General features: G+C 45.4%; 2 protein-coding genes across 3 annotated transcripts; both read left to right on the top strand.

Annotated features, from left to right (window-relative positions):
* Window positions 1-38,788: 38,788 nt before the first annotated feature.
* Window positions 38,789-41,998, top strand: LOC123412482 (protein arginine N-methyltransferase PRMT10). The gene is made up of 8 exons (XM_045105429.1): window positions 38,789-39,062; window positions 39,158-39,350; window positions 39,580-39,685; window positions 39,932-40,121; window positions 40,649-40,834; window positions 40,912-40,995; window positions 41,378-41,560; window positions 41,736-41,998. Exons 1-7 carry the CDS (start codon window positions 38,859-38,861, stop codon window positions 41,552-41,554), a joined length of 1,140 nt encoding a protein of 379 aa, XP_044961364.1. The 5' UTR covers window positions 38,789-38,858; the 3' UTR covers window positions 41,555-41,560; window positions 41,736-41,998.
* A 650-nt stretch (window positions 41,999-42,648) lies between these two features.
* Window positions 42,649-52,939, top strand: LOC123412483 (superoxide dismutase [Fe] 2, chloroplastic-like). 2 transcript variants are annotated; one of them, XM_045105431.1, is made up of 8 exons: window positions 42,649-42,967; window positions 43,060-43,248; window positions 43,396-43,567; window positions 43,683-43,756; window positions 43,872-43,898; window positions 43,977-44,000; window positions 44,098-44,269; window positions 46,527-46,973. In XM_045105431.1, exons 1-7 carry the CDS (start codon window positions 42,797-42,799, stop codon window positions 44,221-44,223), a joined length of 783 nt encoding a protein of 260 aa, XP_044961366.1. In that variant the 5' UTR covers window positions 42,649-42,796; the 3' UTR covers window positions 44,224-44,269; window positions 46,527-46,973. The 2 variants fall into 2 exon arrangements, with proteins under 2 accessions (XP_044961366.1, XP_044961365.1); XM_045105430.1 differs by lacking the exon at window positions 46,527-46,973 and adding an exon at window positions 52,799-52,939 and having other exon boundaries at window positions 42,665-42,967.
* Window positions 52,940-72,089: the final 19,150 nt, after the last annotated feature.

Here is a 72,089-nt window from a genome sequence, read left to right as displayed (position 1 = left end):
ACGATCATGCAATGGCAAAGTAGAAGTGGTGGCACATGTCATGGTAGTAGTTGCATGGCAATATGTCTCGGAATGACTTTGAAAAAGCCATAGTAGGTAGGTATGGTGGCTGTTTTGAGGGAGGCTAATGGTGGGTTTTGTGCACCGGCGAAAGTTGCACGACACTAAAGAAGATAGTGATGGTGGAAGGTAAAAGTGCATCTAAACCATGGACTCAACATTAGTCATGAAGAACTCATATACTTGTTGAAAAAAATTTATTAGTAATCGAAACAAAGCATAACGCATACTCCTAGGGGAAGGGTTGGTAGGTATAAACCATCGCGCGATCCCGACCGCCACACAAAGGATGACAATCAATAGACTAATCATGCTCAGACTTCATCACATAGCGGTTCACCATACGTGCATGATACGGGAATCACTAACTTCAACACAAGTATTTCTAGATCCACAACACCTTACTAATATAACTTCAATATTACCATAACCACAACTCAAAACTAATTGAGATTAATCAAACTTCTCTAACTATTTAATGCACATGAAGGTGGAAGTTTTCATATCCCTTTGGATAATTACCCCTTTTGAGACTACTTTCATAGCATTGATCAACTACCAAGCCACGCACCGCCGTGCTCTAAAGATATAAGTGGAGCACATAGAGCAAAATCAACTAGCTCAAAAGATATAAGTGAAGCACATGTGAGCTGAATTGTCTAACCAAAGGATATAAGTGAAGCTCGACAAAATCACGGTGAGTGCATGTCTCTCTCTCTCTAGGTGTGCAGAAAGGATGATTGTGACACAACAAAAAATAGAAGACTCCTACGATACAAGACGCTCCAAGCAAGACACATAACATGTGGTGAATAAAAATATAGCCCCAAGTAATGTTACCGATGGATTGAAGACGAAAGAGGGGATGCCTTCCCGGGGCATCCCCAATCTTAGGCTTTTACGGCATCCTTGAATCAACTTGGGGTGCCTTGGGTATCCCCAAGCTTGAGCTCTTGCCACTCTTTATCTTTTTGTCCATAAGAACTTCACCCAAAACTTGAAAACTTCACAACACGAAACTTAAACAGAAACTCGTGATAACATTAGTATAAGAAAGCAAACCACCACTTCCTTAGGTACTTTAGAAAACTTAAATTCTACTTATGTTGGTGTTGGGTTGCTGTATTTTCACTTTTCCATGGCTAGTACCCTCCAATAGTATCCATAGTTTCATCAAAATAAGCAACCAACTCAACAAAAACAGAATCTGTTAACAGCAGACCAGTCTGTAGCAATCTGTATACTTCGTAAACTTATGGTACTTCAAAAAATCCGAAAACTTACGACAGTCTGAAGAAATCGCATAGAAATCAGCAGCAAAAAGAATCAACTCAAAATCTTTTACATAATAGAAATTAAAATTCTTTTCGTGAGCAGAAAGTTTCTGTCTTTTTCCAGCATGATCAAACAATCATCACCAAGACTAATCATAACGGTTTTGCTTGGCACAAACACAAAAAGAAACACAAAAGACACAATCATAACAGAATTATGATGGTGTGGAGAAAACAAAACAGGAAGCAAAAAGCACAGAAAAATTTATTCATTGGGTTGCCTCCCAACAAGCGCTATTGTTTAACGCCCTTAGCTAGGCATTGATTTCAATGATGCTCACATAAAAGGTAAGGACTGAAACACAACGGGAGCATCATGGAGCAAATGGCTAGCACATTTAAGTCTAACCCACTTCCTATGCATAGGGATTTTGTGATCAAACAATTTATTGGAGCAAGAATCAACTAGCATAGGAAGGCAAAACAAGCATAGCTTCAAAAATTTCAACATATGGAGAGGAAGCTTGATACTATTGCAATAAGTAGAAGCATATGACCCTCTCTCATAGTAATTTTCAGTAGCATCATGAATGAATTCAACAATATAACCAGCACCTAAGGCTCTCTTTTCATGATCTACAAGCATAGGAATTTTACTACTCTCCACATAAGGAAATCTATTCTCAAGAATAGTAGTGGGAGTATCGTAAAAGACTTGAGCACTACAAATTGTGTCCACAATGAAAAAGCAAGGTTTAGCAAAAGGGTTCTCGAGAGTATGACAAGTTTTATCATCCCTCTTCTTTAAAGCATAAGTATCCTCACAATAATCATCATAGATAGGGGCATGCTTTCATCAAAATGATTTTGATCATTCAAAGTGGAAGAACTAAAAAGATCATCTTTATCAAATATAGCATCCCCAAGCTTGTGGCTTTGCATATCATTAGCATCATGGATATTCAAAGAATTCATGCTAAGAACATTGCAATCATGCTCATCATTCACATATTCTATGCCAAGCATTCTATGTAATTCTTCTTTCAGCAGAGCACAATTTTCCTTCCATCATGCTCACGAAAGACATTGAAAAGATGGAGCATATGAGGCATCCTCAATTCCATTTTTTGTAGTTTTCTAGCGAAAGAACAAGAAACAAAAATATTCGATTGCAAGATCTAAAGATATACCTTCAAGCGCTAACCTCCCCGACAACAGCGCCAGAAAAGAGCTTGATGTCTAGTTCACAACCTTCTCCTTGTAGACGTTGTTGGGCCTCCAAGCGCAGAGGTTTGTAGGACAGTAGCAATTTTCCCTCAAGTGGGTGACCTAAGGTTTATCAATTCGCGGGAGGCGTAGGATGAAGATGGTCTCTCTCAAGCAACCCTGCAACCAAATAACAAAGAGTCTCTTGTGTCCCCAACACACCCAATACAATGGTAAATTGTATAGGTGCACTAGTTCGGCGAAGATATGTTGATACAAGTGCAATATCGATGGTAGATATAGGTTTTTGTAATCTGAAATTACAAAAAAAGCAAGGTAACTAGTAACAAAAGTGAGCACGAACGGTATTGCAATGCGTGGAAACAAGGCCTAGGGTTCATACTTTCACTAGTGGAAGTTCTCTCAACAAAGATAACATAATTGGATCATATAACTAGCCCTCAAAATGCAGCAAAGAGTCACTCCAAAGTCACTAATAGCGGAGAACAAACGAAGAGATTATTTTCGGGTACGAAACCACCACAAAGTTATTCTTTCTGATCGATCTATTCAAGAGTCCGTAGTAAAATAACACGAAGCTATTCTTTCCGTTCGATCCATCATAGAGTTCGTACTAGAATAACACCTTAAGATACATATCAACCAAGACCCTAATGTCACCTAGATACTCCATTGTCACCTCAAGTATCCATGGGCATGATTATATGATATGCATCACATATTCTCAGAATCATCTATTCAACCAACACATAGAACTTCAAAGAGTGCCCCAAAGTTTCTACCGGAGAGTCAAAACGTGTGCCAACCCCTATGCATAGGTTCCCAATGTCACGAACCCGCAAGTTGATCACCAAAACATACATCAAGTACTCACATGAATCCACGTGTGCCAACCCATATGCATAGGTTCCCAATTGTCACAAACCCGCAAGTTGATCACAGCAGATAGACACGTGCAAGACATACATCAAGTGTTCTCAAAGACTCAATCCGATAAGATAACTCCAGAGGGTAAACTCAATTCATTACAAGAAGGGAGAGGGGGAAGAACATCATAAGATCCAACTATAGTAGCAAAGCCCACGGTACATCGAGATCAAGACATCTCAAGAACACAAGAGAGAGAGAGATCAAACACATAGCTACTCGTACATACCCTCAGCCCTTAGGGAGAACTACTCCCTCCTCGTCATGGAGATCGCCGGGATGATGAAGATGGCTACCGGAGATGGATTCCCCCTCCGGCAGGGTGCCGGAATGGGCTCCAGATTGGTTTTTGGTGGCTACGGAGGCTTGCGGCGGCGGAACTCCCGATCTAGGTTTCTTTCTGGAGGTTTCTGGATTTATAGGACCAGATGGCGGTGGAGTTGCGTCAAGTGGGCCCCTCAGGAGCCCACAAGCTTGGTTGGTGCGGCCTGAGGGGCCGCGCCAACAGGGCTTGTGGCTTCCTCGGGACCCCTGTCCGGTATCTTTTTCTTCCGGTATTTTTGATATTTTCCATAAAAAATCATCGCGAAAGAATTATTCCATTTGGACTTCGCGTGAAAAAGGGTCAAAAACACGGAAAGAACAGGAACTCGCACTTGGCACTGAATTAATAGGTTAGTCCCAAAAAAGATATATAAGGCATATAAAACATCCAAAGTTTGACAAGATAACAGCATGAAACCATAAAAAATTATAGATACGTTGGAGACGTATCAGCCCTTTGCAGAGAGATTTCAGTAGGTGTCAACTTATCCAGTTCAAGTCTACAATAAAGAGAGAGAGACATAACACTAACTCCGGCTCCAAGGTCACATAAGGCAGTTCTTACGTAGTTTCCTTTAATGGAGCAAGGTATAGTGGGCACTCCAGGATCACCAAGTTTCTTAGGAGTTCCACCTTTGAAAGTGTAATTGGCAAGCATGGTGGAGATCTCAAGATCTGGTATCTTTCGTTTATTGGTCACGATATATTTCATGTACTTGGCATATGGAGACATTTTGAGCATATAAACTAACCGTATCTGCAGAAAGACGGGTCTTATCATTTCAATAAAGCGCTCAAAATCCTCATCATCCTTTTTCTTCGATAGCTTAGGAGGAAAGGGCATAGGTCTCTGAACCCATGGCTCTCTTTCTTTACCATCCTTCCTAGCAGTGAAGTCATTCTTATCGTATCTCTTAGGTTGTGGGTTATCAGGATTAACCGTAGGTTCAATCTCCACATCCTTATCATTGCTAGGCTGAGCATCATTATGAACATCGTTGTCCATATTGTCACCAGGTTCATGTTCATCACTAGATTGTGTTTCTGCATCAGACGCAGAAATATCATTTGGTTCTTCAGGTGTGACAGTATTTGGTGAACTAACATGCAGGTTTTTGTCATCCTTCTTCTTCTCCTTAGGATGACTGGGTACATCTGCATTAATTCCTTGAGAATCTTGATGGATTCTCTTAGGATAACCTTCAGGATACAAAGGTTCCTGAGATGACTCTGACAGAGTTGTCATTTAATTCATTGAGCAGGTCAGTCTGAGCCTTAAGTACTTGTTCTACCTGAGTAGTAATCATAGAGTCATGTTTACTCAGAAGCTTCAGATCATTGACGTTTCTGTCTACACAAGCACTTAAATGGCTAAGCATACGAGTACTTTGTTCCAAATGTTTGCTAACATAATCATTGAAACTCTGTTGTTTGGCAACAAAGTTGTCAAATTCATCAAAGCATAGGCTAGCAGGTTTATCAAAAGGAAAATCACTCTCATCAAACCTACGCAGAGAATTTACTTCTACTACCTATATCGGGTTATCGAGACCATGGATCTCTTCAATGGGTGGTAGATTTTTGACATCTTCAAATCTAATGCCTTTCTCTTGCATAGATTTCTTGGCTTCTTGCATATCTTCGGGACTGAGGAATAGAATACCTCTTTTCTTCGAAGTTGGCTTAGGAGGTGGTTCGGGAATAGTCCAAGCATTATCGTTGATCAAGATGTTATTCAGTAGAGTCTCAGCTTGTTCTACAGTTCGTTCCCTAAAAACACAACCGGCACAACTATCTAGATGGTCTCTAGAAGCATCGGTAAGTCCGTTATAGAAGATATCAAGTATCTCATTCTTCTTAAGAGGGTGATCAGGCAAAGCATTCTGTAGCTGGACGAGCCTCCCCCAAGCTTGTGGGAGACTCTCTTCTTTGAGTTGAGCAAAGTTGTATATTTCCTGCAAGGCAGCTTGCTTCTTATGGGCAGGGAAATATTTCTCACCGGAGTAATAGACCATATCCTGGGGACTACTCACACATCCAGGAGCAAGAGAAGCGAACCAGGCTTTAGCGTCATCCTTTAGAGAGAAAGGAAACATCTTAAGGATATAGTAGTGGCGGATCTTCTCCTCACTAGTGAAAAGGGTGGCTATATCGTGTAGTTTGGTAAGATGGCCTACGACCGTCTCAGACTCATAACCGTGGAAAGGATCAGATTCGACTAGAGAGATTATCTCACGATCGACAGAGAATTCATAATCCTTATCGGTGATAAAGATAGGTGAAGTGGCAAACTTCGGGTCGTATTTCATCCTAGCTTTCAGAGATTTTTCCTTCCACTTGAGAAGTAATTTCTCAGCATCATAGGCATCCTTACACGCAAGAAAATCCTCAGCTATCTCTCCCTCCATAACGTAACCCTCAGGTATATCAGGCAATTCATATCTAGGAGAGCTAGATCTAGCAGGAGCAAAAGCAGGTTCTATCTCAATAGTATCAGCAGTTTCAGAAGCATCACGAGCATTGGCAGTAACTCTAGCAATATGAGCATCAAGGAATACCCCTAGTGGCACATCAGGCAAAGTAGTATCTCTAGCAGTACCAAGCATAGCATCATCAGGCAAAATAGCATCTCTAGCATCATCAGGCAAGGCAGTATCAATCATAGCATCTCTAGCAGTATCAAGCATAGTATCTCTAGTAGTATCAGGCATAGCATCAGGCATCGTATCAAGCATAGCATCTCTAGCAGTAGCATCATAAGCATCATCAAGCACAGGCGACATATCAAGATTTCTAGCAGGAGGTGATGTCGCAAACTTACTCATAACAGAAGGTGAATCAAGTGTAGAGCTAGATGGCAGTTCCTTACCTCCCCTCGTAGTTGAGGGCAAGACTTTGGTTTTTGGATCCTTCAGATTCTTCATAGTGATCAGCAGATATAAATCCCAAGTGACTCAGAGAATATAGCAATACCTTCCCCGGCAACAGCGCCAGAAAAATGCTGCTTAGCAGTCCCCGGCAACGACACTAGAAGAATGTTGTTGACGAGTCCCTGACTTGATGCCTTCGCGACAACAGAGCCAGAACTGCTCCCAGTTGCTCAACAATTAGCAATTGTCTTGCAATGCCCACCAGCGCGTGGGTTCGCGGCAGTTTTCGAGGGTAGAGTATTCGACCCAAATTTGTTGGTACGCCAGCCAGGAGGTGAGAGAATACTCTCGAGTATTAGCAGCTGAATATGTCATATTCAACCACACCTGAAAGATTATTATCTACAAGCAAAGTATCAGCAGGAAAGTAGTATGATAGCAACGGTGTGAGAAACGATCTGTTGACACGGCAAACTATTTCTACCGGTCGTATCAATGGCGCCAGAAGTTGCCTGTTGACGGAAATTGTCTTTTCCCGTCAACGACGAGCGAACCAGAATTGTAGTAGGTAGCAGCAGTGTAACGAGTAACAGCAGTGGCAAGGAACAGCAGTAGTGACAGCAGTAGCAAGTAGCAACTGTAGCAAGTAGCAGCAGAGCAAGCGACAGTAGTAACAGCAGTAGCAAGTAGCAACAATAGTAACAGCAGCAGTGCAGAGCAAGTAACGGTAGTAACAGCAGCAGAGCAAAACAAGTAACAGCAGCAGTGGGACAAACTCGTAGGCAATGGGTCGGTGATTCGTTTGGATGAAATTCATCATGCAACAGTTATAACACGGAGAGATATGTGGCTAGCTCCCTGTCGTGGGTATAAGTCTGACAGTAGATGTGTAGGGTATGAAAGGATGGGCAGAGCCTTAGCTACGGCGAGGTTGTATGAGTTCAGGCCCCTCTACGGTGGAGGTAAAAGCCCTACGTCTCAGTGCTCTTGGGAGCTTAGTGTCGAGTGGAATATTGGATTACAGTAAATGCCAACCCCTGCACCAGTGGGGAAGGGCGGCTTATATAGAGTGCGCTGCCCTCCACAACGACCCGGTGGACAGGGGTGGAATAGTGGAGAATAAATGCCTACGTTACAGGTAACGTATGTCTTAAATGCTAATAATGGTGTATGAAAACGTAAGACCGTTGCCCTCCTTGGAGGTTACGATGTACAGAGTGGAATTCAGTCGGTACGTTAAATACGCTCCGAATGTTCGTCACCGACTGGATGATGGGGTAGTCCTTAGTTCAATCGGAACTGTCTAAGGACCTTGTCCTCTATGAAGGGTAGTCCTTGGGTAGGACCTATAGGGCAGGCCTATGACCCTACCCTGGGACTATAACCCCATCATTAGTCCCCGAATGGATCGGGGTTGGAACGATGAAGTGATGCCTGGAGTACGGATCCGACTGGTATGGATGTGACTTTGGCGTTGTTTGCCTCGATCCATTTTATCCTCTCAACCAGTGATCCGAGTGAATATACCAGTGAAACGAACCGTCAGGGACCGAGTGCTTCCGCGGAATCTTTCGATGTGACCGGTCAAACTGACAGCGGCGGATTTTCTGGGATCCTCAAATTTCGGTTGCTGCGCGCTCAGCGGGGATGACGACATCGCCATCGAGTAGTTTCTGCCGCCTCGATTACCGCGCCTTTATCTTCTCCACTAACATCGCAGCAGCCGGTCGGGGGATAAGATTTCGGGGCCACCTGTTAGTGACTCAGTCGGAAGCTTATTTAAGTCTCTCCGGCGGGGTTTTCTTGTTGCGCTGCCCTTGTTACTCGCATTCACCTCGCTCCTCCTGTAGCTCCCTGCGCGCTCCAAGCCTCCTCCTTCCTCTCCTCCTCACCGGATTTGTTGCCTTCACCATGACGAAGGGACAGACCAGCAAACTCGAGTCGCACAAGAAGAAGAAGGGGGCGGCCCCTACTCAGTGGCGATAGCGGGCACTGCCGGCGGGTTGGATCCAGGGGGATTTCCTCCCTTCCACAGTGACGGCGGACGACTTGCTGGAGCTAGTGGAGCACGGCATGATCGCCAACAAGTCGTGGAGGCTGCCGGCGGAGGGCGAGACGGAGCCGGCGCCGCAGGACGGGGAGCGTGTCCTGCTGCTCAACCACGTGTTCAGGGGCTTCTCCTTGCCTCCCCACCCCTTCTTCAGAGGTATTATGAATCACTTCGGGGCCCATCTTGCCACATTCGTCACCCTTTGTGAGCGCTTTATTGGATGTCCCCCCCCATTGGGGGCTCTTTAAGTACATATTCTCCGCTAGGTCCCAGACTGTCAAAAAGCTTAGCCAGTCGGACGATAAAACCCATCTCCTCCAGCTCTGCGGGGGCTTAGGCTTCTAGAAGAAAATGAAGAGTAGCTACTCCCCCCCTCTCCAGTTGTCCGAGTCAGTTAGGAACTGGCAGTCGACCTGGTTCTATTGCCAAGACATCGCTTGTTCGAATGCCGCGACTGGGTTGCCACCCTTTAGCATAGACCGTCCGGCCCCTCCCAGGCAGCTTGCGCTCTCAAAGGTGGAAAAGATCCAGATCCAACCTCTGGTCGACGCGCTGATAGCTGTCGTCCGCAAGGGAGTCACCGGCACAGATTTGCTGGAGACTTTTCTGGGTCGGCGCATCCAGCCGCTGCAAGCCCGACACCACGCCATGTGGCACTACACGGGGCCTGAGGATTCCACTCGGACTCATCCAGAATGCGTGACCGGGGAGGTTGTGACAGCGTGGGTCCGCGGCATCACAGGCGCATGCGACAACCCCACAGGAGCCCGGCGGGTGAAGCCCTTCCGCACCGATAATCCTCCTCCGAATGAGGTGATCACCTCTTGTCGAGTGCTTTCAATCTTCTTAGATTTATCGCTTTTCTTGTACCACTGCCTGACGTCTGATGTTGCCGACTGTGTTTTGTGCAGGAGTGGACCAACTGGTATTCTCCCGTCTCGAACGGGAATCCAGCTGAGGAAGAGGAGGGCAGCCAGGAGGGCAGCGTGGATAGCGTCGAGTACGTCTCCGACAGTGGGGAGGCGGAGGAAGAGACTGAAGAGGATGAGGGGGAGGTTGGGGAGCAGAGCTCGCCACCTCCACCATCAGAGCCTCGAACTAAGCGCCGTCACGAACCTGCGGCTCATCCAGAGGCCCCGAGTGCTCCGCCAGCCTCTCCCGTGGCTCCGAGTGCTCGGAGCGTGAAGAGGACTAGGGACGTTGCTGCCGAGCCCACGGATCAGCCGTCCAAGGTGGCAAAATCTAGCGGGCCCAAGCCTCGGAAAGCTTTGCCTCAGATGAGGATCGCTGTTCCAGTCGCCTCAGCGTAAGTGTCTTGTTCTCCCATCTTGCTTCAGTATCTAGTTGAACTCATGCTTATCCGTCGAGTGGATTTTACTCGACAGAGCTGCTACCTCCGCCACCTCTCTGCCGCGCCAAGATGATGATCCCATGGACACGGATAACGCTGCCACATCCCAGCAAGGTACGCTGTCACGACTCCGAGAGTTTGTATTATTGTTTCGCGAGTGCTATCTTTAATCTTGCCCTTTTTCTGTAATTTCATGTTGTTCAGTCGGGCTTCCTTCGGAGGTGATTCACCTGGAGGACGACGACCAAAGGGGGTCAGGGCCAGCTTTGGCGCCTGTCCTTGAGGTTGTCCCATCTGCTGCTGCTCCCACCATGGACGTGCCGCCGACCGAGACGATGCCGCCAACTGAGAAGGTGCCCCTCGCGGCGGAACCGACTGGAGCGGAACTTGGGATGCCCAAGGAGTCTTCTGTCGTGTCGGGCCCGTCAACCGTCCAGTACGACGCCCGACACCTCCCGGAACACCAAGTGGGGGCCGCCAAGGAGGCCATGGTGCAGGTGGAGCTGATGGTGGGTGATGCCAAGGGAGCGTATGACTCCATCACGTCTTTCTACAAGAGAAGCTTGGAACTCCGGGACGATATCTGAGTAAGTGCGCTAGTAAGTGTTTACTTTCCTCTTGTTACCCACTGGGGGTTTAAGGGGTATACTCAGATACGGTAGGATTAGTTTGCAGTGGGTTCACTCCGAGTGAACCCAGTGGGTGTAGTCCCCGAGACTTCTGTCGAGTGCTTGCACCGGCAGTTGTCTTTATATGCATTTTACGTGACCTGATCAGATCAGAGCTGATCTGCCCGAATGGTACCAGTGGGGGCACTCCGAGTGCACCCACTGGGTGTAGTCCCCGAGAGTAGTGTTACTCAGGTCGGGTAATAGTAGTCTCATAGGCTTGTCTGTTTGTCATGTAGCTCAATAGGGCCGGCCTGTTCGAGCTTCATGCCAGTGGGGTCACTCTTAGTGAACCCACTGGGTGTAGTCCCTGAGACGCTGTCGATTGCTTGCATCGGCAGGGGTCTGAAGAACTTTGAGCTTTGTTTGTTTTCCTTGTTGAATGTGTCTGATCTTCCCTTTGCACTGATTTGGCAGAAGACTTGCGAAATGGGATCCGCGTACAATGCCCTGAAGGCTGAAAAGATTCAGCTTGCTGCGGAATTGGAGGCGGCTATGAATGACTTGGCTGGTGTGAAGGGGGCTCTTGCTGACCGAGAGAAGTCTTTGGAGGAGTCCCGGGAGACCAACAAGGCATTGGTGGCCGAAATTGAGAAAATGGGCAGGCAAAGAACTGAACTGATGGGTCAGATGAAGTTGATGAACAATCGGTGCATGGCGCACGAGAAGTACGTCAGCGACTGGGCAAGGAAGATGATTGCACTGCTTGGTGGTAAGTTTTTTGCCGAGTGCTTCTTGCCTTTGGAGTTATTCTGCGCTTACTTTCTGCTTGTCTTTTCTTGGCAGATTTTTGTCTGGACGCTGAGGCTGAAGCAGACGACATTGAACGGTCGGGTGTTCCGAACGTTCCACTCGGCGATGAAGCCAACCGGGACATGCTCCGGGCGCATATTCGCCTTGCCAGAGTGGGACCTTTCATTGGCCTCCTGAGAGAAGTCATCGGCCGGATCAACAAGGAGCTGTGGCTCGAAGACGATTCCCGGCAAGAAATAGAAGGGTTGATGACTTGGCTGGAGGACGTCCCGAACCGAGTGCAAGCATGGAAGAAGTCTGCCGCTCGTTGTGGTGCGGACGTGGCGCTATCTCTGGTCCGAGTGCACTACAAAGAAGCTTGCGAAGAAAAGCTGAAGGCGTTGCAGGTCGCCAACACCAAGAAGCTTCGATTCGAAGATTTCATGGAGACCTTCATCGACACAGCCACTCGCATCGCAGACGGGATCGACCTTGACACCTTTGTGGAGCCTGCCAGTCCTGGTGACGCTTGAAAAACTTTATGGTGAACGCACTTTTGCCTCGGAATGCCGAGTGTTATCTGTATCAAACTTTGGCCACTGCTGTTGGCCGTCACATTCGTGGTTCGGTGTGGATAAGCTTGATCCACACCGAGCCGACTGATCGTAGATCCAACTTTGAATTCGAATCAAATATTTTGCACTTCTTTCGCCAAGTTTTTTTTTTTGACACGATTTTGGCTCGTGGTTTTTGTTTGGCGTTTCTTGGTGAAGCCAATGGCAAACATGCGAAGCATGTAATTGTCAGTTGTCTTCACATCCACATGAGCCTCAATGAGGGTCTGCTAAGCCTCCGAGTGGATCTCGAGGATACACTCGAAGGAATCTTTTTACTTAGGTGATTCTGGATCGCAGCTAAGTCCCCGAGTGCGGCATCTCGTGCGCATTCGGAGTGAGTTGATACTCATGTATTTGTCAGTTGTCTTCACATCCACATGAGCCTCAATGAGGGTCTGCTAAGCCTCCGAGTGGATCTCAAGGATACACTCAAAGGAAGCTTTTTTACTTATGCGATTCTGGATCGCAGCTAAGTCCCCGAGTGTGACTTTTCGTGCGCATTCGGAGTGAGTTGATACTCATGTAGTTGTCAGTTGTCTTCACATCCACATGAGCCTCAATGAGGGTCTGCTAAGCCTCCGAGTGGATCTCGAGGATACACTCGAAGGAAGCTTTTTACTTAGGTGATTCTGGATCGCAGCTAAGTCTCCGAGTGCGGCTTTTCGTGCGCACTCGGAGCGAGTTTGTACTTAGGCGATTCTGAGTCGCAGCTAAGTCCCCGAGTGCGACTTTTAGTGCGCACTCGGAGCGAGTTTGTACTTAGGCGATTCTGGGTCGCAGCTAAGTCTCCGAGTGCGGCTTTTAGTGCGCACTCGGAGCGAGTTTGTACTTAGGCAATTCCGGGGCACACCTAAGTCCCCGAGTGCGTCTTTTAGTGCGTAGTCGGAGCGAGTTTGTACTTAGGCGATTCTGGGTCGCAGCTAAGTCCCCGAGTGCGACTTTTAGTGCGCACTCGGAGCGAGTTTGTACTTATGCGATTCTGGGTCGCAGCTAAGTCCCCGAGTACGGCTTTTGGTGCGCACTCGGAGCGAGTTTGTACTTAGGCGATTCTGGGTCGCAACTAAGTCCCCGAGTGCGGCTTTTGGTGCGCACTCGGAGCAAGTTTGTACTTAGGCGATTCTGGGTCGCAGCTAAGTCCCTGAGTGCGGCTTTTGGTGCGCACTCGGAGCGAGTTTGTACTTAGGCGATTCTGGGTCGCAGCTAAGTCCCCGAGTGCGGCTTTTCGTGCGCACTCGGAGCGAGTTTGTACTTAGGCGATTCTGGGTCGCAGCTAAGTCCTCGAGTGCGGCTTTTGGTGCGCACTCAGAGCGAGTTTGTACTTAGGCGATTCTGGGTCGTAGCTAAGTCCCCGAGTGCGACTTTGAGTGCGCACTCGGAGCGAATTTTTTAGACTGGAGTCAACGAACGCGGAATAATTTTGAACCTGCAAGAAATCAATCTGCTTTGTATTACTTCAATGATACTTGTTCTTTACATTACCCCCGTCAGCGGTCACGTGTAGAAGCGCTTTAGGAGATCTCCGTTCCATGCTCGCGGCTCGTCCGTTTCTCTGTCGAGGTTGTAGAGTCGATATGCTCCGTTGTTCAGCACCTTAGAGATGATGAAGGGTCCTTCCCAGGCGGGAGCCAACTTGTGAGGCCTCTGCTGGTCCCTCGGAGCACCAGGTCGCCTGCTTGGAATGTGCGACTCCTGACGTGCCGCGCGTGAAATCGCCACAGATCTTGTTGATAAATTGTTGAGCGAGTTAGTGCCATCTCGCACTCTTCTTCTAGTAGATCCACTCCGTCTTGCCTGGCTTGCTCTGCTTCGGCTTCGGAGAAGAGTTCGACTCGTGGAGAGTTGTGAAGCAAGTCACTCGGAAGGACTGCCTCGGCTCCATAAACGAGGAAGAACGGGGATCGCCCTGTAGATCTATTCGGAGTTGTGCGGAGGCCCCACAACACCGAAGGCAGCTCGATGACCCATGCGTCGGCGGCATGTCCAACTTCTCACAGGAGTCGAGGCTTCAACCCTTGAAGAATTAGTCCATTCGCCTGCTCTGCTTGCCCGTTTGTTTGGGGGTGCGCCACAGATGCAAAATCCACTCGGATACCTTGGCCTGTGCAAAAACCTTTGAATCTGTCCGAGTCAAAGTTTGTGCCATTGTCAGTGATTATGCTATGCGGGACTCCGAATCTGGCGATGATGTCTCTAACAAATTTGATGGCCGTAAGGGCGTCGAGATTCTTGATGGGCTTGGCTTCAATCCACTTGGTGAACTTGTCGACTGCTACCAACAGATGAGTGAATCCCCCTTGGTCTGTTCTGAATGGTCCGACTGTATCTAATCCCCACACGGCGAACGGCCAAACAAGAGGGATTGTCTTCAGCGCAGATGTTGTCTTGTGGGACTTGTTCGAATAGAACTGACAGCCTTCGCATCGGTCGACCATATTTTTTGCCATTTCATTCGCCTGCAACCAGAAGAAACCAGCTCTGAATGCTTTGGCGATGATTGCTCTTGAGGAGGCATGATGGCCGCAGGTTCCCGAGTGAATTTCTTCCAAGATTAACTGTCCCTCCTCAGGGGAGATGCATCGCTGAAGGACGCCTGAAACACTTTCCTTGTACAACTGGCCATCAATGACGGTGAAGGACTTCGACCTGCGGACGATCTGCCTCGCTTGGACTTCGTCTTCTGGTAATTCTTGCCTCGGGATGTACGCAATGAACGACACAGTCCAATCGGGGATGAGAGCACGAATCTCCATGATCAAATCAACCACAGCAGGGTCCTCGACTTCAGTCGGATCTGTTGAGCTCTTCGGTTGTACTGGTTCCTCTGTGAAAGGATCTTCTTTTACTGAGGGAAGGTGTAGGTGCTCGAGGCAGACATCACTCGGGACCGGTCTCCGAGTGGATCCAAGTTTCGCCAATTCATCAGTTGCTTGGTTTTTCAGTCGCGGAACATGGTGGAGTTCCAGACCTTCAAACTTCTTCTCGAGCTTCCTTACTGCGTTGCACTATGTAGTCATGGTGGGGTTCCTCACATCCCACTCCTTCATCACTTGATTAACCACCAAATATGAATCGCCATAGACCATCAGGCGACGAACCCCGAGTGTGATGGCCATGCGCAATCCATAAAGGAGAGCTTCATACTCTGCCTCATTGTTGGAAGAATCGAAATGTATCTGCAACACACACTTAAGTTTATCAACTTTTGGCGATATGATCACTATGCCAGCGCCGGAGCCATTCAACATCTTGGACCCATCGAAGAACATAGTCCAATGAGCCGAGTAGATGTGAGTCGGTTGCTGTTGTTCTACCCATTCTGCTATGAAGTCAGTCAGAGCTTGAGACTTTATAGCCTTCTTGGCTTCGAACTTGATGTCGCAGTATAACATCTCCATAGCCCACTTCGCCACTCGGCCTGATGCGTCTCGATTGTGGAGGATTTCCGACAACAGAGCATCAGAAATGACAGACACCGAGTGGTCTTGGAAATAATGAGCCACCTTCTTTGCAGTCATGTAGATCCCATAAATAAGCTTTTGATAATGGGGATACCTCTGCTTGGAAGGAGTCAGGACTTCAGAGACATAATATACTGGCCGCTGAACCTTGTACGCTTTGCCTTCTTCTTCGCGTTCGACTGTGAGAACAGTGCTGACGACTTGATTTGTAGCCGCGATGTACAGAAGAAGGGGTTCTTTACTGAGCGGGGCAGTAAGAACCGGCTGGGTGGAAAGCAGGGCTTTGAGGTCATCGAATGCAATTTGGGCTTCGTCTGTCCACTCGAAAGTATCTGATTTCTTCATGAGTCGGTACAGAGGTAACGCCTTCTCGCCGAGTCGAGCGATAGACCTGCTCAAAGCCGCTAGGCAACCTGTGAGCCTTTGAACATCATGTATTCTGACCGGCCGCTCCATTCGGACGATGGTCCCGATCTTTTCGGGGTTGACATCGATCCCTCGTTCGGAAACGAAGAAACAGAGTAACTTTCCGCTGGGAACACCGAATGAACACTTGGCAGGGTTGAGCTTGATATCGTACCTACGAAGGTTGGCAAATATTTCTGCCAAGTCAGTCAGCAGGTCGGAACCTTTGCATGACTTGACTACGATATCGTCCATATATGCCTCCACATTTCGACCGATCTGGTCAAGGAGGCATTTTTGGATCATGCGCATAAAAGTTGCTCCTGCATTCTTCAAACTGAATGGCATAGTGATGTAGCAGAAACACCCGAATGGGGTGATGAAGGCTGTTTTTAATTCATCCGGACCATACAGACGGATCTGATGATAGCCCGAATAGGCATCAAGGAATGATAAATGCTCGCAGCCCGCAGTCGAATCAACAATTTTATCAATGCGGGGGAGCGGGAAATGATCTTTCGGGCAGACCTTATTGAGATGCTCGAAGTCGATGCACATATAGAGAGACTTGTCCTTCTTGGGCACCAAGACAACATTGGCGAGCCACTCGGAGTGGTGTACCTCGCGAATGAAGTTGGCTGCCAAAAGTTTAGCCACCTCCTCTCCGATTGCCTTCTTTTTGTGCGCGGCGGACTGACGCGGGCGTTCTCGGACGGGCCGAGCAGCAGGATCCACATGCAGTCGGTGCTCAGCCAACTCCCTGGGTACACCTGGCATGTCAGCGGGCTTCCATGCAAAAATGTCCCAGTTCTCACGAAGGAATTGGATGAGCTCGGCTTCCTATTTTGGATCAAGGGTGGTGGAGATGTTCGTCGGGGCGGCGGTGTCGTCCGTCGGGTGGATGCTGACTTTCTTCGTGTCGCCCGCCGACTGGAATGCGGACTCCGAAGCTGGCTTCTTCGAACGCATCAAGTCAGTGGGGTCGGCTGTCTTCTTGTACTCATCCAGCTCAAGGATAGCCATCTGCTGATCGGCAATCCTCGACCCCTGCTGCAGACACTCCTCGGCCCGCTGCCGATTGCCCGTGACCGTAATCACACCTTTGGGACCCGGCATCTTCAGCTTCAATACACGTAACATGGACGGGCCATGAAACGTGCATACGCCGGACGACCCAGAATTGCATGGTATGCACTCTGGAAGGCCACCACCTCGAATGTCAGCTTTTCCTTACGGAAGTTCTTGTCGGAACCAAAAACGACGTCCAACGCGATCTGGCTGAGTGACTTGCCTTTCGTCCTGGGACGACTCCGTGGAACTGCATGCTGCTCTCGCTAAGTTTGGACATCGGAAATGCCCATCCCCTTGAGAGTGTCGGCGTACATGATGTTCAAGCCGCTGCCGCCATCCATGAGGACTTTGCGCAGTCGGACTCCTTCCACCACCGGGTCGACGACTAGAGCTTGCCTCCCTGGGGTGGGCACGTGTGCTGGATGATCCGACTGATCAAAGGTGATCGCAGTCTGAGACCATTTGAGGAACGTGGGGTTGGTTGGGGTTGCCATGTTCACCTCCCTGTTCACCAGCTTCAATCGACTCTTGCTTTCCAAGTCAGCAAAAATCATCAATGTTGCATGGACTTGGGGGAACGGATCCTCCTTGTCCTCATCATCCTGCTCGTTGTCCTTTTCACTCGGCTGCCCTTCGCCGAACCCTTGGATCAGGAGGCGACATTGCCGAGTGGTGTGCTTCAGGAATATGGCGTTGCCTTCTTCGTCCATCTTCGTGTGGATTGGACATGGCTGATCCAGGATGGAATTCCCGAATTGTTTCTTCTTGGGGGTATACTGAGCCTTCCCCTTGCCCTTGAACTTGGCATTGGTAACGGCTGCTGCCTCTGCCTGCGGAGTGGACGGAGCTTTCTGCTTTTGCTTCCGATTGTTGTTCCCATCTCCGTCGGCGACTGCCTTATGCTTGCCGCTACGTATGCGGTCCTCTTCTTCGCCATTTGCATAGCGTGCGACTATCTCCATCATCTTGCTCATGGAGATGTCGCCTGTCCGACCGAACTTCAGGTACAGATCTCTGTACCGCACGCCTTCCTTGAAGGCGCAGACCGCTTGGTGCTCTGTGATGTTCTCCACCGTGTGGTAGAGGGTCGTCCAGCGCTGGATGAAATCGCGCAGGGGCTCATTCTGCTTCTGGACACAGTGCTGGAGCTCCACGAGACCAGCAGGGCGTTTGCACGTGCCCTCGAAGGTCCTGATGAAGACTCGGGACAGATCTGCCCAGCTGTAGATGCTTGATGGAGCCAACTGGTTCAGGCACGCTCGTGCCGAGCCGTCGACCATCAGGGGGAGATGTTTCATGGCGACCTGGTCATCTCCGCCACCGATCTGGACCACCACTCGGTAGTCGTCCAGCCATGTTTCTAGCTTGGATTCTCCTGTGAACTTGCTGATCCCCGTTGCCAATCGGAAGTTGGGAGGGATGTCAGCTGAACGGATGGCCCGACTGAAGCACTCGGGGTCAGAGACGATGGTCCTGCTTGCACTCGGACGGTCTCTATCGTGACCATCACGATGGGCTCGACTCCTGTTGACCTTCCTCTGGGTCATGTACCCTCTTGCGTCGGGCCTTGGATCATACGCATCACCGACTGAACGCCGATCATCATGATATCGGGGCCCGTAAGGCCCACCCTGCGGAGGAGTGCGTGAATGGCGACGATCTTCAGGATTCATGGAACGGCTGCCCCCTCTGCGTCGCTGATGAGAGTCGGGGCTGAAAACCGACCGATGCGTGTTCGCGTGAACAGAACTGTTATGGATCTTGTTGTGCAACTGGGAGAACGCCGAATTCTGCTGTTGCGCCGTATGCAACAGGGCGCGGATCTGCTCGATCCCTCTACCAGCCTCTGAGTCAGTCGGTTGGAGGGAATCGGCTATCTTGGCAGCGGCAGCCAGGTTGAGGACGGGTGTGCGGAACACCTCGACGTTGCTCTGACGAGTGCGTCGACTCGCGGAACGGTGGTGTTGACGACGAGCGCCGGACGATCCGCCGACCTCATGCTCGTTCCGACCAGTTCGGCGGGGACTTTCATGGGAATCGGCCATGAGAACTTCGGATGCAGACCCGCGACCCAAGTAATCGAAAGGTAACTCAGTCGGAACTAAGTCCAAGCACTGGGACGGCGGCACGACCACAACCGACTTGAGGACCGCCACTTGAGAGGACGCGTTCTGTCGCGCCTGGGCGTGTCGCACCCAACGCTGGAGCCGCGGACGGCGGGACCGCTTGTTGCGACGCGTGACGGGGGCGAAGATCGACACCCGGGCCGATTGCTGGAGAAGAAGGACGCCGCGGGAACCGGCACGGAAGTGCGTAGCCCTGCGACTGGGGAGCGCCTCAACGTCGAGAGGCGCACCTCGAAGCCATGCCGAGTCGTCGACGATGAAGGAGAGCGCGCCGAAGAGGATCTCATGACCCATGCACAAATGTCCGCAGAACGACATGATGAAAAGATGAAGTTGCAAACTCGCCGGAAGTCGCTTAGACGCCTGCCCCACGGGGGGCGCCAACTGTCGTGGGTATAAGTCTGACAGTAGATGTGTAGGGTACGAAAGGATGGGCAGAGCCTTAGCTACGGCGAGGTTGTATGAGTTCAGGCCCCTCTACGGTGGAGGTAAAATCCCTACATCTCAATGCTCTTGGGAGCTTAGTGTCGAGTGGAATATCGGATTACAGTAAATGCCAACCCCTGCACCAGTGGGGAAGGGCGGCTTATATAGAGTGTGCTGCCCTCCACAACGGCCTGGTGGACAGGGGTGGAATAGTGGCGAATAAATGCCTACGTTACAGGTAACGTATGCCTTAAATGCTAATAATGGTGTATGAAAACGTAAGACCGTTGCCCTCTTGGGAGGTTACAATGTACAGAGTGGAATTCAGTCGGTACGTTAAATACGCTCCGAATGTTCGTCGCCGACTGGATGATGGGGGAGTCCTTAGTTCAGTTGGAACTATCTAAGGACCTTGTCCTCTATGAAGGGTAGTCCTTGGGTAGGACCTATAGGGCAGGCCTATGAACCTACCCTGGGACTATAACCCCATCACTCCCGGTCGTCAATGTGATGTAGGCATGCATTCCGTGTGTAGTCATACGTGCTTAGGGAAAAGAACTTGCATGACATCTATTGTCCATCCCTCCCGTGGTAGCGGGGTCCAAAAGGATACTACGGGATATTAAGGTTCTCCTTTTAATAAAGAACGGGAACAACACATTAGCACTTGGTGAACACATGAACTCCTCAAACTATGATCATCATCGGGAGTGGTTCCGGTTATTGTCACTCCGGGGTTGCCGGGTCATAACACATAGTAGGTAACTACAACTTGCAAGATCGGATCTAAAACACACATATATTGGTGACAACATAATAATTTCAGATCTGAAATCATGGCACTCGGGCCCTAGTGACAAGCATTAAGCATGGCAAAGTAGTAGCAACATCAATCTCAGAACATAGTGGATACTAGGGATCAATCCCCGTCAAAACTAACTCGATTACATGATAGATCTCATCCTACTCATCACCGCCCAGCGAGCCTACGCATAGATTACTCACGAATGATAAAGAGCTTCATGGAATTGGAGAGGGAAGAAGGTTGATGATGACGATGGCGACGATTTCCCCTCTCCAGAGCCCAAAACGGACTACAGATCTGTCCTCCAGATGAAGAACAGGATGTGGCGTCGCCTCTGTATCGCAAACGCGACGAAATCTTCTCTTCTGATTTTTTTCTAGGCGAAAGTGAATTTATAGAGCTGGAGTTGGGGGCGACAGAGCCACGTGGGCCCCACAAGCTTGGTTGCCGCGGCCAGGGGGGTGGCCGCGGCAACAGGGCTTGTGGCCCACTGGCCCATCCCCTCCGGTGGATCTTTCGCAGGTATTTTTCATATTTTCCAGAAAAATTCTCCGTATTTTTTTCAGGACGTTACGAGAACTTTCATTTCTGCACAAAAACAACACCATGGCAATTCTGCTGAAAACAGCGTCAGTCCGGGTTAGTTCCATTCAAATCATGCAAATTAGAGTCCAAAACAAGGGCAAAAGAGTTTGGAAAAGTAGATATGATGGAGACGTATCACTCACGCTCATGTATTGTGTGATAGTTATAAAAAGTTTGAGAAAGTAAGAGTGCGAAAACAATTACTTGGCCAATACTGGGGTTGTGCATGATTTACATTAGTTGTGTGAGGATGATGGAGCATAGCCAGACTATATGATTTTGTAGGGATAACTTTCCTTGGCTTTGTTATTTTGAAAGTTCATGATTACCTTGCTAGTTTGCTTGAAGTATTATTGTTTTCATGTCAATAGCAAACTATTGTTTTGAATCTTACGGATCTGAACATTCATGTCACATGAAAGAAGTTGCAAAGGACAACTATGCTCGGTAGCATTCCACATAAAAAATTCAGTTCTTATCACTTCCCTACTCGAGGATGAGCAGGAGTTAAGCTTGGGGATGCTTGATACGTCTCCAACGTATCTATAATTATTGATGGTTTCATACTATTATCTTGTCAAACTTTGGATGTTTTGTATGCCTTTTATATATTTTTTGGGCCTAACTTATTAACTCAGTGCCAAGTGCCAGTTCCTGTTTTTTCCATGTTTTTGACCCCTTTCAGAGGAGGATTTTGAACGGAGTCCAAACGGAATGAAACTGCCAAAAAGATTTTTTCCGAAACAAAAAAAGATCGAGAAGCCTGAGAATCGGGGCAGGGGCGTGCATGAACCCCACAAGCCCCCTAGTCGCGGCCAGGGGGCCCGCGCCTCCCTGGCTTGTGGGCTTGATACGTCCATTTTGCATCATGTTTTCATGTTGATATTTGTCGCTTCTTAGGCTGTTATTTCACTTCACGGTACAATTCTTATGTCTTTTCTCTCTTATTTTGCAAGGTTTACATGAAGATGGAGAATGCCGTCAACTGGAATTCTGGCCTGAAAGTGGAGCAAAGTTGAGATACCTATTCTGCGCAACTCCAAACACCGTAAAAATCAACTAGGATTTTTTTCTGGATTTATAGAAAATACTGGGCCGAAGAAGCGCCAGTAGGTGGCCACAAGCTTGCTTGGCGTGGCCACCCCCTGGCCGCGCCAAGGGGGCTTGTGGGCAGCCTGCTGGCCCACTGGCCCCCTCTTCTGCTATATGAAGGGTTTCGTCCAGGAAAAAATCAAGGAGGAGCTTTTTCGTGGATTCACCGTCGCCACGAGGCGGAACTTGAGCAGAACCAATCTAGAGCTCCGGCAGGACGATCCTGCCGGGGAAACTTCCCTCCCGGAGGGGGAAATCGTTGCCATCGTCATCACCAACACTCCTCTCATCGGAGGGGACTCGTCACCATCAACATCTTCATCAGCACCATCACATCTCCAAACCCTAGTTCATAACTTGTAACCAATCTCCGTCTCGCGACTCCGATTTGTACTTGTAAGGTTGCTAGTAGTGTTGATTACTCTTTGTAGTTGATGCTAGTTGGATTACTTGGTGGAAGAGTTTATGTTCAGATCCTTGATGCTACTCATGTTGGAATTATGCCCTAGAGGCAATAGTAAATGTATAGTTATTATTATAATTCCTGTATCAAGATAATAGTTTATTATCCATACTATAATTGTATTGAATGAAGACTCATTTACATGTGTGGATACATAGACAAAACACCGTCCCTAGCATGCCTCTAGTTGGCTAGCCAGTTGATCGATGATAGTCAGTGTCTTCTGATTATGAACAAGGTGTTGTTGCTTGATAACTGGATCACGTCATTAGGAGAATCACGTGATGTACTAGACCCAAACTAATAGACGTAGCATGTTGATCGTGTCATTTTGTTGCTACTGTTTTCTGCGTGTCAAGTATTTATTCCTATGACCATGAGATCATATAACTCACTGACACCGGAGGAATGCTTTGTGTGTATCAAACGTCGCAACGTAACTGGGTGACTATAAAGATGCTCTACAGGTATCTCCGAAGGTGTTAGTTGAGTTAGTATGGATCAAGACTGGGATTTGTCACTCCGTGTGACGGAGAGGTATCTCGGGGCCCACTCAGTAATACAACATCACACACAAGCCTTGCAAGCAATGTAACTTAGTGTAAGTTGCGGGATCTTGTATTACGGAACGAGTAAAGAGACTTGCCGGTAAACGAGATTGAAATAGGTATACGTATACTGACGATCGAATCTCGGGCAAGTAACATACCGAAGGACAAAGGAATGACATACGGGATTATACGAATCCTTGGCACTGAGGTTCAAACGATAAGATCTTCGTAGAATATGTAGGATCCAATATGGGCATCCAGGTCCCGCTATTGGATATTGACCGAGGAGTCTCTCGGGTCATGTCTACATAGTTCTCGAACCCGCAGGGTCTGCACACTTAAGGTTCGACGTTGTTTTATGCGTATTTGAGTTATATGGTTGGTTACCGAATGTCGTTCGGAGTCCCGGATGAGATCACGGACGTCACGAGGGTTTCCGGAATGGTCCGGAAACGAAGATTGATATATAGGATGACCTCATTTGATTACCGGAAGGTTTTCGGAGTTACCGGGAATGTACCGGGAATGACGAATGGGTTCCGGGAGTTCACCGGAGGGGGGCAACCCACTCCGGGGAAGCCCATAGGCTTTTGGGGGGCACACCAGCCTTAGTGGGCTGGTGGGACAGCCCCAAGGGAGCCTATGCGCCAAGATAAGAAAATCAAAGGAAAAGAAAAAAAAAAGGAGGGAAGAAGTGGCAAGGGAGGGGGACTCCTCCCACCAAACCAAGTCCAACTCGGTTTGGGGGGGAGTCCTCCCCCCCTTGGCTCGGCCGACCCCTTGGGAGTCCCTTGGACCCCAAGGCAAGGTCCCCCTCCCTCGTCCTATATATATGGGGCTTTTAGGGAAGATTTGAGACGACTTTCTCACGGCTGCCCGACCACATACCTCCATAGTTTTTCCTCTAGATCGCGTTTCTGCGGAGCTCGGGCGGAGCCCTGCTGAGACAAGATCATCACCAACCTCCAGAGCGCCGTCACGCTGCCGGAGAACTCTTCTACCTCTCCGTCTCTCTTGCTGGATCAAGAAGGCCGAGATCATCGTCGAGCTGTACGTGTGCTGAACGCGGAGGTGCCGTCCGTTCGGTACTAGATCGTGGGACTGATCGCGGGATTGTTCGCGGGGCGGATCGAGGGACGTGAGGACGTTCCACTACATCAACCGCGTTCTCTAACGCTTCTGCTGTACGATCTACAAGGGTACGTAGATCACTCATCCCCTCTCGTAGATGGACATCACCATGATAGGTCTTCGTGCGCGTAGGAAATTTTTTGTTTCCCATGCGACGTTCCCCAACAACTCATTACCTCTCTGGTCATGAATATGATTATGCTTTGTGAGTAGTTACTTTTGTTCCTGAGGACATGGGATAAGTCATGCTAATAGTAGTCATGTGAATTTGGTATTCGTTCGGTAATTTGATATGTTGTATGTTGTTTTTCCTCTAGTGGTGTTATGTGAACGTCGACTACATAACACTTCACCATTATTTGGGCCTAGAGGAAGGCATTGGGAAGTAGTAAGTAGATGATGGGTTGCTAGAGTGACAGAAGCTTAAACCCTAGTTTATGTGTTGCTTCGTAAGGGGCTGATTTGGATCCACTAGTTTAATGCTATGGTTAGACTTTGTCTTAATTCTTCTTTCGTAGTTGCGGATGCTTGCAAGAGGGGTTAATCATAAGTGGGATGCTTGTCCAAGTAAGGGCAGTACCCAAGCGCCGGTCCACCCACATATCAAACTATCAAAGTAACGAACGCGAATCATATGAACATGATGAAAACTAGCATGACAGAAATTCCCGTGTGTCCTCGGGAACGTTTTTCCTCCTATAAGACTTTGTCCAGGCTTTTCCCTTGCTGCAAAAGGGATTGAGCCACTTTGCTGCACCGTTGCTACTTTTGTTACTTGTTGCTTGCTACGAATCATCTCACAACACAATCACTTGTTACCGACAATTTCAGTGCCTGCAGATTTTACCTTGCTGAAAACCACTTGTCAGATCCTTCTGCTCCTCGTTGGGTTCGACACTTACTTATCGAAATGACTATGATTGATCCCCTATACTTGTGGGTCATCAAGACTCTTTTCTAGCACCGTTGCCGAGGAGTGAAGCGCCTTTGGTAAGTGGAACTTGGTAAGGAAACATTCATATAGTGTGTTGAAATTTTTTGTCACTTGTCTCTATGGATACTAATCCTTTGAGGGGCTTGTTCGGGGTATCTTCACCTCGAACGGAAGCACAAAGAGTTGCTCTCAACCAGCTGCACCTACTGAAAATATTTGCTTTGAATTTCCTTCGGGTATGCTTGAGAAACTGCTGGCTAATCCTTTTACAGGAGATGGAACATCACATCCAGACTTCCATCTAATCTATGTAGATGAAGTTTGTGGTTTATTTAAGCTTGCAGGTTTGCCCGAGGATGAGGTTAAGAAGAAGGTCTTTCCTTTATCTTTGAAGGATAAGGCATTGACATGGTATAGGCTATGTGATGATACTGGATCATGGGACTACAATCGGCTGAAATTGGAATTTCATCAAAAGTTTTATCCTATGCATTTAGTACATCGTGATCGGAATTATATTTATAATTTTTGGCCTCGTGACAGAGAAAGCATCGCTCAAGCTTGGGGGAGGCTTAAATCAATGTTATATTCATGCCCCAACCATGAGCTCTCGAGAGAAATTATCATTCAGAACTTCTATGCTCGGCTTTCTCATGATGATCGCACCATGCTTGACACTTCTTGTACTGGTTCCTTTATGAAGAGAGATATTGACTTCAAATGGAATTTATTGGAGAGAATTAAATGCAACTCTGAAGATTGGGAGCTTGAAGAAGGTAAGGAGTCAGGTATGAATTTCACGTTTGATTGCGTTAAATCCTTTGTTTAGTCAAATACTTTTTGTGACTTTAGCGCTAAGTATGGACTTGACTCTGAGATAGTAGCTTCATTGTGTGAATCCTTTGCTGCTCATATTGATCTCCCCAAAGAGAAGTGGTTTAAATATCATCCTCCTTTAGAAGTCAATGTAGTTAAACCCACTCCGGTTGAAGAGAAAGTCATTGCCTATAATGATCCTGTGGTTCCCAGTGCTTACATTGAGAAACCACCTTTCCCTGTTAGGATAAAGGATCATTCTAAAGCTTCAACTATGATACGTAGAGGCTACATTAGAACACCTACACCCCCTGAGAAAATTAGAGTTGAACCTAGCATTGCTGTTATCAAAGATCTTCTGTCCGACGATGTTGAGGGACATAATATTCACTCCTGTGAAGATGCTGCTAGAATTGCTAAACCTCACGCTAGAGACAAACATAGGCTTGTTGTTGGCACGCCTGTTGTTTCTGTTAAGATAGGAGATCATTGTTATCATGGTTTATGTGACGTGGGTGCTAGTGTTAGTGCAATACCTCAATCCGTATATGATGAAATCAAAGACGAGATTGCACCTGTCGAGATAGAGCCTATTGATGTCACTATTCAGCTTGCCAGTAGAGATACTATCTGCCCTGTGGGAATTGTTAGGGATGTTGAAGTCTTGTGTGGTAAAACGAAGTATCTTGCTGATTTCCTCGTTCTTGCTACCGCACAAGATAGCTTTTGTCCCATCATATTTGGCAAACCCTTCCTCAATACCGTCAATGCTCATATTGACTGTGAGAAGCAAACTGTCACTATTGGCTTTGAAGGTGTGTCACATGAGTTCAGTTTCTCCAAGTTTGGTAGACAACCTCATGAAAAAGAGTTGCCCAGTAAGGATGAAACTATTGCCCTAGCTTCTATTGCCGTGCCTCCTACTGATCCCTTAGAGCAATACTTGCTTGAGCATGAAAATGATATCCATATGGATGAAAGGGATGAGATAGATAGAGTTGTCTTAGAACAATATCCTATTCTTAAGAATAACTTGGCTGTTGAACTGCTTGGGGATCCACCCCCACCAAAGGGTGATCCTGTGTTCGAGCTTAAACAGTTGCCAGATACTCTTAAGTATGCGTATCTGGATGAAAAAGAGATATATCATGTTATTATTAGTGCTAGCCTCTCAGAGTATGAAGAAAAGAAGTTACTAAAAACTCTGAGGAAGCACTGTGTCGCTATTGGATATACTCTTGATGATCTTAAGGGCATTAGTCCCACTCTATGCCAGCACAAGATTAAAATCGATCCTGATTTCAAACCAGTTGCTGATCATCAAAGAAGATTGAATCCTAAGATGAAAGAAGTAGTAAGAAAAGAAATACTGAAGCTCCTGGAAGCGGGTATTATATATCCTGTTGCTCATAGCGATTGGGTGAGTCCGGTGCATTGCGTCCCTAAGAAGGGAGGCATTACCGTTGTCCCTAATGATAAGGATGAATTGATCCCACAGAGGATTATTACTGGCTATAGGATGGTGATCGATTTTAGGAAATTGAATAAAGCCACTAGGAAAGATCATTACCCTTTGCCTTTTATTGACCAAATACTAGAAAGGTTGTCTAAACACACACACTTTTGCTTTCTAGACGGTTATTCTGGTTTCTCCCAAATACCAGTTTCACAATCTGATCAGGAGAAAATCACTTTCACCTACCCTTTCGGTACCTTTGCTTATAGACGTATGCCTTTTGGCTTATGTAATGCACCTGCCACCTTTCAAAGATGTATGATGGCTATATTCTCTGACTTTTGTGAAAAGATTGTTGAGGTTTTCATGGATGACTTCTCCGTTTACGGGTCTTCCTTTGATGATTGCCTCAGCAACCTTGATCGAGTCTTACAGAGATGTAAAGATACCAATCTTGTCTTGAATTGGGAGAAGTGCCACTTTATGGTTAATGAAGGTATCGTCTTAGGACATAAAATTTCTGAAAGAGGTATTGAAGTCGATAAGGCTAAGGTTGATGCAATCGAGAAAATGCCATACTTCACAAATATCAAAGGTATAAGAAGTTTCCTTGGTCATACTGGTTTCTATAGAAGGTTCATTAAAGACTTCTCTAAGATTTCTAGGCCTCTTACCAATCTCTTGCAAAAGGATATCCCTTTTGTCTTTGATGATGATTGTGAGGAAGCCTTCAAAATACTTAAGAGGGCTTTGATAACTGCACCTATTGTTCAACCACCTGATTGGAACTTACCTTTTGAAATCATGTGTGATGCTAGTGATTATGCTGTTGTTGTTGTTCTAGGGCAAAGAGTTGATAAGAAGTTGAATGTTATTCACTACGCTAGTACAACTCTAGACAGTGCCTAGAGAAACTATGCTACTACGGAGAAGGAATTTTTAGCAGTCGTGTTTGCATGTGAAAAGTTCAGGTCCTACATAGTTGATTCCAAAGTCACTATTCACAGTGATCATGTTGCTATTAAGTACCTCATGGAGAAGAATGACGCTAAACCTAGACTTATCAAATGGGTTCTCTTGCTACAAGAATTTGATTTGCACGTTGTTGACAAGAAGGGTGCTGACAACCCAGTAGCAGATAACTTGTCTAGGTTGGAGAACATTCTTGATGACCCACAACCTATTGATGACAGCTTTCCCAATGAGCAATTGAATGCCATCAATGCTTCACGTAGTGCACTGTGGTATGCTGATTATGCAAACTATATCGTTGCCAAATATATACCACCTAGTTTCACATACCAGCAAAAGAAGAAATTCTTCTTTGACTTGAGACGTTACTTTTGGGATGATCCTCACCTTTATAAGGAGTAGATGGTGTTATTAGACGTTGTGTACCTAAACATGAATAGGGACAGATCCTACAGAAGTGTCACTCCGAGGCCTATGGAGGACACGATGCGGGAGATAGAACTGCACACAAGGTATTGCAATCAGGTTTCTATTGGCCCACTCTCTTCAAGGATGCCCGTAAGTTTGTCTTGTCTTGTGACGAATGTCAAAGAATAGGTAATATTAGCAAACAACAGGAAATGCCTATGAACTATTCACTTTTCATTGAACCATTTTATGTATGGGGCTTTGATTATATGGGACCTTTTCCAAAATCCAACGGGTATACCCATATCCTAGTTGCTGTTGATTACGTCACTAAGTGGGTAGAAGCTATACCCACTAGTAGTGTTGATCACAACACCTTTATCAGGATGCTGAAAGAAGTTATCTTCCCTAGATTTGGAGTCCCTAGATATCTAATGACCGACGGTGGTTCACACTTCATTCACAGTGCTTTCCGTAAAACGCTTGCTAAGTACGATGTCAACCATAGAATTGCATCTCCCTACCATCCTCAGTCCAGTGGTCAAGTAGAGCTAAGAAACAGAAAGATTAAACTAATTCTGCAAAATACTGTTAACAGGTCTAGAAAGAATTGGTCTAAGAAGCTCGATGATGCATTGTGGGCTTATAGAACTGCTTATAAGAATCCCATGGGCATGTCTCCGTACAAAATGGTGTACAGTAAAGCATGTCATTTACCTCTTGAGCTAGAGCATAAAGCTTATTGGGCCATCAAAGAGCTCAACTTTGATTTCAAACTTGCTGGTGAGAAGAGGTTATTTGATATTAGCTCGCTTGATGAATGGAGAACTCAGGCATATGAGAATGCCAAGTTGTTCAAAGAAAAGGTTAAGAGGTGGCATGATAAGAGGATACAAAAGCGTGAGTTCAATGTAGGTGATTATGTCTTGCTATATAACTCTCGTTTAAGATTCTTTACATGCAAGCTTCTCTCTAAATGGGAAGGTCCCTATGTTGTTGAGGAAGTATATCGTTCCGGTGCTATTAAGATCAACAACACGGAAGGTAATTGTCCGAGAGTTGTAAATGGGCAGAGAATCAAGCATTATATCTCAGGTACTCCCATAAATGTTGAAAGCAATATTATCAATACCATAACTCCGGAAGAATACCTAAGGGATATTTATTAGCCTGTTTCAGACTCCGAAAACGAAGAGGTATGTGATTCGGTAAGAAAACAGAGTCCAAAACTTTTCCAGTAGGAAATTTTCTCCGTTTTGGAATATATGAAAAAATAAAAAAAATGGAAGTAGTCCGGAAAGTGCGTGAGGAGGCGACAAGCCTGCCCGACGCGGGGCCACCCCCTGGCCGCGCCGGGAGGGCTTGTGGCCACCTCGTGCGCCTCCCGGACTCCATTTTCGTGCAGGGTACTCCTTCTGGTCTGGAAAAAATTATTATATATACTCCCATTTGGTCTGACCCCTGCATCACGCAGATTTCTTCTGTTTTTTGTTTCGAGCCTGTTTTCTGCCGCAGATTTAGGGCAAGATGTCTTCTCAAGATTCAGAGGGGGAGAGCTTTGTGGCACATTACCTTGCTAATCCCAAGGTCTATGAGGACTTGGATCCTTATGGCTAGACCACTGATGAGGAAGAAGATTATGATTCGAAGGGGAAGGAACAAACAAGTTCCGATGAAGAGGAGGCTCCTCTACCTCAACGTGGACACACGCATGTGGAGTTCAAGAAGTCGAGCCTCCCCGACTCAAGGAACAAGTCTAAGACTTTGTTTATCCCTTCTCATTTCTTGCAGGAGAGTAAGCAGGAATTATGCCAAAGGGTGTTGAAGCTTGAAGAGGAAAATGATGATCTGAGGGAGCAGAATTTTATGCTCAAGTGGAAATTAAACAAGCTCAAGACCTCTGCAAAAACTCCACCACCATCACCACCAAAGGAAGACAACTGAGCATTGGTATGGGAAATCCCCTTGGCTTGTGCCAAGCTTGGGGGAGTTGCCCAAGTATCGTATCACCATCACATCTTTTGCCTTTACCTTTGTTTTAATTTTCCTTTTCAGTTTTCTCTTTCTCTAGTAGATTGAAAGTCTTAGTGTTTTAGTCTTGAGTCTTGCTTTGTGTCACCCCCGATGTATTCGAGCTCGTGAGCCATATAATAAAGAGTGTCTTAGTTGAAGGGCTTTGCCTCTTGCCATGATCAAAAGAGTAAGAATAGAACAAAAGCATGAAAGATCATGTAATGATCTTATGGGAAGTGATGGCTTCACATATAAAAAGAATGAGGATTGAAACTTGTTGAGGGTAGGCAAATGTAGACCTTGGTCATTGTTGCAATTAATAGGAAGTGATAAAGAAGGAGAGGTTCACATATAAATATATCATCTCTGACTCCATCTATGATTGTGAACACTCACTAAACTATTGCGTGCCTAGAAGTAGATGTTGGACAAGGAAGACAACATAATGAATTGTGTTTGCTTGGCTCCGAACAATGTTATATGATTAGAGATCCCTTAGCATGTGACGATTGCTTCCAGCTCACATTAGCCAAACCTCCCGCACTAAGTAGAGATACTACTTGTGCATCCATAAACCATCAACCTAGTTTTGCCATGAGAGTCCACCATACCTACCTATGGATTGAATAAGATCCCTCAAGTAAGTTGTCATCGGTGCAAGCAATAAAAATTGCTCTCTAATATGTATGATCTATTAGTGTGTGGAAAATAAGCTTTGTACGAACCTGTGATGAGGAAGACATAAAAGTGACAGACTGCATAATAAAGTTCTTTATCACAGGAGGCAATATAAAGTGACGTTCCTCCGCACTAAGAGGACACGCATCCAAACCTCAAAAGCGCATGACAACCTCTGCTTCCCTCTGCGAAGGGCCTATCTTGTACCTTTACTTTTTGCCCTTGAAAGAGTCATGGTGATCTTCACCAATTCCTTATTTCGCCTTTATCTTGGCTAACGTCATATGCTTGGGAAAGATCTATATTCATATGTCAACTTGGAAGTAAGTATTCATGAATTATTATTGTTGACATTACCCTTGAGGTAAGCAGTTGGGAGGCAAAACTATAAGCCCCTATTTTTCTCTGTGTCCAGCTGAAACTTTGATCTCATGAGTACCACGTGAGTTGTAGCAATCGTAGAGAACGAAAGAATGGTTGAGTATGTGGATTTTCTTTACAAGCTCTTATTTGACTCTTTCTGATGTTGTGATAAATTGCAATTGCTTCAATGACTAAAGGCTATCGGTTGTTACTTCTCAGTAAGGTTCTTGATCCATGCTTTACTTTGTGAAGGAATTATCACTTTAGCATGAGAGATTATATGTTGGTATTGCTGTTCCGATCATGAACATGATGCATGCATGTTCGTATCTTGTTTTGTCGACACCTCTCTCCCTAAACATGTGGACATATTTATTGAGCTAGGCTTTCGCTTGAGGACAAGCGAGGTCTAAGCTTGGGGGAGTTGATACGTCCATTTTGAATCATGTTTTCATGTTGATATTTATCGCTTCTTGGGCTGTTATTTCACTTCACGGTACAATTCTTATGCCTTTTCTCTCTTATTTTGCAAGGTTTACATGAAGAGGGAGAATGCCGGCAGCTGGAATTCTGGCCTGAAAGTGGATAAAAGTTGAGATACCTATTCTTCTCAACTCCAAACGTCGTAAAAATCAACGAGGATTTTTTCCGGATTTATAAAAAATACTTGGTCGAAGAAGCGCCAAAGGGGCGCCAGCAGGTGGCCACAAGCCTGCTTGGCACGGCCACCCCCTGGCCGCGCAAAGGGGGCTTGTGGGCAGCCTGCTGGCCCACTGGCCCCCCTCTTCTGCTATATGAAGGGTTTCGTCCAGGAAAAAAAATCAAGGAGGAGCTTTTTCGTGGATTCGCCGCCGCCACGAGGCAGAACTTGAGCAGAACCAATCTAGAGCTCCGGCAGGACGATCCTGCCAGGGAAACTTCCCTCCCGGAGGGGGAAATCGTCGCCATCGTCATCACCAACACTCCTCTCATCGGAGGGGACTCGTCACCATCAACATCTTCATCAGCACCATCTCATCTCCAAACCCTAGTTCATCACTTGTAACCAATCTCCGTCTCGCGACTCCGGTTGGTACTTGTAAGGTTGCTAGTAGTGTTGATTACTCTTTGTAGTTGATGCTAATTGGATTACTTGGTGGAAGAGTTTATGTTCATATCCTTGATGCTACTCATTACCTCTCTGGTCATGAATATGATTATGCTTTGTGAGTAGTTACTTTTGTTCCTGAGGACATGGGATAAGTCATGCTAATAGTAGTCATGTGAATTTGGTATTCGTTCGGTATTTGATATGTTGTATGTTGTTTTTCCTCTAGTAGTGTTATGTGAACGTCGACTACATAACACTTCACCATTATTTGGGCCTAGAGGAAGGCATTGGGAAGTAGTAAGTAGATGATGGGTTGCTAGAGTGACAGAAGCTTAAACCCTAGTTTATGCGTTGCTTCGTAAGGGGCTGATTTGGATCCACTAGTTTAATGATATGGTTAGACTTTGTCTTAATTCTTCTTTCGTAGTTGCGGATGCTTGCGAGAGGGGTTAATCATAAGTGGTATGCTTATCCAAGTAAGGGCAGTACCCAAGCGCCGGTCCACCCACATATCAAACTATCAAAGTAACGAACGCGAATCATATGAACATGATGAAAACTAGCATGACAGAAATTTCCGTGTGTCCTCGGGAGCGTTTTTCCTCCTATAAGACTTTGTCCAGGCTTGTCCCTTGCTACAAAAGGGATTGGGCCACTTTGTTGCAACGTTGCTACTTTTGTTACTTGTTGCTTGCTACGAATCATCTCACCACACAATCACTTGTTACCGACAATTTCAGTGCGTGCAGATTTTACCTTGTTGAAAACCACTTGTCAGATCCTTCTGCTCCTCGTTGGGTTCGACACTCTTACTTATCGAAAGGACTACGATTGATCCCCTATACTCGTGGGAGGTCACAAGCCCCCTAGCCCCGGCCTGGGGGGGGGGCGGGCCTAGCAGGCTTGTGGGCCCCTCGTGGCTCCTCTGCCCTACCTCTTCCGCCTATAAATTCTCTAAGAATCCAAAACCACCAGGGAGAGCCACGATAATACTTTTCCGCCACCGCAAGCTTCTGTCTCCGCAAGATCCCATCTGGGGACCGTTCTGGTGCCCTGCCGGAGGGGGGATTCAGACACGGAGGGCTTCTTCATCAACACCATTGCCTCTCTGATGATGCGTGAGTAGTTCACCACAGACCTTCGGGTCCATAGCTAGTAGCTAGATGGCTTCTTCTCTCTCTTGGATCTTCAATACAAAGTTCTCCATGATCTTCATGGAGATCTATCCGATGTAACTTTCTTTTGCGGTGTGTTTGTCGAGATCCGATGAATTGTGGATTTATGATCAGATTATCTATGAATATTATTTGAGTCTCCTCTGATCTCTTATATGCATGATTTCGTATCCTTGTAATTCTCTCCGAGTTGTGGGTTTCTTTTGGCCAACTTGATCTATAATTCTTGCAATGGGAGAAGTGCTTGGTTTTGGGTTCATACCGTGCGGTGTCCTCACCTAGTGACAGAAGGGGTAGTGAGGCACGCATCGTGTTGTTGCCATCAAGGGTAAAAAGATGGGGTTTATATCATATTGCATGAATTTATCCCTCTACATCATGTCATCTTGCTTAAAGCGTTACTCTGTTTGTTATGAACTCAATACACTAGATGCATGTCAGATAGCGGTCGATGTGTGGAGTAATAGTAGTAGATGTAGACATTCTCGGTCTACTTGTCTCGGACGTGATGCCTATATGTATGATCATTGCCTTAGATATCATCATGACTTTGCGCGATTCTATCAATTGCTCGACAGTAATTCGTTCACCCACCGTAATACGTACTTGCTATCATGAGAGAAGGCTCTAGTGAACACTATGGCCCCCGGGTCTACTTCACATCATATTTTCAGATCTACACTTTCCACCTTCAGTTCTCACCTTGCAAATAATCGTGAAGGGATTGACAACCCCTTTATGTCGTTGGGTGCAAGTTTATTTGTTTTTGCGTAGGTACATTGGTGCCTCATCTTGATACTCCTACTGGATCGATACCTTGGTTCTCAAACTGAGGGAAATACTTATCGCTACCGTGCTGCATCACCCTTTCCTCTTCAAGGGAAAAACCAACACAAGCTTAAGAGGTAGCATGTGTTCAAAATGAACCATTCAAGGCCACATCATCAATTTTCAACACTTTCTGACTTCATTTGGTATTTTTCATGCATTTATTGATTATTTTTCTTACTTAATCAGGGTTTCATTTTTAACGCTTTTCAATTTAAGGGTCATTAGTTTGTACACCAAGTTAAGAGGGTTACATCAAATGAAGCATGCTATATACATGTGGTCGAAATGCATGATACCATGAAAAGTAGCAAATGAAGTTCGAAAAGGGCTAAACCATTCAAATTTGGAAGCTATAATGGCACAAACAGAAACTAGACATATATAAATTGGTCCAAGCAGTACATAATAATACTCGTCCAAGCAGTACATAATAATAGCTAGCACAAATATATATACAAGTGTTCGCCATTGTGAACACTACTCGTGTGAATCAGGTGTCCCCAAGCTGGTGCGAGGTGATGCTGGCCATAGTTCATGATTCGAATCTTGCGGTACAATTCATATGAAACGTATGCAGCTGCATACTCAATGTTGATAGGGTCAAGTGGGGTCCTCTCCCACTGTTTGTGTTGATACTTTGGGAATTTGGTCTTCATATCAGCGTACTCCTCGTCGATCAAGGCGACTGACATATGAGCTATCGAAGTCCTCTCATGTTGAAGCCTGAATTTGTCTTTGATATCAATGTGGCAATGAGCTGGTATCTCAATACCAAAGTTGTGCCTCATCTTCAACTTGTCATTCGTTATGTCAATGCTAGCAAAACATATGCCGCTGCGAAGGAAGTCCATGAGTTCTGGACAATGCTTGTCACTACTGCAACAACAACAAATTAAAATGGAACAAATGTTACATATTGCTGCAACAAGGAAAAATGTTTCACTACAACTAAAGAGAAATTTATCTTTAGGATTCAAATGGAACATATTGCTATCCTATGCAATTTTCATATCCTACGAATTGGTCAAAAAACCGTAAATTAACTATGACATATATATATATATATATATATACATTCTCCCACAGTTTTGCAAATATGCAACAAGGAAAATTGTTTCACTACAACTAAAAATAAATTTATCTTTATAGGATTCCAATGAAACATATTGCTATCCTATGCAAGAAACCCTCAATTAACTATCCAATGGAACATATATAGAAACTGCATATTGCTATCCAATGGAACCTAGAGAGATCACTATATGCAATTTTCATAACCTTGGATCAAAGAAAGCCTCAAAACTTACCTTGCCCATTGGAAGACCAAACATGGAGTTTGAAACATAGTTGGATGACGGCAACACCTTATTGATTGGCCCTGTACTCCATATCAAGCCCCAAGAAATTCTCATGCTCCTCCGCGGCGTCAAGCCATTCCTGCAACTGTCCAAGAAAATGCGGCACCTCCCTGCTGTCGTTCATGTACACGACATCGAGTTGGGTCGTGCCATGTGCGAGGACCTCTCCGAAGCGAGTTCATAGCATGGTGGAAGAAGAGAAGGGAAGAAGAGAGGGGAAGAAGAGAGGAAGAAGAGAGGAGAGCGAGAGAGGAGAAGAATAGAGAATGGCAAGAGACTCTGCTTCAGTTGTGCTTTTCATCGCTGGAAGCGACACGTGAGGCGAACTGTTTGGACCTTTAGTCCCGGGTTGAGACACCAACCGGGACTAAAGGGTGATACGAACAGTTTCCACCACCACTTAGTACCCATTTGATCCACCAACCGAGACTAAAGGGGGATACGAACGGTTGCCGGCCTATTGGTCCCGGTTCGTGTATGGAACCGGGACCAAAGGGGTGACACGAACCGGGACCAATGACCCACGATGCCCGCCCGACGCCCTAGCCTCACGAACCAGGACAGATGCCCCCATGGGTCCTGGTTCATGAATGAACCGAGACTAATGAGATTTCATCAAGTGGACCAAAGCCCTCTTTTCTACTAATGTAAGGACATTGAAGAAGAAATAAGTCAACGGGAGGCGCGAGGAGGCCACTAAAGAAAAAGGTGACGTTCCATGCGAGCGCACGCACTAACATGAGCGGTCGTTTGGCATGGAAACCAAGGCATGTCATCCACCCGAACAACTTCTATAAAGGGGACCCATTCGAAATGCCAACAAAACGAGCAGTAGGAGCGGGACGAGCACAACCAGAACCTCTTCATCATCATCTCCATCCACAAACCCTTGCCGTTGCCACTTTCATCTCCATAGCCATCTTCACCACCATAGTGCTCTCTGATCTATGTCATACTTGTAGTCGTGCATCACACAAGGCATGCGTTGTAAGACATATTGCAATTAATCAATCCCAAATATGTTCTTCAATGATTTCTTCTCGCGATCTGATCTCCATGCGTGAGTAGTCCGGTAAGGTATGGGGTGAGGCACGAAACTTGCAACCCCATGTATTTGGTGAAGGGATCAATGGAAGTCTTTGACGTAACGTCTTGTATGTGTCAAATAAAATTATTTCGAGAAGTGTCTCTTGTCTTGTCCGTGATCTTCATCCCCGTAGGCACCCAAGATCATGGAGATCGAGCACCGGTGAGGCTAGGAACAAGGGAACCGTGAAGTGTTATATTAAGCACCGATGACAGTAAGGCTTAGTAGGGTAACATGGATCATAACCTTGGGGATTCGTGAGGTGTAGCCATTAAACACCCAATGCTTTTGTCTGATATTATTATCTTAATTATCGAGGCAACTCCGCGAGACGGATAGGGCCTTTGGTAGGACAACTGATTTTTGATGTAGGACTCGAGACGATTAAGATGTACTTTGGACACATCCTCCACTCCGATACGAAGCAAGCACCTCTTGATGGATGACTTCCTGAGCACGAACTAATATTATTTTTCATCCCAACACCAATACATGGTTGTAAGCATTAATACCTCATCCCCATACCATCATTTTATTATAAGTGTTGATCCAGTCAAAAGTTGGATTGGGACTTTGGCAAGGAGCTTGTTATAGACCATTGCTTCAAGGGAGTCTTCCTCTCGTGGATTCAATACCCAGGGTCACCTCTGGGGAAACATGTGCAGGATACCCTTTCTTGTTCCAACACCGAATCAATAAAAAAGAGATATCAACAACCGTGAAGTCCTCGTGCTAAGGCCCTCATAGAATCAACACACAAGAATAACAATCGTTACCATTGAAGAGGCTCGTGGATCGAAGGTATCCAACATGTAGACAGGCGAACACAGACAAACAAATATTGGGTCCAAGTAGAGTGAACCAAGACAAATGCCGATTGACTCCACCGGAATCAGTCGGAGACACACCTCCACACCTCCTCACACGACGTTAGACGCATCACCGGGACGGAGGCTAAGCGGGAAGAACCTTATTCCATCTTTAAGGAGCCATCATCGCCTAGCCTTCTTGAACATGACACAAACCATAAACAAACACAAAAAGACACCTAAAAATGGATTAGGGGCCCTATCCCCGATAAGGACCGAGATTCACCGCGTCTCCATGGCCTAAGGCTAGTGAGACTCGGCAGATCTACGACGCTGCCAACAAAAGGCGAGTAACCCTAATTGCCGAGTCGTGCAAACTCTCATCTAGACATATACACACATCAATAGAACTCTCAAAATCCGTGTTGATGTTCATCCACTTCAGTCTCCTACAGAAAAGATGTAATAAAAAGGGAAAAAAGCCCATCAGGCTCGAGCACGAATATTAAAGCACAATCCAACGGCCGAGAGCCATGGCAACGGTCCTTTAAAAATCCCCACCCCATAAACCCTAGAAACGAGCATCCATTCTCCCAAACCGCACGAAAACCCCTCCCGTCTCTCCTCCTCTCCCGCCTCCCCCCCACCCCTCCCCATGGCGTCCCCCCCCAACGGCGCCGCCGCCGCCGCCGCCTCGGCCGCCGGGGGCGCGCCACCCGTCGACAAGGAGGTCGACTTCGCCAACTACTTCTGCACCTACGCCTACCTCTACCACCAGAAGGAGATGCTCTGCGACCGCGTCCGCATGGACGCCTACCACTCCGCCGTCTTCCGCAACCCCCACCACTTCCGCGGCAAGGTGAGAACGAACGGCCCCGTCCCCGCGAATCGCCGGAGGTCCGGGGTTTGTTGTAATTTGTGGCTCCGGCTTGATTGGTTCGGTGGATCTGTTAGGTGGTTCTTGACGTCGGCACCGGGAGCGGCATCCTCGCCATCTGGAGCGCTCAGGCCGGCGCCAGGAAGGTGTACGCCGTCGAGGCCACCAACGTGGCGGAGCACGCCCGCGAGCTCGTCCGCGCCAACGGGGTCGCCGACATCGTCGAGGTCATACAGGGGACCATGGAGGACATTGTGCTGCCGGAGAAAGGCGAGCCTTTTCGTTTCTTGACCCCCTCTTACATTTGTTCGTTCCTGAATCGATGGTGAACATTTGAAAGCACTGGTGTTGGCCGGTGGAGTCATATCAATCCCGGCAGTATTAACAGCAAAATAGTCAAGTCTTTCATCTTGAAAGGGGATTTTTTTTACAATATGAAAGATATGATTTATATTGAGTATTGATCAGTTTGTTGTGTGTATTGTCTTTGGAACTGCAGTTGATGTCATTATCTCTGAGTGGATGGGCTACTATCTCCTGAGAGAGTCCATGTTTGATTCCGTCATATGCGCACGTGACCGTTGGTTGAATCCAGGTGGTGTAATGTGAGTAAAGAGAAGCATTCTTTAATTCTAAGTTTGCGAAGTAACTTGTATTGTACTGGTTTGGAATTTTCTTACGCAGAACTGCGATTGTTATATGCAGCCTGATCAAATAATCTTTAAATCAAGTTAAATTGACAAACACATGATCATAAAGTTTTGTTTCTGAAAGATGGCAATACCCTTTCTGATTTTGTTGTTTGCACAATCAAAACACAGATGTCCTGATGCACGATCAATCTTTTGCAGGTATCCTAGTCATGCTCGGATGTGGTTAGCACCGATAAGAAGTGGGCTGGGTGACAAAAAGATGGAAGATTTTGAGCATGCCATGAATGACTGGAATCTGTTTGTTGAAGACACCCAGGCTTATTATGGGGTAAACATGAATGCCTTGACAAAGGCATATCGTGCAGAACACGAGAAGTTCTATCTCAAGGTATGTCTTGGTACAAAGGCATCATATGTTTGTTGTTTGTTGGATTGCCATGCTTTCGGTATGAAAAATGTGACACAATCAGACAAATAGAAATTTTATAATGGTATTTTTTGGAGTATGTACTAACAATTTATATTCATAAAAATAGACAAAATCCTGTCAAAAGTTCTTGTAGTTCTTTGTTTCTCAAGTAACTCCAGTCCTGGGATGCAATACTTTTTTTGGAGCTTATAAATGACTTGCTCCTAAGGCCCTGTTCGGAGTCTCTCTCCTCCACTCCACTCTGCAGAGTTGTAGAGCTCGGTTTAAACCGCTCCGTCAAAATAAGCAGTTGATTGCTCCGCTCCGGGAGCACAGTCAGGGAGCAGAGAGGAACAGAACATGCACTAAATACTTCCGTCTGTAACTCTTCGAGTCTAATATGCCCTGTATTTCACAATTAGTCACTACATACTTCAGTAATGACCCTTGATTCTTTTTACGGGACATTTCTTACATCCATAACCATTCTTTGTATTCTTCTGCAGTCTTCAATTTGGAACAATCTTCATCCAAACCAACTTATCGGACAACCTGCTGTCGTCAAGGAAATGGATTGTTTGACAGCAACCGTTGAAGAGATTCGAGAAGTTAGAGCACAGGTTACATTGCCAATCAACCAGGATAGAACAAGGCTAGCTGCATTGGCTGGGTGGTTTGATGTTCACTTTAGGGTATGTCTAGCTGTATCATTACACAGCTCATCTCATGTTTTACTCAATGGAAGACGCTCACCGTTTTCCACTTTCAGGGTAGCAAGCAAAACCCTGCAGTTGAGGAAGTTGAATTGAATACAGCTCCAGATGAGAATGGTGGGACACACTGGGGCCAGCAGGTTGGTTTTCTAGAATATGTATCAATATCTTTTTCTGCTGTTGCAGAAATTTTATCCAGCTATAGCCACAGTATAAAACTATAAAATGCTACATCCTTTGTTCTTCAACCTGTTAGTTGAAAATAAGAGAGATAACATGTAAAGCTCAACCTTTATCCCTTCTGTATTGTAAGTAGGGGCAGAGAGACAAACTATTCTTGTAAATTGGGAAATTAAGTAAAATAGTGTCTATTTATTTAATAACATCAGACTACTTATGAGGATATGAATCCTTTTATTTGAAACAGTATATTCTTGTGATTATTATGTGACAAGGGAAATACATAACATTCATAGTTGCCTGGCCTGGCACAAGTTGACTGTCGTTTGTTTTCTTTCCAAGGTATTCTTGATGACTCCATCTCCGAGAGTAAATGAAGGGGACAGTATCAATGTTTCGTTCTCGATGGTTCGCTCGAAAGAGAATCACCGTCTTATGGATATGGATATCACCTATGAATTGAATGAGGCATCTGGCAGGAAGCTGCCTGCAGTCGCAACCAAGATTTTCTTAGAGTAGAGCAAGGTTTGGTTCTCCAAACTGCAATCTGTTTTTGAATTCTTACCCATTCAATTATTTAGCTTCAAGTTGCTCGATACATTCCAGCTATGAATCACTCTGTATTTTCATCTCGTTGCTTTGTTGTGGAATACCAGGATTCGACCTAACCTAACCCATCTTTATTTTTCTATTTTAACAGATTGCTGACTGGATCTGACTCGTTCGATGGAATGTCGGGGCATCGTGTGCTATCATGTGTCATTGTGCTGCCGCATCAAAAACCTTGCCCGAAAACATTGGTCCCTGGTGTGTTTGGTTTTCATTGTATGGCCTAATGGCCAACCTTTGTGTAATACATACTATGCGGGGTGTGTAACAGTGATACCATGAGGCATGATCTGGTGCCAGAGATTTTGTTTGTTGTATCAGTAATTTATTATTGCCATTTCATTGGTTGAGTGATTGGAGCTGTTGCCTCTAGATGTTGTTCTCCTTGCAATGCCTGTGCTGTGACTTTTGTGCAACTTATGTTTTCGCGTTCACTACATTTTAAAAGTAAGATAGAACCTGCTTTTGTGCAACTTATGAAATTCTGAACTGTTTTTGTGGTGAGTTTTACCTGCTTGGCAATCTAGTTCCATTTAACTTAACTGGATTGTTTGGATTTCTCGAAAAGATATTGGTTTGAATTTCCCTAAAATACTCCACCATTGTGAGTGCATTTCTGAAATGTTTTTGATGATGTGTATTTGCTCACTGCATTTTCAAGGCAAGATACTAGAAGAGACTGTTTTTGCAGTCAGTTTTGGCTGCTCGGCGATCTTGTTTCAATTTCCATAAAAAAAGGTTGGTTATTTCCCTAAAAAAAGATGTTTGGTTTGAATTTCCCTTATTGTTTTGAATTTGAATACAAGTGTGGGTTTCTCATGTCGACAGAAATCAAGGCGTTTATGGATAAGCTTTTGCATTGACAGTAAAATCAAGGTATCCCTGGATGAACTTTTGCAGATGAACAATGCTCAGTTTTATCTATCAACATAAACAAATTTTTTCCCAAAAGTTTGGAAAACTCCCAAGTGATAGTGCCAGTTCCCTTGAAGAGTTCATATCAGCTCAGCGCAGTCAGTAGGCAGGCACTGTGAAAACGATAAGGTTTTGGACCAGCCGAGCCCGGCACCCAGCTCCCTCTCCTTCCTCGCCGCGCACCGCCACCCAGCTCTCCGGAGCTCGTCTCCTCCCCTCGCCGGCGCCGTCACCACCATGCTCCTCCAAATGCGCGGCCTCCCGGCCGCCCCTCACCACCCGCTCGCCCATCCACACATCTCCCCCGCGCCGCCGCCCTCCCTTATCGGTGCCCGGCGCCGCCGTCCGTCACGGAGGCTGTCCAAGGTCGTGTCCTACTACGGCCTCACGACTCCGCCGTACAAAACCGTAAGCGCGGCCAACCATGTCATCTTGCCCAGATTTCCGCGCCGCCATTAAAGAGGATGCCGCCTTCAGCTTCTTGTTCTTGGTCGTTGCAGGACGCCCTGGAGCCGTACATGAGCAGGCGGGCGGTGGAGCTGCACTGGGGCAAGCACCAGCAGGAGCACGTGGACGGGCTCAACAAGCAGCTCGCCATCAGCCCGCTCTACGGCCACACCCTCGAGGACCTCATCAAGGACGCCTACAACAACGGCAACCCGCTGCCAGAGCACAACGCCGCCGCCGAGGTACTACCCATTTGCGCACACCGTTGCCGGAGATTTCAGTTTCAGCTTGATTAACCGTTGCAGAATGCAGATACTGGAACAAGGGGATGCTGCTGTAGTATTTGATTCCTGCAATTCTGAACCTGGATGCTATATTGTGGTGTGTAGGTCTGGAACCATCACTTCTTCTGGGAATCGATGCAGCCCGAAGGCGGCGGCTCGCCCGAGGCAGGCGTGCTGCAGCAGATCGAGAAGGATTTCGGCTCCTTTGTTAATTTCAGGGAGGAGTTCATGCGCTCGGCGCTGTCGTTGCTGGGGTCTGGTTGGGTTTGGCTTGTCTGTAAGTCTCCCTTGACCATTTCAAAGTTTATTCACAAAAATAACTAAGTACAGGCTATATCTGCCCAAAAGCCTGGTTAATAGTCTCACACAGCTGGATGTTTTGCTTATTGCAGTGAAGAGAAGCGAGAGGAAACTCGCGGTGGTTCATACTCTAAATGCTATCAACCCACTTGCTTTCGGAGATATTGTATGTTTACTCAACCCTTTTTTTTTTTCTGTCTATGTGTGTGCTTCGTTGAATTGTATGAGACATTTCCAGTTTGAATCTTTGCAATGACATTTCGTGTCTTCTTCTCTTTCAGCCAATTATCAGCCTAGACTTGTGGGAGGTAAGGAAATTGGACCTCTGTTTCGATCCTATCGTGTGCCAACTTCGAGGTACTGACATTCCTCTTTTTCCTTTTCAGCATGCTTACTACTTAGATTACAAGGTACTCCCCCAGACCCCATGTTTCTGCTTGTTATCGAAACCTAAAAATTTAGTACTAATATACCTGAAAACCACTCTGGTGCTTTTTAATGATGCAGGACGACAGACGAACATATGTGTCAAACTTTCTGGATCACCTTGTCTCTTGGCATACTGTCACCTTACGCATGATGCGCGCGGAGGCTTTTGTGAACCTTGGTGAACCAAATATCCCAGTGGCATGATCTGTACATGACCTGGAGTTGTCTCTGGCTATGTCGATCTTACAAGGTAATTAGTTTTGCAGCGTTATACCTGGCATATCTGCACCTTAATCAAGTACAACCTCCGTCCGAAATTAACTGTCATTAAAATGAGTGTATCTAGACGTGTTTCAGTGTGTAGATACACTCGTTTCAGTGACAGTTAATTCCGGTAAGAGCGTTTTTTTTCTTCGAGAAAACGCAAGAGATTTTGCGCTTCGTTGTATAAAAGAGAGAGAGTTGTTACAATCCTCCTAGGAGGCTATTACAGGTTTCCGGAACATAAATTCAGTGAACATCCCATGTTTGGGGGATGATGGCTCTAAGCCCTAGAGCGCGTGCCCAGTGAGCGGCCTTGTCTTTAATCTTCGTGAGCATGGTGTCCACCGATGGTTGCCCTCTATTGAAAACGCAGTCGTTGCACTGTTTCCACAGCATCCATGGGACGAGGAGGGTCATGGTGCCCAGGCCTTTGCGCATGGGAGATGGGACGGATTGCCTTTGTGCATGGGGTAAGAGCGTTTTTGACAACACTCTTATATTATGGGAAGGAAGGAGTACCATTTAACTCCCTGCGTGAGGTAGTATATGGTAAATCAAACCAGGGTTCAAGGTATCAGTTCCCTGTTATGTTTCTTTTTGTAGCTATGACCTATGAGGTAAGCAGTAGCATTATACTTGCTATATTTGCGGCTTAATCAAGTACTATATCATTTGATTCCCTGTGCTTGAGGTGGTATATAAACAATCAAACCAGGGTACAAAGCATCAGTGCCCTATTATGTTTCTTTATCTAATTATGAGGTAAGTAGTGGCATGGCAGTACCAGAAATTCTGGTACACTGCTACACTGCTACAAGGGATGTTGATATATCATGTAATTTTTCTACTTTCTGCGCAAGTGACAATAAAGGTTCTCTTGAAAAGCTAGCACACAAGGCAATCGAATATTGGGTTTCAGTCTTAGGCGCATGCATTTGGGAGTATCACTGTAAAATCTGTTTCTTTGGATGAGGTAGGAAGTAGGAAGCATGCAGCTTGGAGTCCAGAGCAGAAAGATATACTCCCTCCTATCCATATTAATTGATGTTAACTTAGTACAACTTAAGTACAAAGTTGTACTAAGTCAGCGTCAATTAATTTGATCGGAGGGAGTAGTGAAATTTGGTTGCATCTTAGTATTAGAATGCCCAGGGGTATATGTGGCAGGTGGTTTGTGTTGTTTCATTTCTTTTCTTTTTGGGTGTGAGCAATTGCTTAGGTGTCTGACCGTACACAGTTAATGGTCGGAGAAGGAGTTTTTGCCAAATCATCTTATTTCGTTCTGATGAACAAACTAGCACCACCAATATGGGTATATATCGTGAAAGTTTACTACTGAGATATCATTGTTTTAGATAAACAGGGAGAGCTCCCTGGCTCCATTTCATAGAAAGAAGCCTGACAAACCATCTCCACAACATAAAGGTCTTACAAAAGCTCAAAATAATATCAACTTAGTAGAACTCGAAAGGGGAAACTACTCTCCAACACTGTTCCCCAACAATCACATAAGCGAACCGCAGAGCACCTTTTACACAGCACATAAGCCCCAGTAACTGAGGATTCAGGCAGTTTGCCGAAGCAAAGCAGGCAGCTTCCAGCGTGGAGGTGGGGCTTCATAACCTCTTAAATTATCTGTGTCCACTACTTTGTAACTTCTTAAATTGGTAGACACAAGTGCCTTTTGTCAGTATTAGCAACTTGAACATGTAGAAAAATATATTTTTTCTGCTGGGCCTCAATCTTTTTCTCTGGACATTGTTAATCTACCACACACCCGTAAGAAGAACTCACGTTGAGGTCCCCTCTTATTCTTTAAAAAAGTAATATCGGAGGTTATACGAAGTAAGATGGATGTTTTATGTATGGTTTCCCTTTAACAAGGACTCTGAACCTGCCACATTCTCCGAGCCTTTGAGCCATAATTACACATCACAAGCATCACACTATGCTATATTCTGACAACCAAATAATAACTAAACATCACACTAAGCTATATTCTGGCAACAAAAGATTAATCATATCATTGAAGAACCCACCAGACCTATTGCTGTCAAGCTTTCCATGTCCTGCACTGAGCTATTCGATGCAACGTTCTTGCGCCCCATTATATGTCCGTCGCAATCCCCAAGGCCCATGAATGTTTTAAACATGCCAAGTGGTCTGCTTGTCTTCCGTAACGATAGAAAAACGTTCAGACCTTCTAAAATATCTTGATCCCTTTTTTCTCGTCCATTTGTCAGGGACGCCAAGGAAAGAAAATCTTACTGGAGGAGGTGGAGACTTTGCGGGGGCAGCGTCATGCGATGCACGGTGAACAAGTAAGCTCTGCCTGAAGATAAGACAGCTGAGGTTTCGTCGTTGTCCTCACCCGTCGCTACGGGGAAGTAACCTCCCATTCCAAGTTCTTATGCAGTAAAAGCAGACATGGACGCATGGGGACTCGACTTTAGAGTACAAGCTATCGAACTAACTTGTGCGCGAAGCCAAACTTTATGTCTTCAGTACAATCTCCCATGGCGCTGACAGAACTTAGAACAGCCCCTGCTTTTCCACGGCTTGTAGTCATAGTTTTTCATCATTCTGTTGTAACAGAATTCAGCCATTGTGGACCGAGGCAGATGCCCATGAATGTTTGCCTTGTTCAAAACACATTCTTCTTTTTCATCAATAGTCGCCTGGGTATATTATCCTCTTTTTCTCCGCCTGATTCTTTGGAACATATCGAATGGTCCCTGCGCAGCCACGGGCGACTATTTATACTTTCCAGATCTTCTCGGTGCCTGTATCTTTTTGACGGTTGAACCAATGCCTTCTTTGTTTCATCTTCTTTAAGCAAAGAGGGTAGGAAAAAAGTTGTGTTATGTTGACGGTTTTCAGAAAGAATATCAGCGTGCAGTTCGCTGTGGACTGTCTACCTAGCTGCTGGGCCTGGTTGGTATGGCAGGTTAACCTGCTCAAGCTCAACCAACATCAGCCAGACCAGTATGCGTGGAATCATTTGTAGGCCGCACATGTTTGTTACAATTTTCAGATAATATCAAGGTGAATAAAATAAAATAAAATAAATTGAAAAACGAAGCATTGGTTTGATGTAAGGGAACCAGAATCTGATGCTAATTAAATTAAGATGCAACACGAACCATGAACGATGATTACAGCGGTAGTCTTATCCGGGACATATAATGTTACAGCAATATCTGATACAGTTTTTTTTTTTTTTTTTTTTTTTTTTTTAGAAAAGGAAACTCATCTCCAGCCTCTGCATCAGAAAGATGCATACGGCCACATTTATTTAAAATAACGGGAAATGTCTAGTCCAGAAATAGCCTATGAAAAGGCTGTAAAGTAAACAATTGAAAGTAAAAGAAAGCCACAACCGGCGTAAAATAAGACTAGAAACCATATATATGCTTATTGTGAAAGGCAGTACAAAAATATCTGATACAGTTCTTCTGATCGAGCTGAAACACTAGACACATATATATGCTTATTATGAAAGGCGGCTGAGGCCGGTGGGGGTCTTCGCTGCGCCTTGCGGCCTCCGTCCATGGCGGCCATGGCTGGTTTAGTTGCAGCAGCAGCAGAGGCAGTCGAGGCAGCACTCGCAGGTCTCGTAGCAGCAGAAGCAGCACAGCGCCGTGAACACGCTGCAAACCAAAACACCCTATTAGTTAAAACAAAAATAGAGTAACAAAATCATACTAGAAGGGAAGAATGAATAGAACACAAAGGAATCAACAGGAACTAGTGCTAGGGGAATTAGTCCCAAGATATTCCTGCCCTGCCCCTCTCTCTCTCTTTCTTGCTTGCTCGCTCGGCCTCTGCACGATCGATGCACACGGCTCATGCGGCTGAGAGGTGTACCGCTCTCAGCAAGACGAGCAGAGCAAAACTCAAGAGGGGGAATGAGCGAGTGGATGAACAAAGTGTGTGTGTGTGTGTCTCACTCTTACCATGCGTAGAGGCAGCCCTTCTCCTCGTGGCGCCTCTGCACGTGGTCGGTGTAGGACATCTCCTGCCCCGACGGAGCGTCGTACATCTTGGCAAAGGGTAGGGTGGGTTACTATGGAAGAAGAAGAAGAAGAAGAAGCCTCCAAGGGTTGTGCTCTGTTCCGCTCTCCTTTCCTGTGGCTTTGGGAAGATGTGGGATTGGAACATGAAGGAGGAGCGGGTGGGGTTTTATAGGGCTGGGAACACTGATTTGCAAAATAAGTTTTCTTCCTACTCACCACTAGCACCTATAAGCACAAGTGGCAACACTGATTTGTAACCGGCGCAGCTGGACGGGCCCGCGAGTCGGTGGCCATGGTGCTCGCTGTTTTTGTCTTTTGCAGGCGTGGAACACGGGTTTGTGCTAGTCAGAACTCCAAAATGGTACTTACTATTCTTTGTGGTTTGATTGTGGATCCTGACTTTCTTTGTGAATGAAGAGAGGATTCGTAGCTAGTCTAGTTGGGTGGTCCGTTATGACGGGCTGGAATGAATCCACCACCTATCGATGAGGACTATGAAGTCATTGGCCCATGACCATGATGGGCATGCGCTGGGTAATGGTCACCACTAATTATTTATTAGCCTGCAAAGTTAGCTACTGCGACCCCACTCTGTGCATATCTGTTCTGAATGCAAGCATCACATCATGAAAGGGTTCTATATATATGATGGCTGCAGATGTAAAAAAACCCTCGCAATAAATATGTAAATTCGTTCCGTAGAAATCCAGGGTTTGCTTCAGAGAAAGCGAGAAGCTGAATTAGTTGATTACCATGCGTAGAGGCAGCCCTTCTCGTGGTGGCGCTTCTGCGCGTGCTCGTAGTAGGACATGCCCTGCGGCGGCGGAGGGTTGGTATACATCTCGCCGCCGGCCTGCCGGGCTCCTCTCCTCTCTCCGGCTAGCTTTGGATGTCTCCTACTTTGTGTGTAATAGTACTATGTAAGTAAGGTTATTGCACGTTGCATTTGGATGAATGTATTTATAAGTCAGGAGAGGTATGACACTTGTCAAAGCCCAGCTGCCAAGTGTACATTCACATCCGAATGCATCTTCTAACATAAATTAGAAGTATCCTCGTGGAGACAAAAAGGGACTTGATTGGTTTTCTTCGACCCTAAGGTTTCAAATTTGTTGGCTACCTAGTGTGATTTCCGTTGAATTGATTCACTACACTGCCATATTTGACCGGAAAAGCCCCAAATTATGATGTCCCACATTTGTCCATGCCCAACAAGTGTACATCACATCTCAATGTACTATCTTCTAACATAAATTAGAAGTATCCTTGGAGAGACAAAAAGGGGGCTTGATTGGTTTCCTTCGACCCGAAGATTTCTAAATTGTCATCTACCCACTGTAATTCCCATTGAACACGCCGCCGTATTTCACTTTCAAAAGTCCAAATTAATAAACATGCCTGCTTGTACATTTGTAGGCCAGGTAAAATAAATTTCACAACTTATTTCAAATTAATAACTCATGTATACTGATCGATGATCCCATCAGCGGGTAACAAGCATTGGCGGAGACAGACCCAAGGCAACCAGGGCCCTAGATCCTGGATCGTGGCCACGGGATCCTTCGTTGACTGTATAACTTTTCCAACTGTTCAGTGCTGTTCATCATGTTTGGCCCGGAGTTGGAGCGCGATCGTCCGATCATGGCTCTGCCCCATGTAACCAAGTAATTTATGAATTGAAAATGCTCTATGTTCGCTAACTCCGTCAGAGACCATGAAGGGGATGGGGTCCCTTTTCAGCCTCATATGCTTCCAGTGGATGCTATTTTTCTTCGCGGCTAAGGAAGTAAGGAGTGTATCAATATTGGCAGCACTAGTGTAGCATTGCAGCACCAGAATGGATGAAAAGTGGATGCCTCTTACATCGTGTTCTTGGTTTTGCCTTGACGTGGATTTTTTCGTCCGCTGGCGATCGAGGTTGCTGACTACTGACTTGACATCGTATTCTAGAAGGAAAATCTGTCAGCGTCGATGGGGACATCGATGAGGATTTGTTTCATCTGGCCTCTACGTGGTCTTACTTGGGGTCCATTCATTTGCAAGGAAAAGTGTCGACAAATGTGTAAGTGACCACGAGCTTGACAACCGTCACAAAAGAGATTAGACTATAACATACTTCCTTCGTTTCTAAATAATTGTAGTTGAAAAAGCTAGACTAGTTTTCTAGAACTACAATTATTTAGAAACAGAGAAAGCACAATATGTTATCATGATGTGATTGAAAAGTTCCCATCCATTTAATATATTTAGGCTCACTTTAAATCCCCATCACGGATCTCCTTGTAATGTTTTTTCTAGTAGTAACGACGATCAATATAAACATTTAGGGAACCGCGTTGTATTTTTTCCATTAAAAAATGGAAACAAACTGCCGCCTCAAGTATGTGTTCTGCGTAGTTATAACATAGGATTCAAACTTCAAACTGGGACCTGAACCCATAGGTGGGTGTATGCCATCATAACATGAACGTATTGTTTTTGACCTCATAACAACGACATCTCCAATAACTTGCACATAATGATACACGAACGCTATGACGCTAGTACTCGTCTGTCCATTAGATGCAGTGTACATGCTTGCTATGTGTCCAGTCACATCAAAGGCCCGTGAGCATATGCCACGTCGAGGATATGGTTCCATCATAAAAGGCAAGGATAGCAAATCAAATTGCCTATAGTAGAAGTAGTGCATGTGCTGAAATCAGAGACACACACTGCTGCATAGCTGATAAGTGCAATCCACTGAGCTACGGAAGCACCATCACATTAACAATTCCTGGAAGATAAATATAGTCGCAGTCCAAGCCTCTCCGGTCTAGTACCTCTAGTGATAATGATGACTATTAAGCTTCATGCACTGTCCAACGCAATCAAAAGTCCAAACTAACGAAAATAACTAGGCATTTCACATATATACTTTAATAATGAAAACATCTTATATATTCAGTAAGGAGTGACCATCATATTATTTAAATGAGCTGCATAGGTTTGAGAGGCATTAGGAATTAGTCTATGTCAGGGTAGTAGATGAAAGTGAGACCTTTGGAGCAATAAGGTCTTCTTATTTCTTCCCTAGGAGCCAATTGGGCATATATGCCTACGTAATGCTATCAGTGCCATGCTGGATGTTATCCTCTGGCGTTTAGGATTAGAGCAGTCCACGGATTACAAGGTTTCACATCTGAATGTATCTTCTTAAATGCTCAAATTAGAAGTACCCTTACAGAGAGAAAATGTAACTTAATTAGTTCCATTCACTCCGAAGGTTTCTATATTGTCACCTATCCACTTCCTCGGTCTTGGTTTGTTGCTCCTCATGTACTCTGGTTCAAATTTTAACCATATATTTGATTAAAAAAATACAAATCATATGCTACACAAATTACATTGTTAGATTGTATTCAAATAAGTTTTCAATGACACTATTTCTGCGTCATATAATTTATATTTTGCTAGTCAAATCTACGATAAAATTTAGCCCAAAATACGAGAGGGGATAATAAACCCGGACGGAGTAAATGCTGTAATTCCCACTGAATTGATTTACTAATTACTACACTCCCATATTTGATTGGCAAAAGGCTAGATCAAGCATTGGTACGTTAATAGTTCAGCTGATCGCAACCAAGTAAATCGTGAATAATTAATCAATGATATGCCCTTTTTACAACCCCATGCTTCCAGTTGACAGTAATATTTTTCTTAGCCACTAAGAGATGTGATGAAACTTAATCAAGAAGTGTAGGAGCAACAGAAGTAGTAGTGTGTCCTGTTCTTGGCGTTGCCAGAAATTAAGTACATTAGTGCAGCAATACTAGAATGGCTAGTTGATTTATTTATTTTGAGACAAGGCAAAAGTTTTGCCATTTTCATTCATTAAGAAAAGAGGTTAGAGGTCCAGGCCAAAGGACAAAATACAAAACATTAATCTCACTGCATTACATTTCGCAAATGCGCCCCCACAAGACACCACAACAAAGGCCCCTCTTTGATTCTGGTGACAATAACTCCAACCGGCACCGTGGTGTTGCGGAAGACACAAGCATTCCGCTCTTTCCAGATTCCCCACGAGATAAGAAACATTAGGGGAACAAGCGCCCTTTGCGATTGAGTCCTCTTGGACGGATTGATGCCCCGCCACTCCTTCATAGAATCCATTCCACCCCAATCTGGAGGATGCACATCATGAAGACCAAGCCAAGTTTTAATCATGCCTCAATCTCTGATTGTGTAGTTTGAATTTGAGACCTCTTGAGCAAATAGATTAGCAACATTAGTATGGGAATTCTATATTTTTAGGAATTAGAAAAAGGCAAGAGTCTAGACCATGATGCGATACCTACAACACATGAACTAATTTATAGTGGTAGAATAGGATCAATGTATTTCTCTTAATGATGAGACTTTGAATTCTGTTAAATGTGCTAAATAATTGCAATTAATAAATAACAGTCCTCACACCTGAAAATATTTTGATCACGTTGCCCTTGTGTTGGAAGGTGCCCCGGATGCTGGCCATGCTGGACCAAAGTTGAGGCGTTATGAAGTGTTTTGGGAACATGACTCGAGAATGGCGTTTTGGAGGCCGAGCTCCATGGAGGCCTTTATTTTTGAAAAATTCAAATTCGAATTTTTATGGTTAAAAAAATTCTGAAAAAAATATGCATGTATGTAAGGATGTAACCTACATGTATGTGAAATTTCAGATCAAAATACTTTAAAACGTGATCTGTACAAAAAAGACAAATTCATGATCTGAAATGATGAATAGTAACATGTGTTAAACAGCCTCAGATTTGTCTTTTTTGCACAGCCCTCATTTCAACGTATTTTGTTCTGAAAATTTACACACTTGTGTATTATACCTTCATCTATCTATGTATTTTTTTTCAAATTTTTTTGAAATATTAAAATACAATTTTTCACTGAATTTGAACTTTGAATTTAAAGGCCTCCAGTGAGCTCGGGAGCCAAAAGCAATATCGCACGTGACTCGTCCTTGCCCGATGTAATAAAAGAGGCATGGGACTCTGTTGGTCACGTGGACAATCTGGACAAGCTCCAAAATGCATTAAGTAAGACCCTGGCTACCCTTAGTACGTGGAGTAATAAGAAATTTGGCAATATTTCCAGGGAGTTGGCTAATTCACGTTCTCAACTTGAGGAGCTTATGAGTATGAATGCGGATAGACAGGAAATTAGAAGTATAACGGATAAGATGAATGAGTTGATCTATCATGAAGAAATGTTGTGGTTACAACGATCAAGAATCATGTGGCTGAAAGAGGGCGACAGAAGTACTAAATATTTTCAAAGTAAAGCTGTATGGCGGGCTGGTAAACATAAAATCAAAGAGCTCACAAATAGTATGGGAGTGGTGCACTCAATTTTTCACGATATGACATCTTTGGCAAATGTTTATTTCCATGGAGTTTTCTTAGCCGATCCGTATCTTGATGCGTCTCTGGTTCTTGATCTTCTCGAGGTTAAAGTTTCAGACCAGGATAATATTCGACTATCTGCACCATTTGGTGACAAAGATATTTCAGATGCTCTCTTTCAGATAGGACCTCTTAAGGCTTCGGGACCTGATGGTCTCCCAGTGAGATTTTTTCAGCGTAATTTGGATGTTCTGAAGGATAGTGTGATTGGAGCGGTCAAGTAATTTTTTGTAAGAGGGATCATGCCAGCAGGGATAAATTCCACCTCTATCATTCTTATTCCTAAGATTCCTAATCCTACTACCTTGTCCCATTACATGCCTATTAGTCTTTGTAATGTTGTATACAAAGTGATTTCTAAGTGTTTAGTGAACCGACTGAGGCCACTACTAGATGATATAGTCTCTCCAGAACAAAGTGCTTTTATTCCTGGACGCATGATCACATATAACACTCTTGTTGCCTTCGAGTGCATACACCACATCAAACAGGAAAAAGACCCAACAAAAAGCTTCTGTGCATACAAGCTTGATCTCTCAAAGGCATATGATAGGGTGGACTGGAAGTTCCTGAAGCAGGTGATGCAAAAGTTGGGTTTCTCTCAATGGTGGGTGGACTGGATAATGTCTTGTGTCACATTGGTGATATACTCTGTCAAATTTAATGGAGCCCTCTTGGATTCATTTGCACCGTCGTGCGGTCTTCGGCAGGGCAATCCTCTTTCCCCCTTTTTGTTCCTTTTTGTGGCGGATGGCTTGTCTGCAATCCTTAAGCATTTTGTGTCTTCACGTGATATTTCTCTGATGAAGGTGTGTAGAAGAGCTCCTGGGATCTCACATTTGCTATTTGCTGATGACACTATGTTATTCTTTGAGGCATCATGTGTGCAGGCTGAAAAAAGTGAAGATGGCATTGGATATTTATGGTAAGGCAACGTGACAAAGTTTGAATTATGATAAGTGTTCTATTCTTATTGGGGCTGCTTGTCCTATTGGATCTCAATTGGAAGTACATGATGCACTTAAAGTAACCAGTCTGGTCTTTGAAGGGAAGTGCCTTGGTCTTCCTACCGCTGATGGACGCATGTCAAAAGGACGCTTTCAAAATATCTAGATGAGTTTAACAAAACGGCTTATTCAGTGGGGAGATGGTCTCCTTGCCCAGCCTGGAAGGGAGACACTCATCAAGTCTGTCGCTCAGGCTTTACCCACTTATATAATGGGAGTTTTTAAGGTTCCCTTTTCGGTTTGTGATGAGCTTACTAGGATGGTAAGAGGCTTTTATTGGGGAGCTGAGAAGGGAAAAATGAAAGTTCATTGGTGTGCTCGGGATGGACTTATGCAACCAAAGTGCAAAGGTGGGGCCGGTTTCCGTGATTTTCCGTATCTTTAATCAAGCGTTATTAGCTCGACAAGCATGGAGACTGATTTCTAAACCCAATAGTTTGTGTGAACAAGTGTTGAAGGCCAGGTATTATCCGGATGGTAAACTTGAAGGTACCGTGTTTTCGGGTAATGTATCTTCTTCGTGGCAAGCTATTGCATATGGTCTCGACCTTCTAAAAAAGGGTCTAATCTGGAGGATTGGCAATGGAAGGAGTATACGGGTCTGGCATGACAACTGGATCCCACGACCCTTCTCTTATAAACCTATAACATTACAAGGCACGTGTAGAATCAGATTTGTCTCGGACCTGCTCAATGAGAATGGCTCCTGGAACCTAGCACTGTTACAACAATTTTTCCTATCATCGGATGTTGTGGAGATTCTGAAAATATGTGCGTCGCCGCAGCTAGGAGAGGATACGCTGGCATGGGGTCCAGGAAAGTACGACGTTTTCTCGGTTAAAAGTGCTTATCACTTTGGATTTGAAGAGGAGCATAGGAGCACATCTACTGGCTCCAGTTTACGTCGTGATGGTCGACGCTCTTGCTGGCAACTCATTTGGTACCCTGATGTACCCCCAAGTGTTCGGAACTTCGCTTGGCGCGTGGATACAAACTCTCTACCGACTTGGAGAAACAAACATATTAGGGCCCTTGAAATTAATGATCTATGCCTAGTATGTGGAATTGAGTCTGAGGACAGCTTTCATGCACTTTGTCGATCTACTTTGTCAAGGATTCTATGGGACGTAATGGCAGAATTTTGGCCGTTGCCTTGTATGGAGGCCATGCAAAAGAATGGGAAAGAATGGTTGCTACATGCTCCGGAGCCTCTTCCTGACATTGAGCGTTCAATGTTGCTTATGATGCTTTGGTGGGCTTGGCACATCCGTAATGAGGTGGTTCATCACAAACTCCCGCCGTCCATGGAGGTTTATAAACGTTTCTTGGTGAGCTATCTTGATTCAATTATTGGCATTAAGGTGGACCTATCCTCTGTTACATTTAAAGGAGGATCGACTGTTTCATATGATAATACTTCTGGCTTGCCACATGCGATAATAGGAATTGGTCCTAAGTGGAGCGCCCCCAACTCTGGATGGGTCAAGTTGTCCACGGATGGATCTTATGCAGACGGCGGTTCAGCAGGTGATGGTTTGGTACTTAGAGATGACAAAGGTGCGATCATATTTTCCTCATGTAGGCAACTGTTTTCATGTCGGGATTCTCTCGAAGCGGAGTTGAGTGCATGTATGGAAGGATTGTCCTTTGCAATACAGAGAAGTGACCTGCGAGTTGAGGTAGAGATGGATTCAATTGCTGCAGTGAAGTTGATCCAGGCCAAAGAGGTTGATAGATCGGTCTACTCGTCGCTTATAATGGAGATTAGATACCTTATGTCTCTTTGTGATTCTTGTATTACTCATGTAAACCGTAGTCAAAATAAAGTTAGGGATAGTATAGCCAAGTTTGCTCGTTTAGAAGGCCGAACTATGACTTGGCTTTTCTCGGGTCCTTCAGTGGCTATGGAGCTAGCTACGGTTGATTGTATTAACTGCTTCCGTTGAGTAATGCAAATTTTCACCCGCAAAAAAAATGCACAAACCATATCATCTTGTAAAATCCAACTCTTCTCATTATTTGTACATTAAAATAATGGAAGAAAAGAGGAAAAAGAAGTGCTTGAGCATACCAACAGCCGCAACTCAACATCACACACGCCACAAGTATAAAGAAAATGGTAGCTATGCAAACTTGCTCTACAATAGGGAAATGGATGCTCACCCAACATATCATAAAACAAAGGGGAGTACTCGCCGGCGCGAGCGCTAGCGCCGGTCGCAGGCTGACCGCCCGATCTGCACGGGGGACCGTCAGATCTTTCTATGCAACAAATTTCGACGCTATGCAGCATTTTTCGCAACGGTTGCAACAAAAAAATTAATTATAGCAAAAAAATATCTACATGATCGTAGCAAAAAAACGAAGAAGATGATGCGTGGTAGCAAAAGTTAAATGCCAGTTGTAGCAAAAATCTACGTGACGTGTATGCAACTTTTTTCAGTGAACGGTTGCAGCAAAAAATGATGCCGGTTGTAGCAAAAAATAACACGGTTGTAGCAAAAGTCAAAACGCCGGTTGTAGCAAAAATTCACACGGTTGTAGCAAAAGTCAAAACGCCGGTTGTAGCAAAAATTCAACGAACTCGAGTTGCAACCAAACGTATATGCAACTTTTTTATTGTACAAATCTAGTAAATAAAAAATGCTTGTAGAAAATATGAACGCTGGTTGCAACAAATTTACACGAGAAAAAAGCTACATGAAAAACGTTTGTAACAAAAATATACACGATTGCAACAATTTTTACGAAAAAATGCTGCATACACCTGTCAGCGAGCGCGACCCACGCGCGACCGGCCGAACGATTCGGCCGGCGCGCCGGGGGGAAACGTTTCCCTAAAATAAATGAAATAAGTCAAGTTTGCTGCAAGAGGATCATGGTCACCCGACTCATATTTCAACTACCCCCGGACCCTTGACTGGAAGATGATCAGAACCTCTTCCATCGTAGGAGAAACCTGAAAAATAAAACAATTCGTTAATTAGCTAAAAGTTAAATTCCACAAGGTTGGCATATACCAAACATCTTGTCGGAAAGAACCATGAAGCAATCATATAAGTATACTCTGATTACAATCAATGACGCAATACATGTCAATGGAAGTTACTAGTGCAATAGCAGAGTGAAAGTCTCATGAACATGGGAAGAAACGTGTACAAATGTTTTGCATCCTTTTGACACTATACCAATTCCAAAGTGATTATTTCTATGGGCAAATTTTCTTTCACAAGCTTTAGTTAAATTATGTGCTTGATGGATAACAGTGGCTCTGGACATGAATGTAATGGGCTCATACATAGATTATTTTCCCTTGATGATATGGTATACAAAAATCCTTGATAAATATAGTGTACTTATCACAGTAGTATAAAAAACTACTTGGATGGACTTGGCCTTGAAGGAACCCAGAGTGATCCATACATGGAGTAGGTGCATTACCGTGCCAACCGCCCGCCCTGTCGATGCCCACCTGCCCGCACTTAGTCCTCTTGCCTGGGACACTGCATAGCAGGCAACACATAAACTTGATCACACAAACCTTAATCAAGTTTCTTCTTGCAAAATAGAAGAGCACATTCCTAACACATAGAGATGGGACGATGACCATCTAAGTCAGAGGAGGCAGCAACAACAGCAACAGACAGAGGAACATAGTAATATGGTAAAAAAGATGGCAGTTTGTTGTATTATGATCAAGGAAAAAAATAGCATGCTATATAAAATAGCGTCGTTCCTGAAAATATGCTATTAACATGTTATAGTGCAGTATAGTATGCTATTAACGAGACATTATGCACTAATTAATATAACGTGACAATTCTAGCGTGTTATTAGCGGCGCTATAACGTGCTATTTTTCCTGTGATTATAATATGACAAACAATGGGATTGTGGTTAGCTCAAGAGCATCTCAAGGCACTTTTATAGTGTTTTAGCTAACTAAAGGGGCTTGAACTAAGAAATATGATAGAACACAGAACTTGCATTCGATGTTCAGTTTGGTGCTAAATATAATGGAGAAAGATGGTGCAGATTAGGCCTCAATATAATAGAAAGGCAGGAGCCGGAATGGCGCTCCGGGGTCATCTAGGCAACATTATATTTTCTTCATGCATAGAACTATTCTCTTGTCAGGTGCCATGGAAGCAGAGATAGGGGCATGCATGTAGTAATTAACCTAATTGTAGTCTAAACGTACACGTGTGTCCTAATTTAATTAGTATTGCAAACCGAATAGGATTAGTAGTATTGCAAACCGAGTCGGTTTGCAATAGGCCTAGTTTAGTAATATATATACGTATTCCGCTGTATAGTTTTTGTATCAGGTCAGAGATATCAAACGCAACAAAGTTAATAGGCTCGATACGAGCTTGCGGCTATCGATTCGTTTTCGTTGAGTTCCGTCAACGCCGTTGAAAGAAACTCGACCGACTAGAGCTAGCTAGCAAGCCAGGTTCAAGAATCCATTAACCTGCTTGCTTGCTTGCTTTGAGCCAGCTTTACACACGTCCATGTATTAGCTTCGGTCGTGATTTGATTTATGGTTCAAAAGCCAACAATTGGTATCTAGAGCCTCGACGATCTACGATCTACGATGACGGACAGCGACGTTGAGTCGGTCAAGTCCGGCAGCGGCGGTGCCGAGGCGCACGACACAGGCGGAGATCTCGACGACAACATCGACAACGAGGCGCATAGTGACGACGACAATCAAGATGATGGTCACGGTCACGACGACTACGCCGACGACACGGATGTCGATGACACACCAGGGTCTTAGCCGTCTTCCTCAAGTGCATCAATACCGACACAATTTGTGTCGCCTCCTTCGCAAGCCACAACGGACTCCTCAGGGCCTCGTCGCTACAAGACCCTCAAAAAAGTCTACAAGTACACAAAGCCAGTTACGCTCGAGTACTCCAGACTATGTCTGTTCGGAGTTGAGGAGCCGGCGAACTTCGTAGAGGTGAGAAAAAGTCCTAGCTGGACGCACGCCATGGATGAGGAGATGAAGGCAATTGAGAGCAATGACACGTGGACTTTGGTAACCCGACCTCCAAACCAAAAGACGATAAGTTTAAAGTGGGTCTACAAGTTAAAGAAGGACACACAGGGTGCCATTGTGAAGTACAAGGCAAGACTCGTTGCAAAGGGCTACGTTCAACGTCAAGGAGTTGACTATGATGAGGTGTTTGCACCGGTTGCTCGAATCGAGACGGTGAGAGTGCTCCTAGCTTTGGCAGCACAAGAGGATTAGAAGGTTCATCATATGGATGTTAAATCCGCTTTCCTCAACGGCGATCTCATAGAAGAAGTGTACGTGGAACAACCCCTCGGCTACGAGAAGAAAGGCGAAGAAGGAAAAGTTTATAAGCTCAAAAAGGCACTTTATGGGTTGAAGCAAGCGCCAAGAGCTTGGAACTCAAAGTTAGACCGAAGTCTGGTCTTGTTCGGGTTCAAGAGATGTCCCCTCGAGCACGCAGTCTATACAAAGAACTCCAAAGGCTCAAACCTGCTAGTTGGAGTTTATGTCGACGATCTGATTATCACTGGAGATAGCGTACAAGAAATTGAACGTTTCAAGGCGCAAATGAAGAACAAGTTTAGCATGAGTGATCTGGGATTACTCAGCTATTACTTGGGCATCGAAGTGAAGCAAAGCTCCGGAGAGATTTCCCTATGTCAATCGGCTTACGCGGTCAAGTTATTGGACAAGTGTGGCATGTCAGATTGCTACGCGACACAAGTTCCAATGGACCAACGTCACAAGTTGAGCAAGCGTAGATCAAATCCGCCGGTGGACACCACAATGTATCGAAGCGTTGTGGGCAGCCTGAGATATTTGGTGCATACCCGACCTGACTTAGCGTATTCAGTCGGGATCGTGAGTCGTTTCATGGAGAATCCGACAACCGAACACATGAGCACGGTCAATCAAATTCTACGCTATGTGAAAGGCACCATTAATCTTGGTTGCACGTACAAAAAGGGAAAGGAAGGATTGATCCTTCGTGGATATTCAGATAGCGACATGGCAGGTGATGTTGGTGACCGAAAGAGCACAACGGGCATGGTTTTCTACCTTGGCCCAAATCCGATTAGCTGGAATTCTCAGAAGCAAAAGGTGGTGGCACTGTCTTCATGCGAGGCAGAATACATAGCGGCAAGCACGGCGGCTTGTCAAGCAGTGTGACTGAGAAGACTCCTAGCTATTCTTGCAAAGCGGGAGGTGCAGAAGGTGTCATTGAAGATTGACAACCAATGTGACGCCCTCGGCTTAATCGTACGCTAATCATACACGCAAATGCGTACGATCAAACCCAAGGACTCACGGGGAGATATCACAACACAACTCTAGACACAAATAAAATAACATCAGCTTCATATTACAAGCCAGGGGCCTCGAGGGCTAGAATACGAAAGCTCGATAAGCACACGAGTCAGCGGAAGCAACAATATCTGAGTACAGACATAAAACATGGGGTGCCTTAGAGAAGGCTAGCACAAAGATACAACGATCGAACGAGGCGAGACCTCCTGCCTGGGAACCTCCTAACTACTCCTGATCATCAGCGGCCTCCACGTAGTAGTAGGCACCGTCGGGGTAGCAGTCGTCGGCGGCGGGGACCTCCATCTCCTGGGCTTCATCATCTGGTCGCAGCAAACGGATCAAGGGAACAAGGGGGGGAGCAAAGCAGCGGTGAGTACTCATCCAAAGTACTCGCAAGTCTTACATCAGAACTATTCTAATTATGCATCAGTATCAAAGAAGGGGGGGTTATATGTGGACTGACTGCAGCAATGCGAGAATAGGGAGAGAAGGCCTAGTCCTATCGAAGACTAGCATCTTCAGGGTCTTGCAGCAATAGACGAGAGTAGAACAGGGGTAACACATTAATAGTCATATTGTTGCAGCAATATTAAAGTGAGGTCACGCCTAAAGATCCTCCCTCGACTCCCTCCGAGGAAGCAATCCCGAGGCAAAACTAATTCCCGTTAAGTAACAATTGTAGTTGTATAAGATCGGGGCACAACTCCAAGTCGTCTTGTAACCGTGGACACGGCTATCCGAATAGTTAATTTTCATCCCTGCAGGGGTGCACCACATGTCCCGTCACGCTCGATAACACTTTGGCCGGACATACTTTTCTGGGTCCTGCCCGGCCTCGGAATATCGACACGTCGCAGCCCCACCTAAGACTAATCAGAGAGGCCAGCCCGCCGGTCTAAATCCTAAGCACAAAGGGTTCATGGGCCCAGTTCCCCTTCACGCTCCTGCACGTGGCGTGGGCGGCCGACGTCAGTCCTAGCATCCCTTAATCACAAGCGCGATGCATCTCGGGACCACTCGGGCGCACGCCGCTACACTGCTGGCATCTGAAAAGCTTCGGCTGATACCGCGACGTCGAGTACCCATAATTCTTCCCGCGTAGCCGGTTAGTGCGAAAAGGTCTCCGACCAACCCAGATCAAATACCCAAATCCAATAGCATTTTAAAAAGGCCAACAACACAGTCTCACGGGAATCCACCCGGCTTACAACTAATCACCAATGAACCCAGTAACATGGTCGAGTAACTGTGTGGTTGTAACATCGGGGGGAATCCGAGGAATCACCCTCGTTGGATCCCGAACGATGTACCCGTCAAGGTGGGCTTAGAGGAATCACCCTCGGGGGTCCCACACTCGCGGGGTTGCACGACAGAGGCGTCATCGGGAATGGTGAAAGAGGAATCACCCTCGATAACCACGACCGACTAGCTATACTACAGAGATATCATCAGGAGTACTTAGCGAGGTGTCACCCTCGGTACCCGATAGTATCCCTGTAGCGTCGTACAACGAAGGGGGTGAACGTGTTGTGTCGGGTCTGGCTCGTCGATCGGAGATCAAGATTGAAAAACAAGCGGGGCAACTGAACTACGGGGTCAGAGGGGATGACTGCTCCACCTATACTAAGCAGGTTAAAAGTACAGGACTGAAAGTAACAGTTCATCAAAAACAGGCTATGCATCAGATATAGGAGCTAACTACAACAGTAGCAAAATACTAATGCAAGCAGTAGAAAGAAAGACATAGGCGATATAGGAATGATCAAGGGGAGTTTGCTTGCCTTGCTGCTCTGCGGCAAAGGACTGATCGGCAGGGTCGTAGATGTACCCGGCAGCAGCGTCAGTCTCGGGGTCTACCGGTAAGAAGAGGGGGAAGAAACGATAAATAATAGCACCGATGCAACACAAAGCATGACATGAAAAGATGCAGGCTAGACATGAGCTAACGCAGGAACATCCGTCACAGACGGGTCGGAAGAATATCTGACGATATTTTCCGGGTCTCGGGCTACTACCGGTTACACTGGAAACGATGGAAAAGTTCCATGTTTGCTATGCTAGGGACGCGTGACAGGCGAACGGACCGTGTATCCGGGTTCGTCTCGCTTAGCTGATCAACTTTCATGTTGAAAATAATTTGATCTGACTTACGGATTATTTAATATTAATTTTCAAAGTTTTATTAATTATTTAGGAATTAAAAACAGATTTAAAAGATTTAATGAAATCCTATTATGACATCATCGCGATGTCATGCTGACATCACATTTGACTGGTCAACTGACCAGCGGGTCCCGAACGTCATAGGCACAAGTTTTATTTAAGATTAAATATTAATTAATCAGATTAATTTAGTGGGGGACCCGCGTGTCATACTCTAATTATGTTAATTAATTATTTTAACTAATATATCTATTTATTTATTTATTTTTAAGAAAAACATTATTTTATTTTATTTTTTATTATTATTTATATTAACTACCGCGTGGGGCCTCCCTGTCATAGACAGCGGGTGCACTGGCCCCACCGGTAAGTGACCTAAGGCCAAATTCACATTTTAATCACAAATAAATAGACATACAAATGTCGTATCCCTCCACATGCCTATATACGCAAATACATACATAATACGGGTATCGAATACATACATACATACATACATACGGCATCTAATACATCATTTGTTATTATTATTTTTTTTTCTCAAAACTCTCATCTCTCTCTCTGCTAACAGAGAAACAGAGAACTCACTTTGCTCCAAATCCACCTAGAAGAACCTAAACTTCAAATCCTCCTACCGGAGTCCACCGTCGACGGATCGAGGCCCCGTTTGCCGGAACGGAACCGTGACGTCGAGGAGAACGACAAGGTGGGAGGAGCCCGAGGAGGGGCTCACCGACGGTGACGTGACGGCCCGGTGAAGCCGGAGTTCGCACGAAGGTGACGGTGGAGACGGCGTGGAGGCGGTGACGGTGACGGTGACGATGGTGACGCGCCGGCGAGGGGGAAACCGGCCGGATCCGGCGAGGTGATGACGTAGGGGAGGCCCGGTGGGGGAGGGACTCGCCGGCGTGGTGAAGGGGCCGAGGGAGGCCGGTCTCCCTGCCCGGTCCCTCCTGGACCGAGCGGGAGGAGGGGGGGCGCGACGGGGAGGGGGGGCCCCTCGGTGAGGAGAGGCAGGGGGGTCGCCGGGGGAGGATAGGCCGGTGGAGGGAGGAGGCCGCCGGCGGGGGAAAGGTGGCCGTGGGGGAGGAGGCCGCCGGCGGGAGGAGGTGGCCGTGGGGGAGGAGGCCGCCGGCGGGAGGAGGTGGCCGTGAGGGGGGGGTCGCCGGCGGGAGGTAGAGAGGCCGCCGGGGATCTGCGGGAGGGAGAGGGGCTCGGTGGGGGGAGGCGAGATGGGGATCTCGGTTGGTGGGGGCCGAGAGAGAGAGAGTGGAGGGAGTTACGAGATGGTGGAGGGGGTCGTGGGGAGGAGAGGGAGTGTCGGTGGGGTGGGGCCCCCCACGAGGGGGGTTGGCTGGCGGCGGCGCCCAGGGGGGGGGGGGGAGGGAGTTTGGCGAGGGGAGGGGCTCGCCAGGGGGGATTAGGGTTGCGGGATGGAGGTGGGGGCCGGCTGGGCCTTGAGCCCAGTTGGGCCAGGGGGGGTGGGTTGCTTTCCTTTTTTTTTTTTGATTTGTTTTTATTTTGTTTTACCTTTTCCCTTTTCTTTTTATTAATCCTTTCTTTCAGTTTTCTTTTCTTTCTTTTATCATTATTATTTCTTTAATACTTTCCCCTTTTTTTACATATATATTCTTTTAATATTTGCAATGAACTCATAACGTACTCTACTTTTGTTTTCAAATTTGAAATTCGGACAAACTCGAATCAACGCGGGTCTGAGATGGAAATCCGATGACGTGGCATCATTAGCGGTTGATCACTGTAGCTTAATTACAACTACTACTGTAGCAAAAGTCGAGGATGTCACAACCAAGCTGCAATCTCATTGTGCAAAAATCCGGTTCATCACGAAAGGAGCAAGCACATAGATACCCGGTTCCACCACATCCGGGAGTGCGTTGAGGAAGGGATGATAGAAGTTCTGCACGTGAATACGAAGGACCAGCTTGCCGATATTTTCACCAAGTCCCTCGGTCGACAGAAGTTCATCGAGATGAGGAAGAAAGTCGGAGTGCAAGCAATGAAGACACATCAACAAGGTTAAGGAGGTGAATGTAGTAATTAACCTAGTTGTAGTCTAAACGTACACGTGTGTCCTAATTTAGTTAGTATTGTAAACCGAGTAGGATTAGTAGTATTACAAACCGAGTCGGTTTGCAGTAGGTCTAGTTTAGCAATATATATACGTATACCCCTGTGTAGTTTTTGTATCAGATCAGAAAGATCGAATGCAACAAAGTTAATAGGCTCGATACGAGCTTGCGGCTATCGATTCGTTTTCGTTGAGTTCCGTCAACGCCGTTGAAAGAAACTCGACCGACTAGAGCTAGCTAGCAAGCCAGGTTCAAGAATCCATTAACCTGCTTGCTTGCTTGCTTCGAGCCAGCTTTACACACATCCATGTATTAGCTTCGGTCGTGATTTGATTTATGGTTCAAAAGCCAACAATGCATGGAAGGTCCATCTATTGCAATACAGCGATAGGAACTCCTAGTTCTCATTGAGATGGACTCCCTCTCGGCGGTGAACATATTGAATGCAAGGGACTCTGATCAATCTGGCTATGCGTCTCGGGTGGCAGAAGTAAAGCATCTAAAGTCACTTTGTCCGACTCGTATTACTCATATCAACTGATGTGAAAATTTAGTTAGTGATTTCTTAGCTAAATTTGCTTGTTCTAAGAGCAGAACTTTAGTCTGCTTAGGATCCGGACTTCCAAAAGTGGTTGAGTTTTGTAAGGTTGATGACTGAGTAATACAATTTTACCAAAAAAAAGAAGAAAAAAGAGATTAGGTTCAAACCAGCGATCTGTTAATAGAACACTCAAATGCAGATTAAAAAAACACTCAAACATACTTCCATCCCACCATGACCGGTTGATGTTAAACATGTACAATTAAATTTATTTAATTATATACAAAAGCCAGAAGTTGGTAGGCGAATGGATAATTTTGTCGAAAAATGGGCTCGACCTCAAGGGTGGAAGCCCAAGAGCTAACCACTACACCAAGTACTACTTGTTAGTGCATACAAAGAGAACAGAGGTTTATATTTTGAACACGACAACTACTCTATTCATGCTTTTCTCCCAGACCAAATTTCCGATAACTTATGTTTTTATTAAAATAAATATATTTAAACATTAAAAAGATTTGAATTGAAAATTCATTTGAAAATTTTAGGCGCAAAAAACTGGAATCTCCCAGATATTTTGAAACCCAGATGTTCCTATCCTTAAAGGTGGAATTTTTTTGTACATTATGGGTTACACATTATATATTTTGATGCGATTTTTTTCATTTTAGAACTTTTGTCGAAAAAAGCCAGGATTTTTCTGAAACCGGGGAAAAAAGGAATCAAGAGAAAAAACCTACGTCCAATGCAAAATGATGTGTACCTCTATATATGCATGAACATGTAGTTGGTGCATTGGTCGCCTAGTGTGTGGGTTGTGTATGAAGTCGGGACTTTGCATCTCCACACCCTCTTTTCATTCTTATTTCTCCCACCACTCGTGTTGACAAGTGGGACCTACACATGATATTGAGGGGCTTTTGGTTAATTAAATATAGAGTGAGGGGTGCTTCTGTAAAAAAATGCATCACCGACCTGACAGTGGGCCATAGCCACGCTGGTGTGCCACAAAGGTGCAGAATACATCCGAATACAAGATAAGCGATTGTATTTGCACGCGAACGCAAGTTGGATGACCACAAATCCGTATTTTTAAAGTTTTAGGACAAAACTGAACATGGAGCCCAAGTTGTGTGACTTCCCGTGATATTACCTCCAACATATACATAGCAACAACTCTTATAGATCCCGCTTCATACATGCAGCAGCAATATTTTGGAGAGGCTATTGAAGATTAATTAAATTTATCTGGTTCCCAACCATTTATGTGGGGTTACATGACGTATTCAATGGCCGCATCTTTTTGACGGTTGAACAAATGCCTTCTTTATTTCATCTTCTCGATGCTCGTATCTTTTTGACGGTTGAACCAATGCCTTCTTTATTTCATCTTCTTTAAGCAAAAAGGTCACGAAAAAGTTGTGTTATGTTGACGGTTTGCAGAAAGAATATCTGCGTGCAGTCTGCTAAATCGTTTACCTTACGACTGGTTGGTATGGCAGTTTATCTGCCCAACCAGCATATATCAAGCAAGCAAAATGTAAAAGGAAAAGCACAGTGGGCATGTGATAGCCAGAATCTGATGCTAAATTAAATTAAGATGCAACACGAACCATGATCGAAGATTACAGTGATAGTCTTGTCCGAGACATATGGTATTATAGTAGCAAAATCCGATACAGTTCCTCTCATCGAGCTAAGACACTAGACACATATATATGTTTATTGTGAAAGGCGGCGGAGGCCGGTGGGTCTCCCCTTTACCTTGCGGCCTCCGTCCATGACGGCCATGGCTGGTTTAGTTGCAGCAGCAACAGATGCAGTCGAGGCAACACTCACAGGTCTCGTAGCAGCAGAAACAGCACAGCGCCGTGAACACGCTGCAAACCAAACATCCAATCAGTCAAACAAAAATAAAAAAATTCATAGAAGCGAAGAATGGATAGAACACAAAGGAATTTATAGGAACTAGTACTAGGGGAATCAGTCCCAAGATATTCCTGTCCTGTCTCTATGATATCTCGGAGAATTTTTCAGATGGCAGATGAGTTTTATATCTCTCCTGTGAAGGAGAGTGAGCGAGTGGATCAACAAACTGTGTATGTGTGTGTCTCACCATGCGTAGATGCAGCCCTTCTCCTCGTGGCGCTTCTGCACGTGGTCGGTGTAGGACATCTCCTGCCCCGACGGAGCGTTATACATCTTGGCAAAGGGTAGGGTGTGTTACTGTGTGGAAGAAGTCTCCAAGGGTTGTGCTCTGCTCTGCTCTCCTCTGGATTGGAACATGAAGGAGTGGGTGGGGTTTTATAGGCTGGGAAGGCAGCTGCACCTATGCCACAGTTTTTTCATTACTCATCACCATCACCTAAGCACAAGTGGCAACACTGATCTGTAACTGACACAACTTGATGGGCCCACACATCGGTGGCCATGGTGATTGCTGTTTGTCTTTGACAGGTTTGTCTCTTGTAGGTGTGGAACACGGCTTTGTGCTAGTCGACCTCTAGAAATCATCGAGAAAAAACCTCTTAGAACTCCAAAATGGAACGAGTCGGGGAAATTAAAGTTCAGTTCTATATGTAAATGAAAAATATTGAGAGGGTTAAACATGGTCTGTTCTAGCTTGTTTTCTCCATCTGCCGCCAAGCCAGACTTTCTTGTTGTTCTTGTCTTGGTGGTCTGATTGTGAATCCTGACTTTCTTTTTGAATGAAGAGAGGATTTCTAGTCTAGCCTAGTTGGGTGGTCAGCTCCGAGGGGCTGGAATGAATCCACCACCTATGGATGAGGACCATCCTGTCATGGGCCCATGACCATGATGGGTGTGTGTGTGTGCATGCTCTGGGTATGGTTATGGGTATGGACAGGAACAAGACTGAATAATCGGTCTCGAACTCTCGATCTCCACTACCAATTAATCACGCTTGCAAAGTTAGCTACTCCTACAGTACTTATTATTAGTGCAGGTATCACATCACATCATGCTTCAGAAAAGGTTCTCTATATATATCTTACCATGCGTAGAGGCAGCCCTTCTCCTGGTGGCGCTTCTGGGTGTGCTCGTAGTAGGACATGCCCTGTGGCGGCGGAGGGTTGGTATACATCTGGCCGCCGGCCGGCAGGGCTCCTCTCCTCTCTCCGGCTAGCTTTGGATCTCTCCTACTTTGTGTGTTTATGCATGTAAGTAAGGTTATTGCAAACTGCATTTGGATGGTGCATTTATATAAGTCAGGCGCGGGGTAAAACACTTGTGAAAGCCCAGCCACCAAGTATACATTCATATCTGAATGTATCTCCTTTTCTAAAAAAATAAAATAAAATTCTTCTAACATAAATTAGAAGTATCCTCGTGGAGACACGAAAACGGGACTTGATTGATTTTCTTCGACACTAAGGTTTCAATTTTGTCAGCTACCTAGTGTGATTCCCATTGAATTGATTCACTAAACTGCCATATTTGACCGGAAAAACTCCAAATTAACGTGTTCAACATTTGTCAATGCCCAACATTAATAGGGCACCAACATTTGTCGATGCCCAACGACAAATATACATCACATCTGAATGTAGTAGTATCTTCTAACAAAAAATAGAAGTATCCTTGGGAAGACAAAAACGGGACTTGATTAGTTTACTTCGACCCGAAGATTTCTAAATTGTCATCTACCACTGTAGTTCCCATTGAAATGAGTTACCACACTGCCATATTTGACTGTCAAAAATCCAAATTAAGAAACAGATCATTAGAGGGGATGAGGCCCCTGTTCAGCCTCATATGCTTCCAGCTGATGTTATTTTCCTTAGCAGCTAAGGAGTGTACCAATATTGGCAGTGCTAGTGCAGCACGGCAGCACCAGAATTGATGACAAATGGATGCCTCTTACTGGCGTGGATTTTTTTCGTCCGCTGGCGAGGTCGCTGATTACCGACTAGTCGATGTTGTATTCTGGAAGGAAAATCCATCAGCATCGACGGGGACATCAAGGAGGATTTGTTTCATCTGGCCTCTGCTGGTCTTACTTGGCGTACATTCATTTGCAAGGGGAAGTGATTACAAATGTCTAAGTGACCACGAAAGTATATCGCTTGCGCTTGACAACCACCACAAAAGAGATTAGACTACAACATGTATGTTATCATGATATGATTGGAAAATTCCAGTCCATTTAATATATCTAGGCTCACTTTAAATTCCCATGACAGATATCCTTGTAATGTTTTTTTAGCAGTAACGACGATCAATATAAAGATTTACGGAACTGCGTTGTAATTTTTCCGTACAAAAATGGACCTGAACTGCTGCCTTAATAGGGAGCCCAAATTCAAACTAGGACCTGAACCCAGAGGTGGGTGTACGCCATCATAGCACTAAGGTACTATTTCTCACCTCATCATAACACCAACATCTGCAATAACTTGCACATAATGATACATGTACGCTATCACGCTAGTACTCAGATGTAGTGTACATGCTTGCTATATGTACAGTCATATCAAAGGCCCCATGAGAATATGACACGGCGAGGATATGGTTCTATTATAAAAGGCAAGGATAGCAAATCAAATGGACTATAGTAGAACTAGTGCATGTGCTGAAATTGGAGACACCCAGTGCTGCATAAGCAGATAAAAGCAGTGCAGTGAGCTACCGAAGCGCAATCACATTAGCAATTCCTAACAGATAAATACAGTTGAATTCCACGTCTATCAGGTCTAGTTCCTCTAGTAATGATGATGAGAACAACTATATATTCATTAAGGGTGATCACCATCTTATTTAAATGAGCTGCATAGGTGTGAGAGGCATTAGGGATTATTCTATGGCAGGGCACTAGATGAAAGTGAGTCTATAGGAACTCTATGGTACTTTTATTTCTTCCGTAGGAAACAATTGGGCAAGTGCCCCGTAAATATCATCTGATACCACATAATGCTAACAGTGCCATGCGAGATGTAATACTTAGGATATAACTGTCAGCGAGTACAAGGTTTTGCATCTACATGTATCTTCTAATAGAAACTAGAAGTACCCTTACAGAGATGAAAACACAACTGAATTAGTTTCCTTCAATTCGAAGATTTCTAAATTGCCGCACCTCCATTTCAAGTGTCTTGTTTGTTGGACCCTTATTATTTTCTATCAAATTTTGACCATATATTTTAATAGAAAACTTAATTATATTCCATAAAAGTTAAATTATGATATTCGTATTTCAGTGAAGTTTCCACTGACACTGTTATTCCGACATATGTTTTATATCTTGCTAGGTATATCTTGTTGGATTAACCACGACGTAGTGGTGTCCCTGTCCAGAACGGACTGGTTGCAGTCACCGAGTATGATTAGAATTGTTAGCCGAGTAGGTTAGCTTGTTAGTCCTACTATTATATATACATGTTTATAGCCCCTGTAACCTGCACCGCGAAAAGTAGCAATAAAGGATCAGGAACGACATGTTCCTATAGCCATCAAACAAGTTATTTACGTGTGTGTGTGTTGTGTTTCCGGCCGGCTGGCCGCTGTGCGTTCTTGCATCTTTTACGTTGGCTGCGGTAGCTTCGTGCAGATCGATCAAGTGCAGATCAACTAGCCTGAGGCTGGCTTTGCACTGCGTGAGTAGATCGATCACGACGCAGCTTCGCTTGTTCGCGTCGTTCGTCGTCGTCGGTCGTCGCGTGTCATGGGAAAGTACTCCGTGACACGGTCTGGGCCAACAATTGGTATCAGAGCAAGGTTGATCTTCTAGTAACGGAAGATCATGTCGAAGGACGACACGGAGAAGCAGCTGGCGGCGTACTCCGGTGCGGCTAAAATATTTGCTGCTCCGGCGAGTTCGTCATACCCACGGTTTGATCGCGAGAACTTCGGGGTTTGGAAGGCCCTGATGGAGTGTGGTCTCCGCGCCAACGTGTTGTGGGACGCAGTCGATCCAGGAGGCGACGCTTTTAAGAAAGGGGGAGCCAAGCACTGGAAGGATCGGCAGGCGGCATCGGCGATTTACTCGGTGATGTCGATGGATGTCCTCCAACACCTGGTCGCCAAAGAAACGGCGAAGGAGGTGTGGGATACCTTGGAGCTCATGTACGAGGGACACACCCGCGTCAAGCAAGCCAATCTCCAAACTCTCTTAAGGAATTATGAGACTTTGGTCATGGGCGATGATGAGTCTGTGGACGCGTTTGCTTCACGGGTAGCTACTCCCGTCAATCGGA

This window comes from Hordeum vulgare, chromosome 7H (assembly GCF_904849725.1).
Source record: "Hordeum vulgare subsp. vulgare chromosome 7H, MorexV3_pseudomolecules_assembly, whole genome shotgun sequence".
NCBI lineage: Eukaryota > Viridiplantae > Streptophyta > Magnoliopsida > Poales > Poaceae > Hordeum > Hordeum vulgare.
The sequence above is the reverse complement of the archived record's forward strand: the minus strand, read 5'-3'. Positions and strand labels throughout refer to the sequence as shown.

What these genes read in the sequence shown, in the direction of transcription:
- LOC123412482 (XM_045105429.1), top strand. Translation starts at nt 38,859, where the DNA reads ATGGCGTCCCCCCCCAACGGCGCCGCCGCCGCCGCCGCCTCGGCCGCC. An exon ending in TTGAATCCAGGTGGTGTAAT is followed by an intron (nt 39,686 to 39,931) that starts GTGAGTAAAGAG and finishes AATCTTTTGCAG; the next exon opens with GTATCCTAGTCATGCTCGGA. An exon ending in GGTTTGATGTTCACTTTAGG is followed by an intron (nt 40,835 to 40,911) that starts GTATGTCTAGCT and finishes TTCCACTTTCAG; the next exon opens with GGTAGCAAGCAAAACCCTGC.
- LOC123412483 (XM_045105430.1), top strand. Translation starts at nt 42,797, where the DNA reads ATGCTCCTCCAAATGCGCGGCCTCCCGGCCGCCCCTCACCACCCGCTC. An exon ending in CGACTCCGCCGTACAAAACC is followed by an intron (nt 42,968 to 43,059) that starts GTAAGCGCGGCC and finishes TGGTCGTTGCAG; the next exon opens with GACGCCCTGGAGCCGTACAT. An exon ending in CACTTGCTTTCGGAGATATT is followed by an intron (nt 43,757 to 43,871) that starts GTATGTTTACTC and finishes CTTCTCTTTCAG; the next exon opens with CCAATTATCAGCCTAGACTT.